Consider the following 54,684-nt stretch of genomic DNA (forward strand, 5'->3'; position numbering starts at 1 on the left):
GCAAAAGCACCAACTGGGAGTCTTATATATGATCATAGCGGGGAGAATAGAAAGGAGTCGGCTCCAGACTGTGTGACCCCCAGAATCTGCCCCTGAGACCCACGAGATTAAAGCAAAAATCCTGAGAGTCCGGGGCTAACCCTGGGAGTTTCCAGGTAAGGATATGGGGTAAACCTACTAACCTTGTGCTAAAGATATCAGGGTGAAATCTATTAAACATTGAACGTCCACCCAGCTGGGCTGGTAAATCACATTAGATAATATTGAATTCTATCCCACTTATTGATGAGGATGAGGAGCACAAAAGCTGCTACTACCGCTGCTAATATGGCTCCGCCGATGCCCCTTTAGGGTGGTCCTGCCCAGCGTAATGGGACAGGCTTACTTTTGGGTCTTTTTATTGACCTCTTAAAAACATCTCACAAAAAAAATAAATTAGATGTGACATTATTATTTATATAGCGCCATCATATTCCACAGCGCTGTACAATGGGATACGCCTGCCGCCCGTCACCCGCCTCCAGGAGAGCATGAAAAAGGCGTCAATCTTTCTCGTGTGACTTCCGGAGTGCAACACAGCAGAGAACAGGTTAAAGAAGCGCCAACCTCACGTATCATTTAACCCATTAAAAAGCGAAAACCTCTTTCCGTGAGGCACATATCTGCTCCAGGACAAATTGTTTTATGAACACATGGAAAGGCAGTGGGGGCTTCTGTTTTGGATTGGGGTATTTAGGCAAATACTGTATCCACCCCTGCCGGCTGCCTGCCGACTCCAATTCCCATCACTCTTTACGGAATCTATAGCCATGATCTATACGGAGGCCAGTCCAGTTCTGCTAAGGGGGGTTATTAAAATCCGTCCTGCACGCAATGTATTTTTAAAGCGACTTAAGGTCATCGCGCCGTTAAGTCAACATGAACGGAGAGCATGTTAACCTCACCCGATGGCTCTTTGAACCCGAGTGTGAATGATATCCTCTCCAGCGTGATATGTACGGTAGTGAGGTCACGTATAGATCCTTCGGTTAATAATTAATCATATAACCCTGGTTCACCAGACACATGGATGCAAATAATACAGCTCACTTCCACATACCATGTTACGCAGGTAACCTCATATATCACCTGCAGGCAGACCGGAAGCCTCAACTTGTAACAGCTGGAACATATATATATAAATATTTATATATATATATATTTATACCGGTATATATATAGAGGGCTGCCCTTTAATAGCCCATCACAAAGATCATAGTCACATAGTATCACAATGGCCGCAGCCAAATACTTCTAATAAAGGTTCTCGTGGATACTACGACTCATCGGGAAGTAAAGATATCCTCAGTGAAATCACCTGTTTTCAAGCAGGGATTTCCGCAGTAAGAAAAGGACCAATTAGGATGCTCAGATATCATGAAGGAATAGGAAGGAGGCTCCAGACTGTGTGACCCTGAAAACCTGCCCATTCCCCCCGAGATTGGGGTAAAAAGTGTAAAAATGTGCCCATTGCTGAACACTCTTTATTTATGTTAGTTATATATCGTGATGCAGTCTTATGTATATCAGCATGTAAATTTAGTCTTTTTTTTTGCACCCCCCCCAATTAAGCGCAATCCTCAGTGAGGTCAGCAAAGTGACATCACAGTTAACAGGCAGATATCATAGTGTATGACTGAATAACACCCTGCACCGTGTATGTACCATATATCCCAGAATGCATCACACCGCAGGTATCTCACTCTCATTTACATACAAAGTGCACTCATTTACATACGTGTACAATATGCGTTATATTCACACAAGGCACACATATCGCGGTGTAATTATTTGATAGTTGACTTTGGTATATTTGGTTAATCCATTATTGGGATTTTTTGTGTATTTTATGAACATTTGCACATTTATTCTGTATTTGCACACAGTCGATGACATATTACATAAATTATGATAAACAAATGGATGTTTATGCCATGCATTCTAATGTCATTTATATACACCGGGTCTATTAAATGAAAATATGTACAATGTAAAGAGAGTGTTATAATATTAAATTAATGTAAATATTGATAAACTATTATATTTGTGAATAATGAGCACGTATGGTATTCACTGTGAATATTGTGACTAGCACAGGTTTAATGACCCTCTTCGGACACCATCCAAGCACCGCCAGAAACTCCTCATAAACATTCACCAGCGCGCTCACTTACACGGAGACACCTTCTGCCAATCATAGGCAACGGGGCGTGCTCGCTGCTGGAGGTTTGGTTGCGTTGACACAGGGGAAAACCCCGCCTGTAGAACGAGGCGTTCTTGACCAATGAGCGCGCAGGGTCTGAGTGGGGTGAGGCTGCGTCACTGGCCAGTGTTCTGGTTACATCATGCAGCGCGGGTGCCCTGCTCAGTCACGTGACGCTCGCGGTCTGATGGGCGGAGCTCATGTCAGTTTCAGACGTGATGCAAAACAACTAAAACTTGTGGGAGTGGCGTGCTGAACATCTTGGTGTCACGTGATACTCCATCCTGTTTCCACATTTAGCCGTCCGTTGGCATGCACTGCGCAGGGCTGTGGTACCCAAGGCGTTAGTGTACCCCACGCACATGCAGCCCTCTGGCACCCAAAGGGTTAACGCTGTGTAGGAGGGTTATTTATAGATTCTGCTACAATGTTTAAAAAAGTGGTGCTATCACCATGGCAACCGATGGAGAATGTTCCTGCTAAGTGGACCGCTCCACTGATCGCTATGGTGATAAAATATTTTTTTTTTCATTTTAATTTGCCCCATTATTCCTTTGTATACGTGATTGTTTAGTTTCCATCTCTATCACCATTATACGCTTTATGTGTCTCCTTCTCCAAAAGATATTGAGGGGGTTAGGTGGGCAGTTACCATGGTAACCAGCTAACTGATTACCCCGATCTCGCTACTTTTAGCCCTTAAGTAATCTTTTTTTTTTTTGTAACAAAGTCGCTGTGCGGTGTTACACAATACATGTTACAGCCGGAAAAATTCCATAAATGACCTTTATGCTATAAAAAAAAGCCAGACAATTTCACCAGCGGCGGGGAAGGGGGGGGGGGGGCGATAAAAATACATTTTCCTGCAAAATAATCCGACATGCTCATTTAAATATGGGGTTTATAACAAATACATTAAAATCCTCTAGATTGTAAGCTCTTGTGCGCGGGACCCTCCTCGCCTGTTGTTTCTGTAAGTCAAATTGTTGTTATGTTATATACTATTTCTTATGTCTTGTTTACTCATTGTACATCGCTACGGAATATGACAGCGCTATATAAAACAATAATAACAGATATACATTAATACATACAGATACAACAGCAGCTGGGATCTTGGCCTGTGAGCTTACAATCTAGCCTCATGGCACTTTCATACAACGTTCCTGGCAATGTGGACTGAGTGGGGCATTTAGAAGAAGAATAATGGGGTTTATTTACCCCGTTTAATTTATAAAGCCGTTTCCTGCTGTTTCTATACACATTATCGGACCCTGCGATACCCTCATACCCAGCAAACATTCTGAGCCCTTAAAAAAGAGGGGCATCAGGGGAGGAGAGAGGGGTATTAGGAGAGGGGCACAGGGTAGGAAAAAGCACGGGAAGGACGAGAAACATCCGGGGAGGATAGAGGGGCATAGGGATTTGGGGGACCGGCCAAACTTGAACAGGGTCATCCGTGAACAAGCATTAGCAGTAAACCCACGCAGCAGAGACCACCCAAAGTAAGGTGACCTAACCTGACCCTAACCTTTTGATTTATATCCCCAAGAGTCTCCATTCACTAAAGGCTGAAAAGCGGCGCCATAAAGCAAACTGCACCATAGAACTTGAGCAGGAGGCGGGACCTAGAAGTCACATGACAGCCCAAGATGGTGATCTACAGGTCAGCAGATGAATTATGCTACAGCAGGGTTCCCAGGGTCAGAAATCCAGAAATAAGTGGAGTCTCCCAGGGGCCACGTTTATGGGCCAGAAATGCCATAATAAATACCATTTTTACACCAAAATGCATCCAATCACCACGTCTGTTACAGAGTTTATTTGACTTATTTATACAGCTTTACTACAGTAGTACAATTCAGCAAAACAAATTGCTTACTAGTATCTAACAGACAAACATATACCAGAGAGGAGCGGGGCGGCAATATTTTGGGCGGATAAATAAAATTCCATAAACTTTCTAAAAAATTGATAATTTTTTTTTTTCCCATGGCTGAATCAGACGGGGGGGGGGGGGTTAACAAATAAATATTCCCAACATTCAGAAACTAGAATTAGTGTTTGCATGTATAAAATATAAAATAATTTAAGATATTAAATATACATAGAACATGTTAGTTGTGGGGCTGTTAGGGGGTTTGTTTTGCACATTCCGACGCATTTTTCCACGGTGGGCGCTACACGTCGCTAATTACGATCTTATTGGACGTCACAAAAAAAATTATGTTTTTTATTTTTTTACATTGTTTTATATATTATGTCCTAAGCGAGCTGCATTGAAACTCATCAGGCTTGTGGTGCTTCCGGTCCGTACGCTAATTAAGTCCCTTAAGGGAGGCCAACTGCTTAGCGTGCCACGGCTATACATATTATTAATTACAATTAATACTAATTAATAATACATTTTAATATCTAGAACATATGAGTGCCGAGGTCAGGTGCTGGCTGGGATATCTTCGAGACAAGGAACAGAGAAATTATGTTATAAAACATTTTTAGAAATATTAAACCAGTAATTAAGTTTTATTGATTATTTTTGCATGGTTTTAGGCAACATGCCCTTCTTGAAGTCTATATTTAGAATATTCCATTATTCCTCTATATGTAATAATTTTTTATTGTACGTGGATAAATATCCAGTTCTATGGTATTAGGATTCTTTATGCAGCAGGGATATATATTTATTAACCACTTCGTAAACTGTTTACTATTTTTAAGATTGGAAATGGAATGCGATTGGGGGAAGCATTTATCCGTTGCACTTGTGCTTCTGAGCACTTCCTGAATCCGTTCTGGGCTGGAAGGAGCTGGTAATCACAAGAGGAAGTTGAAAAGGAAATGGAACCCCATTAATTTGGGGCTAAGGTGCCATTCCGTACTTATATACATATTATATAGATGATTATTAATATTGGGAGGTATTGGTTCAGACGAGCACCTGAGCGGCTCTGACAGCCCATTGGATAATTAATGCATAAAGCGCCTGTATCCCTTAGCAACGTATAGCAGAATTTATTAAACTGATTGACCATAGATGGTTCTGGGAGACTAGGGTTGGATTTGCCAGTCCTATACATATACTGGCCCAAATCTCAAATTAATTACCCGAAAATGACAAAAGTGGCTTTTATGGATATGAAATATCTGTCTATCTCAGGTCAGGCTTATAGCCAACCATAGGCAGAAGCACAGCAAATGTACAGCACTGTGCACCCTGGGGGGGGGGGGGGGGTTTCGGAAACACATCTTTTTAAAATGTATAACTACTGGAACAGCAGCGTAGGGGGGATACAAAGCTGCGGTTTAGTTAGATCTTGGACTTTTTTTTTTGAGCCATACACGGAGACCCCCTTACCTTTATCCTATTATCTTGATCAACGTAATGAAGCTGAGAGGAAACGTAGCTGTGCAAACATCGCTTTCAGGTATACATTACTAATAGATTTCTATATATATAAAAAGGTTCATTGTTTCCCTGGAACATGCGATGGGGATGCAGAGGAATTTACACGGAATGCGGTAGATCGCTCAGTCGTAACAATGCCTTCCAAAGCCTGAAGCCATACCTGGATCGCCATGAGAGGGGGGGCAATATTATTTTTAGAGAGAATTATTCCATTTCAGAAGGCGGCCATCTGTTTACATACTAGACCGGTAGCCGTTATTTACATACAATGTATCACAGACCTCTCTCCCAGGGCAGAGGGGTAAGCGATAGAAGATGCAGAAGATCTAGGTAAGCAAGGCTGTCAATATCTAACGAAATAATTGTCCATGCTCAGTTATGGTGGAAAATATATATTATATACACATATATATATCTATATATATTAAACTCAAAAGGTGGAGGAGAAATTGAAGACATCATATAATAAATCAAACATGATAATATTTATCCACTCTTCTAGCAACCCTAGAATTGGAAGGGGCATCAAGCACAATGATATATATATATATATATATATATATATATATCACACGGAGAGCTGGAAGCTGCGCTCGCTGGCTCGGGGGCAAGCTCCTTCCCGTCAGTAACTATTTCTGTCGGAGCTCTTACTCAGTTTCAGGAAGGCGTTATATGCTCTTTATGGTACTTATTACTCTCTCTGCTGTTGTTAAGTAGTAATAAAAGGAAGCTGATAAGAGGGTATAGCTGCAATACTACAGCCTTACTAAATAGAAGCCACAGATGGTTAATATAAGAAGGTCCATTAAATATTAAAGAGTTCTCCCATCTTAAAGGGGACTCTCACAATGTATTTCTTGTGTTCATAGAGTCAGCAGGTCCCTGAATTGTACGTTTTGTTACTCAAAGCAGAAGAGCAGGAAACCCCCATAAAGTTTTGCAGGGAGTCCCTTCGTCCCCGTTTCCTCGTGTTATTTAGATCCAGCGCTCGCTACAGTTCCGAGTCACTTTTCCAGACTGGCCTTAGGACACTAAGGGCTAGTACTATCCCTGGTTAATGTCAAAGGTGGTAGATAGGTGGAGCAGCCTCCCAGCAGAAGTGGTAGAGGGTAATACAGTGAGGGTATTAAACATGCATGAGATAGGCATACGGCTCCTGAATCTAAGACGAGACCAACGATTGATTAAGGTTTGAGTCTTTACAGCAGGAAAAACAGGCAGATTAGACGGGGGCCGATCTACACGATTACAATGCACGCTGCATCACATGACAATCTGGGCCGCGTTCTGATCCCCAAGAGGCTTCCAGATTGCAAGAACTAGCATTACAATGCAGGTTCCTGGGCAGGCGAGAACTCGCATGGAACATTATTGACCATAATTTATGGCGAGACCCCCCTTATACTGTTCTATTGATTGACAGCCAGACATCCCTAGAGGTTCTGCACCCTTACCATGTATACTTCCTATGAATAGTAATAGAGAGTGATAGGGTATCCCAGGCTTAACTGAATTAGGGGGGACGCGGCTGTTAGCGTAAGGCCTGCTCGCTGCTGTGGGGGCGATGTGATGGGGCCTGTACACGGATGTGCGTAGCGTGATTATTTACAGCGCGAAGAGCGTGTCCTCGGCATGTTCCTGCTTCTTGCGGATGGCAGGGTTTGTCGTCGCCGCGCTGGGCTCCGAGGCGGGGGGAGACGGCAGGTCTGGCATCCTCTCCACAGCTTTGGCACGCTCTTCTAAGAATTTGTCAAATTCTGTACAACGCAGAAGCAACAGTTAAGTATTATATATTACCTGGGATAGTACAAGACCCCCCCCCCATTTGTGCCGCACAGGGGTCTGGCTAATACAGGTTCTTTAACGAGACAGCAAGGATGTACAGAAGCGCAAGACATGAAGATGGGGGTACAGATTGTTTTGTCCCCCCCTGCAAGCGCGCTATGAAGGGGACCACTGAAGTCTTCAATGACAGACAGGGTCAAAAGACCACCGACCCAACCATATTAAATTATAATATATATATATATATATATATATATATACACACACACACACACACACACACACATACCCTGGCTGGTCACGCCTTCATCCAGGTCCTCACCTTTCTGTAAAACAGAGTATTAACATCAACATCCAACATTATCATAACAATGACATCATTCCTGCCCCCCCCCAAATACATGCTGGGAATAGGATGCCGTATCCTATGGAGCCCAAATACATTTAGCTCCGGGCCCCCTGGATCTCTCTGTTGGTGAAAGAGAATCAGCTAGACAAATAATGGCTGAGGATCATGGGAGTTAAACAGTCAGGGAGATGATGTACGCTGCCTAAGCTTTGATGATTACTTGATGTACGTATGCTACAGCGCACTGGTATTGCTGGGAGAACCTTGCCCTAAAATCAGATTGTAAGCTCTTTGGGCCAGTTTTAAACAACCTGAAATTGTCTTTTATGCTCTGGTTGATAAAACCGTCCTAACGGGACACAACGTTACCGAGTATAAAGCGCGTCTCACCAGGTCGGTACCGAGCCATTCCTCTACGTCATCCATATCAGAGGGCTGCGCAACCGGAATCTAAAGAGAGCGGGTAATGTACAGCCCCCCGGAGCAGGGAACGGGGAGGAAAAAAAATAAAATAAACACAAAAGAACGAAAAATAAAGAGGACACGAGAAATAAAAACATGAAAATGTAAAATATATAAAATGACAAAAAAGTTAACGTAAAAAAAACAAAACAACATAATACAAACTCATAATACGGATGATGGGGATTAATCGGTAAGGTGAAGGGGGTGAGGGGTGATGTGCAAGCTACATTAACCCTTTCAGGGCTTTAGGTCCCTTTGCTGTCTTGGTTTATGCTCAGGGGCCCCTACTGGTTCTGAGCGCAGGACAGCGCCGATACTCTCTGGCCCCTGGGGCATCCCAGATTACTGCTCCACGTTCCCTGGAAGAAGTTCTACATGTACCATTAACCCTTTAAATCCCCATACGAACGGCTATAGGGGGGCAAATGTTAAATTAGCGTCAAACATAAACCACAAATTGTTAACTCTTTAGAAAAACGTTAACGGTTAAATTTTAAATCTCCAACTTTATTTAAAAAACGAACACCGGCTTACTCGTTACCCCCCTGGGAAGAGCACATGAATTGTGACATCATTACTTTTGCACGTTGTAAAATTCTGGCGCAAAAAGAAAATATTCTAGCTGATCGGACATTCCACTGGTTGCCACGGTGATTGCAAGGGTTTTTTTTTGGTTTTTTTTATGTATAACCTCCAAAGCATTTACAAGTTTGTTTGGCTTTGGATAACACATATACACTGCGTAAATTGTTGGCGCTATATAAATAAAATATAATAATAATAATAACGTAAATGATCCTGGGAGAAATAACTACTTTGCATACGGGGCTGTGTTCTGATGTCATAAAGCAATAAAAAAAGAGCCGTCGCGTTGTAATCCCTTCCTTTCTCTCGATAAACCTGTTTGGAATTGCATGTGTCTGAGGTCACGCTATTTAGGTGAAAGTGCCCTGCTGCACGTATGTAATGCCTTCCGTGTGCTCTGTACCGCGTGAGCTCACAGCTGGGACTATCTGGTGAACCTTTGACGTGTTCTGGACTTTAGACGGTTAATGCAAAAGTCCCGTCTCCAAGGAATTTGGCCCCCGTAATAATCCCGGTGCGGCTCCTGTGTGACAGCGGCAGGGATTGTAAAGTAACAACCGGAATAAAGCGGGATTTAGGAAAATAAAAGTACAGTAAAGGCTGCAGGAATCCGGACAAAAAGCATTAAAGTTCAACGAGGGTCTAGAATGTCTAAGAATTTACAAATCCATTGGTTCTTAAAGGGGCAGGGAAGACCAGGGGCGTCACTATGGGGGTCCGGTGGGTGCGGACTTCAGCAGGGTGAGATCCATGGGGGGGCTTCTAAGGATTCTGTATGGTCTGGTACAGGAGGGGGTCCATGGATGGGGGGCACCATGGGTGACTGCAACCCCAGAGACACCACTAGGGAAGACCCCCTGTGTATACTAAGTATGCATTCCGGATCAAAACCTGACAATATCCCCCACGCCGCCGGCATGCTAGGCGACCAAAACCAGCGCCAATTTGGGCCTCGCCGACTTGAATTTCTGATTTCCCGGATATTTTGTGTACACTTTTGGTTCGCTAACAGAGCCGTACTGCAGATACCCACCCAATGTAAAATGAACATTTTTGGTCCACATGTGACGTATGAGACGCCTACCCACTATACCCCTAGGACAGGGTAGGTAAGACTCCAGAGAGATTTATTGAAGCCGTGAGTCTATATGATTTGCAGACTCCACCACCGGAAGGATATGCGATACTAAATGCCGTTATTTAAAGGTAACAGATTAAAAAAAATAAAAAATGAATATTAATATTCTTTACTAAAATATCTGTTTCTGCCGGGTTTTGTTAGGAAAGAGAAGGACAGAGGAGGTCTCAGGACAGCAGGATTTTTGCACAGCTGGTCAACCACATGGCGTAAGGAGCGGCTTCCTATATCTCTGTGGCAGACTCCAACTCCCATCATCCTAAACAGCTGGAGAATGGCAGGCCGCCCCTCTGTCATACTGACTGCATGAGCCCCCCCCCCCAGCTGGGCTCTGAGTATATAGTTGAGTTTAACCTAGAAATGGCCCAGGTCTGCTAAAACAGCATAAATACAGAAAAATAATACAAATGGTTAAATATATAATCCTGGAGGCAATAATGGGGAGACGCAGAGAAAGCAGTCTCTGAATTCACATCATGATCTCTGCTTGGTCTAAAGCGCAGCACTGTGGCTATTTAGTGCGGGACCGGACTATTTCCCATATTATAAAATACATTCCGACCCAATAAAAAAAAATAATAATAATGCAGAAATCCGTCTGTCTGGGATACCTGGACGGCCCTTCCGGTCGGTGTTACGTCATGAGTGGGCTTAGGGTCACATTAAGGGAAGGGATCTGTTATATTGGTGAATTGCTCACCATTCCTTGGGTGATAAGCCACGTGTCTATGGGCTCCATGACAGAGTCGCCACCTTTAACTCTCTTCTGGGTAAAAAAACAAACATTTCCAGAAAAAGAAAGAAATTAAAAAGGAAGAAAAGCAATGTCCGGCGAATATCAAACCCAGCGATACCATCTCGGCTGGTTTGTGACCTCCTGGTCCCTGGCACTTTAACACGTTTGGGGTGAATCAATCTGCAGAAACCCATGAAATCCCAGCAATCGAACTTTTTCCCCCCCAGATATTTTACCAAAAGCAGAAGTGCTGAAAGCCAGCAGGACTCCGACACATAACGCTATAATAAAGATTAAAGCGGGTTTCATAGACTACGTGCCGATGCGAGTCTTATCTGCAGACACGGTCCGTGGAGTGCGTGCGTCGATAGAGACACCGACCAAACGTAATCTTAGGTCTGCCCGGTCAGAGGGTCCAATGTACGCAATCCCACACGTGTGCAGTCCGATAACTTTATCTGTTCTAATATATACAGTCATACGAGAACCTGCGCCTGGGAATCACATTCTGTCTTCCCGATAAAGAGGCGGATCAGCCGAGCGGTTGGGGTGGTAAGGCTAGGTTTGGCCAGAATCATGGCGCATGGCAGTCAAGAATGGACTCCTGGCTCTTCAAACCCCCCCCATTTCAAACATTAAATCCACGCTTGACTATAATACTCTTTATATGATTCTTAGAACCGTATTGTAACCATTTATAGACGGAGACATCCGAGGCTGGTACCAAACGTCCTCATCCTCTGCGTCGGCCCCTCGAAGGAAACCGATGCCCCCTTCACTTACCCCTCCTGTGTTTTGTTGCCGGACGTCAAGAGCCGATGCCAGACCTCCGAGAGCCTGCGGGTCCTCGTACTTCACGCTGGAACAGAGCAAAAGGGATCCGTGTGAGCAAACGGGACATCTGAGGTCCATCAATCAGACGCCCCCCCCCCCCCCAAACGCGCTGAAAGAATCGCCCACCGGGGCAGCAATTAGATTTTTGGGTAGTAGAACAGCGGATCCACAAACCAGGCGACGCACAGAAGACAGACCTTGACCCGCTTACTTTTTCCGCTGATCGGCCAGCGTGTTGGTTCTCGTGTGTGCGAACATGTCAAACTCGTCCCGCGGGCCGGCGGGCGGCAGGGTGCCGAGGGCGGAACTGACGCTACTAGAACCCACGTCTGTAACAGAAAAGAACCACTCGGGGTTAACGATGATCATCAGTATGAATTCTCTCTCCAAGTTTAGGTGTCATAAAATAAAAGTTTGCTCTCAGGAAGGCTCATTGGCTAGGGGCATCTACATGGCAGAGGGCTTTATCACAAGGGGGGGGGATTAATGATGTCATTCGATAGGAACTGCATGGATGTCGGGCTTCTCTTCCTGGATCTCGGCTTCCATCGTGCGGAGCTCAAAACCTTGATTAATACACAATTAAAATGACTGCCCTAAAGGGAGCGGTATGCTAAGCGGTGCTATTACACTAGACAACTTAAAGAGCGAAGACACAAAGACGGATAAACTCCAGATAGAGTCTTAATTGTGAAAGTCCAACGCTAGCCGGTATATTTAACAGATAGCCGGTTACCTAGTCCGCCAAGCTGGGAGGATAGGGTAGAAGGAGCCGTGACTCCCACCATGGGGCTAACAACGGCAGGCGATCCGGGTCCAAGGTCTATCAGGTTATCCTCGGTCACCTCGTTCATTACCTAGAACATATCACACACGGGTCAGGGGGGCTGCGATGCACCGAGGGGCATTTTAACATCTGCATTCAAATACCACTGGGATGTTAGACTTTGAGCGGTGGTTGGACTACAACTCCCAGCATGCTCCAGCAGCTCTCGGACTGGCGGAGAGCGGAAGGGCAAAGAGCAGCCTGATGGGTTTTGTTGTCCAATACGGGGGCAGATATTCTGTGGCCAGAAACTTGCGTAATTCACCCAAAACACTATAAATAGCGGTCTGTGTTTACACTAAGAGTGTTAGGAGGGGAAAGGTCCAGTCTGCTCCAGAAACGGTTACTGAATGTACTAAAGTACACAAAAACGACAGATACGGATAGATGACATTAGGACGTGGTTATGAGATAAAGTAACAACCCCGTGCCCAGACGCTTAATGGAACAATCCAGGGGCAGTTTAAAGTGACAGTACATACCCCGTTGGTATTGGGTGCCATGCGCCCGGATCTGTATCTTTCAAACCTGCGAACAGAGAAAGAACGTTAGATGCCGGCAGACGCGAGGGATTCTTCTGCCATCCATCATGGATTCTGCCGCCGTGGAACCTTTCAGGATCTCCTCTCATGATCGCAGGAGGACCATCGTTTGCAATTCTGGTAGAGGTGACAGTACCCAGCCAACATCAAGTCATAGAAACACAGACCCTGCCGGCAGATCGGCCCCATTCGGCCCCCGTCTAGTCCCCTGTTTCTCCCGCTGTAAAGACTCAAACCTTAATCAGTCGTTGGTCTCGTCTTAGATTCAGGAGCCGTATGTCTATCCCATGCATGTTTAATCCCCTCGCTGTATTACCCTCTACCACTTCTGCTGGGAGGCAGTTCCTAACACCCTCACAGTAAAGTCAAGTGTAAAAACACACCAGAGAAAGATTCATTTGGCTCTCAAAGTATCTGCTGCCGTACAATACTTCATAACAAGTAATGGCACAACGCCACTGTCTGCAGCAGGTACCCTCGGTGCACAGCGCCCCCTCCTGGTCTGTTTACGGAAAATACAAGTGATTTCTGGTTATGTTATGGGCACAAACAGTTTAATGGGGGCTACATCGCGACTGCGCAGCTTGGCCCACTTCAGCCACTTTTTTTTTTTTTACCGTGTGCTGCATGTTTTATTTTGTATCATCGCTGCCTCCGCATCTAGCAGAACGCGCGGAACATACATGTTAAAAGCCACGTGCGGCCGTTCTGTATAAGCGATATTCAGCGCTCACCTTTCGTATCGAAGGAAGATGTTGTTTAAATCGTCGTTCACGTGTAGAAGCTCCTCCGTGACCTCCTCGTTTGACACGCGTGCGATGAGCTCCATGATCCTCTGCTGCATCGCCCTGCAGGTTCGGTTTAGGTCCTGAGAAAGAAGCCATGTGAGCTTCAGTGGTAGCCACGGGGGTCCCCTTCCCTCCTATACTTTTTTGGATCTTGTGTGTAACGCCCACCCAAAGGGCTCTGTGAGGCGTCCTCGTTCCCCGGACCCCCCGTACCTGCAGAAGCTCGAGGTCAGACGCGTCCTCTTGTCCCGGAGTCAATTCCGTCAGCATCTCGGACATCACCTTCATGTTGCCGCGCACGACATCGAGCTCGCTGCGGAGGCGGCCAATCTGTAGGGAGGGAGGTTATTATTTAGCGATGGCCAGCTGTCCGCGTGTGTTCCACGATTAGGGTTAGAAGGGCCACGGTTAGTTCTGATGTCTCTGGCTATCCACCCGCTGTACAGTGACTGCTAGCGTAGGAACCTAGCGGCCCATGTGGCCCCCTACCTGCTCGGAGTTGGCAGTAATCGGCCCTCCTACGACGGGCACTGGCCCTGCTGGGGTGCTGTAGGGAGATGGAGTGGAGGACGGAGTGGACACGGAGCTGGAGTTCACCCTCTGCTGGGTCTGAGATGAGTGCATGTTGGTCGCGGGATCCACCTCGGGCACGCTCTGCCAACACAGGATTACGAGAAACGTTACACCGGCATACATTCCCCCCTCCCCCCCAACAAGATGATGCCATAAGGGCATTTATAATCAGAAGCGGGGGCAGGGACTGCTGACCCACCATATCTGCCACGCGAGTCTCCTAATAACCATATAAAGCTCTCTGGCACGCACGGGGTTAGTTACGCCATGTCGGCTTGGACGAGGCTTTCTTCAGCCGACATCAATAATTAATTTAGAGGCTGAAAGCCGATCCCCTACCCTTCCCCCGTTACGGAGTAAGATGCAGAAATCGGGGAGCCCCTAATAACACAAATACCCCCCCATGAGGGGTCGGAAGAGTTCGCAGTCTGGTTGCTCTGCTGGAGCGCAGGGATACCGTCTCCTCTTATACCCGTCCACGGGGGTCTCTCTCCCAAACGCAGAGAGGGAGGGTAATCGAGGCTGCGGTGAATGTGCCGGCGGCTGCCGATCTTACCCTCTGTGGGGTGTGTATGGGCGACAGGGCATCCAGATCTGCCATAGGAAACTCAGTCCCTTTCCTCTTCAGCTCCTCGTAAATATGCACCACGCCGGTGAGGTCGGGGCTGCTCCGAAACGCGTCGGCCCAGGCCTGCGGGAGAGAGAGAGACCCCGCGGCACGTTAACCGAAACGCCGTAAAGATCTAACCTTAAACTCCAGATAACGAGCAATAGGCACCCCAATGCTCTATTTTGGGGTGCCTATTGCTCTATTTTCACCCCAATGTCTTTGTCTGTATTAAGAACGGAGCTGCCAGAAGACGGGTTACAGAGTCTACAACTCTCATCATCCTCTAATTGGGAAGTGCTTCAAAACATCTCAGCAGACGGGTTATACGCTGTAACCTATACGCTGGTGAACATAAGTCCTAGCATCCTCAGCCGGCCTGAGGAAGTTTAATGAACACTGGGTATAGAAACGGAACTCTACAGGGTTCAAGGGCAGCTGGGATGGTGGAACATCTGGGTTTATCTGAACTGGGTTTACTGGGGAGTTGCTACAGAAAACAGTTAGTATAAACCAGTACTCCAAAAGGCTTTGGTATCGGCACTGTCCCCTGGCAGCAGAGGGGTTAAAGCCACAGTATGGAATCACCCACCTGGATCAGCGCCAGCACTTTGTCCTGTACGATGGTCGGGGGGTTGTTTTTGGGGGAAATGATCTTGACCAGAACCCCGTCGATGAAGTCCCGGTGAGTCACCAGAACGTGGAAGCGATGGCCGCAGTTTTTCACGCAAGTCTCCAAAACCTGCGATAAAGGAGAGAAGTTTAGCGGAACGCGGAATATTCACAGAGACAGAAATACCCCGAGCACTGTATACAGTAATATAACCCCCAGCGCTGTATACAGTAATATAACCCCCAGCGCTGTATACAGTAATATAACCCCCCAGCACTGTATACAGTAATATAACCCCGAGCACTGTATACAGTAATATAACCCCCAGCGCTGTATACAGTAATATAACCCCCAGCGCTGTATACAGTAATATAACCCCGAGCACTGTATACAGTAATATAACCCCCAGCGCTGTATACAGTAATATAACCCCGAGCACTGTATACAGTAATATAACCCCGAGCACTGTATACAGTAATATAACCCCCAGCGCTGTATACAGTAATATAACCCCCAGCGCTGTATACAGTAATATAACCCCGAGCACTGTATACAGTAATATAACCCCCAGCGCTGTATACAGTAATATAACCCCCAGCGCTGTATACAGTAATATAACCCCCCAGCCTGCATACGGTAATATAACCCCCAGCGCTGTATACAGTAATAACCCCCAGCGCTGTATACAGTAATAACCCCCAGCGCTGTATACAGTAATATAACCCCGAGCACTGTATACAGTAATATAACCCCCAGCGCTGTATACAGTAATATAACCCCGAGCACTGTATACAGTAATATAACCCCGAGCACTGTATACAGTAATATAACCCCCAGCGCTGTATACGGTAATATAACCCCCAGCGCTGTATACAGTAATATAACCCCGAGCACTGTATACAGTAATATAACCCCCAGCGCTGTATACAGTAATATAACCCCCAGCACTGTATACAGTAATATAACCCCCAGCGCTGTATACAGTAATATAACCCCCAGCGCTGTATACAGTAATATAACCCCGAGCACTGTATACAGTAATATAACCCCCAGCGCTGTATACAGTAATATAACCCCGAGCACTGTATACAGTAATATAACCCCCAGCACTGTATACAGTACTATAACCCCCCAGCGCTGTATACAGTAATATAACCCCCCAGCGCTGTATACAGTAATAACCCCCAGCGCTGTATACAGTAATATAACCCCCAGCGCTGTATACAGTAATATAACCCCCAGCACTGTATACAGTAATATAACCCCCAGCGCTGTATACAGTAATATAACCCCGAGCGCTGTATACAGTAATATAACCCTGAGCACTGTATACAGTAATATAACCCCGTTCACTGTATACAGTAATATAACCCCCCCAGCGCTGTATACAGTAATATAACCCCCAGCGCTGTATACAGTAATAACCCCCAGCGCTGTATACAGTAATAACCCCCAGCGCTGTATACAGTAATAACCCCCCCAGCGCTGTATACAGTAATAATAACCCCCAGCGCTGTATACAGTAATATAACCCCCCAGCGCTGTATACAGTAATATAACCCCCAGCGCTGTATACAGTAATATAACCCCCAGCGCTGTATACAGTAATATACCCCCCAGCGCTGTATACAGTAATATAACCCCCAGCGCTGTATACAGTAATATACCCCCCAGCGCTATATACAGTAATATAACCCCCAGCGCTGTATACAGTAATATAACCCCCAGCGCTGTATACAGTAATATAACCCCCAGCGCTGTATACAGTAATATAACCCCCAGCGCTGTATACAGTAATATAACCCCGTTCACTGTATACAGTAATATAACCCCCCCAGCGCTGTATACAGTAATATAACCCCCAGCGCTGTATACAGTAATATAACCCCCAGCGCTGTATACAGTAATATAACCCCCAGCGCTGTATACAGTAATATAACCCCCAGCGCTGTATACAGTAATATAACCCCCAGCGCTGTATACAGTAATAACCCCCAGCGCTGTATACAATAATATAACCCCGAGCACTGTATACAGTAATATAACCCCCAGCGCTGTATACAGTAATATAACCCCCAGCGCTGTATACAGTAATATAACCCCCCAGCCTGCATACGGTAATATAACCCCCAGCGCTGTATACAGTAATAACCCCCAGCGCTGTATACAGTAATATAACCCCGAGCACTGTATACAGTAATATAACCCCCAGCGCTGTATACAGTAATATAACCCCGAGCACTGTATACAGTAATATAACCCCGAGCACTGTATACAGTAATATAACCCCCAGCGCTGTATACGGTAATATAACCCCCAGCGCTGTATACAGTAATATAACCCCGAGCACTGTATACAGTAATATAACCCCCAGCGCTGTATACAGTAATATAACCCCCAGCACTGTATACAGTAATATAACCCCCAGCGCTGTATACAGTAATATAACCCCCAGCGCTGTATACAGTAATATAACCCCGAGCACTGTATACAGTAATATAACCCCCAGCGCTGTATACAGTAATATAACCCCGAGCACTGTATACAGTAATATAACCCCCAGCACTGTATACAGTACTATAACCCCCCAGCGCTGTATACAGTAATATAACCCCCCAGCGCTGTATACAGTAATAACCCCCAGCGCTGTATACAGTAATATAACCCCCAGCGCTGTATACAGTAATATAACCCCCAGCACTGTATACAGTAATATAACCCCCAGCGCTGTATACAGTAATATAACCCCGAGCGCTGTATACAGTAATATAACCCTGAGCACTGTATACAGTAATATAACCCCGTTCACTGTATACAGTAATATAACCCCCCCAGCGCTGTATACAGTAATATAACCCCCAGCGCTGTATACAGTAATAACCCCCAGCGCTGTATACAGTAATAACCCCCAGCGCTGTATACAGTAATAACCCCCCCAGCGCTGTATACAGTAATAATAACCCCCAGCGCTGTATACAGTAATATAACCCCCCAGCGCTGTATACAGTAATATAACCCCCAGCGCTGTATACAGTAATATAACCCCCAGCGCTGTATACAGTAATATACCCCCCAGCGCTGTATACAGTAATATAACCCCCAGCGCTGTATACAGTAATATACCCCCCAGCGCTATATACAGTAATATAACCCCCAGCGCTGTATACAGTAATATAACCCCCAGCGCTGTATACAGTAATATAACCCCCAGCACTGTATACAGTAATATAACCCCCAGCGCTGTATACAGTAATATAACCCCCAGCGCTGTATACAGTAATATAACCCCCAGCGCTGTATACAGTAATATAACCCCCAGCGCTGTATACAGTAATATAACCCCCAGCGCTGTATACAGTAATAACCCCCAGCGCTGTATACAATAATATAACCCCGAGCACTGTATACAGTAATATAACCCCCAGCGCTGTATACAGTAATATAACCCCCAGCGCTGTATACAGTAATATAACCCCCCAGCCTGCATACGGTAATATAACCCCCAGCGCTGTATACAGTAATAACCCCCAGCGCTGTATACAGTAATATAACCCCGAGCACTGTATACAGTAATATAACCCCCAGCGCTGTATACAGTAATATAACCCCGAGCACTGTATACAGTAATATAACCCCGAGCACTGTATACAGTAATATAACCCCCAGCGCTGTATACGGTAATATAACCCCCAGCGCTGTATACAGTAATATAACCCCGAGCACTGTATACAGTAATATAACCCCCAGCGCTGTATACAGTAATATAACCCCCAGCACTGTATACAGTAATATAACCCCCAGCGCTGTATACAGTAATATAACCCCCAGCGCTGTATACAGTAATATAACCCCGAGCACTGTATACAGTAATATAACCCCCAGCGCTGTATACAGTAATATAACCCCGAGCACTGTATACAGTAATATAACCCCCAGCACTGTATACAGTACTATAACCCCCCAGCGCTGTATACAGTAATATAACCCCCCAGCGCTGTATACAGTAATAACCCCCAGCGCTGTATACAGTAATATAACCCCCAGCGCTGTATACAGTAATATAACCCCCAGCACTGTATACAGTAATATAACCCCCAGCGCTGTATACAGTAATATAACCCCGAGCGCTGTATACAGTAATATAACCCTGAGCACTGTATACAGTAATATAACCCCGTTCACTGTATACAGTAATATAACCCCCCCAGCGCTGTATACAGTAATATAACCCCCAGCGCTGTATACAGTAATAACCCCCAGCGCTGTATACAGTAATAACCCCCAGCGCTGTATACAGTAATAACCCCCCCAGCGCTGTATACAGTAATAATAACCCCCAGCGCTGTATACAGTAATATAACCCCCCAGCGCTGTATACAGTAATATAACCCCCAGCGCTGTATACAGTAATATAACCCCCAGCGCTGTATACAGTAATATACCCCCCAGCGCTGTATACAGTAATATAACCCCCAGCGCTGTATACAGTAATATACCCCCCAGCGCTATATACAGTAATATAACCCCCAGCGCTGTATACAGTAATATAACCCCCAGCGCTGTATACAGTAATATAACCCCCAGCACTGTATACAGTAATATAACCCCCAGCGCTGTATACAGTAATATAACCCCCAGCGCTGTATACAGTAATATAACCCCCAGCGCTGTATACAGTAATATAACCCCGTTCACTGTATACAGTAATATAACCCCCCCAGCGCTGTATACAGTAATATAACCCCCAGCGCTGTATACAGTAATATAACCCCCAGCGCTGTATACAGTAATATAACCCCCAGCGCTGTATACAGTAATATAACCCCCAGCGCTGTATACAGTAATATAACCCCCAGCGCTGTATACAGTAATATAACCCCCAGAGCTGTATACAGTAATATAATCCCCCAGAGCTGTATACAGTAATATAACCCCCAGCACTGTATACAGTAATATAACCCCCAGCGCTGTATACAGTAATATAACCCCCAGCGCTGTATACAGTAATATAACCCCCAGCGCTGTATACAGTAATATAACCCCCAGCGCTGTATACAGTAATATAACCCCCAGAGCTGTATACAGTAATATAATCCCCCAGAGCTGTATACAGTAATATAATCCCCCAGAGCTGTATACAGTAATATAACCCCCCAGCACTGTATACAGTAATGTTGGTCGGCATTGAAAAAACTTGGCTTTATCTCTCTTTTTTTGCTCCAATCTGCAGATCTGGAGCCGCCGTCGCTGTCAGTCGTGTGATATTTTGGGTGAGTTTCCCGGCTCAAACACCACACTGAGCTGATGCTTTATGGCGATGCTAATGAAGTCCGTTCCTCCATAGACTTTCATTAGCCAGAGTGTCTGACTGGGTGATTAAGACTGAGCCATTCTATTGTTCCCCACAGGCAGTATGATAAGGAGTCGCGGTGTTTAGTAGATCGGGGATCAGATAACAGAGCGAGAATCATACAAACGGCTGATATGCAGCTGCCTGAAAACTTTATATTATGGGGTAAAAACTGCAAACTGGGGTAAAACAGAGCGATATATTTCTGAAAATGTATTTTTAATCTGAGGAGTGAATCGGTGTGAAGAACGTCCCCGGGAATGTAATATCACACAACAGATTAATAGATGGACCTGAAACTCACGGTCAGCGCGAGCATCACCTCCCTGTAATTCCTGTTCCCGTTTAACCTCTTCTTCAAGGCTCGGATGGCGTCTTTTGGGCTAAAAGAAAGAAAAATAATCAGAGGTTTTTTATTAATTCAAACAAACAAAAAAAACCACCAAGTAGCTGCTCGCTGAAGATGATTTTCATCTAACGATAATATTTTCACGACTTAATGGTCTGAGGGGTCTCAGTATAAAGAGGAATAATTGCCCCATAAAACAAACGAGCCCCTCCCGCCTTTTGAAATGTTTGGAACACGTTACAGCCCTCGGATTATTGCGGGCGAGAGACCATCTGCCGTAATTCCATTGGTTGCAGTTTCCTGATCGCGCCCCGATGTGTAGGTGGGGGATCTCCCGTATATTAGGAGCGGCGGGCAGGACTCGCAGGGAGTGCGCATCACCCACCCTTCCTCCGTCTCGTTAATAATGTCACAGATCTCCATGTTCAGGGTCCAGTCCTCGCTCTGCAGGGAGCCGTCTGTGGCCTTTTCTGAAAAAAGATGGAGTTTCATTAAAACGATTTACAGCAGAGGGTCGGCAAAAAGGTTACTATGGATACGATGAGGATTTTGTTAATAAATGTTTTGCAAATATCGGTGTGTGAGTGTATGTACGGACATATGTGTGTATATATTTATATATATATATATATATATGGGTGTGTGTGTATATGTGTGGGTGTGTGTGTGTATATATATATATATATAGGTGGGTGTGTGTTTATATCTGTGGGTGTGTGTGTATATATTTATATATATATATGGGTGTGTGTGTATATGTGTGGGTGTATAAATGTTGGGGTGTTATATATATATATATATAGGGGGGGTATCTATCGAGGCTGCTGTACGGACACAGGATCCTTCTCACGGAAAAATTAACTCTTCATGAATTTAATATAACTATTAAACTATATTTTGTTGCGGTTCTGGATTCCTGGAGGCGCTCGTATAGCCTGCGCCGGACCGGCAGAGAATGGGTTAATATCCCGCGCACACCGGTCTCGGCGCCCTAATCCCGTTACCGATAATCAGATTCTCTGAACGTCACATAATCCGCAGGATCCCATAACACATCCGCGTCCGTTACGCATCCCGTAGAACCCCAAACCACTTCCCCTGGGGGGCAAAATCCCCCCAAAACCCCACATTCTACTTTACAGTCCCCCCCCACCGGTTATTAGTTACCCCGCCTCTGATCTGCTTTCTACTGAGGTCATTTTCATAGCAAATTCCATCTTTTCACTGGAAGCTGAATTTTCACCATTATTTATTATTTTTTTTCAGATAAAAAATTAGTTTTCAGAAATATTCTGCTGTTTTTCTTTTTTTTACCCCAGTTGTAGTTTTTGCCCCCATAATATAAATGTTTTCAGGCAGCTGCATATCAGCCGTTTGTATGATTCTCGCTCTGTTATCTGATCCCCGATCTACTAAACCCCCCGACTCCTTATCATACTGCCTGTGGGGAACAATCGAATGGCTCAGTCTTAATCACCCAGCTGGACTCTCTGACTAATAAAAGTCTATGGAGGGACGGACTTCATTAGCATTGCCATAAAGCATTAAAACGAGAGAAGAATATGCAATTCACAAAGCCGGACAAAAGCGAGTCTCAGCGGTCTCTTTCTCAGGTGACATCTCTGCCTGCTCCTGACGCTCTGTGTTTCAGGGTGTTTCTGCGTTGCTTGCGCAATCGCCCGGAGGCTTTGATTCAGGTAATTACTGCTGTTTTCATGCAGACGACACACCCGGTAAGCACTGGTTCCGAATCCCAGCGGAATATTCTTTATACAAATAAAATCTCATCATTTAATGAAAAAATCCAATATTCAAGATAAAGGTAACCGTTCCCCGGGGCGCCTGGGGGGTCACTTGTAATGAGGGTCCAACCCCGGGGGGCTTCTCCTGCAGGGGGCATCTAAAAGAAAGAGCTGACACTGAAATCAATGGGAGTGCTCTCCGCGCATGTGCACGGTGGTCTTCTACGGTGCTCCCTGATGTGTTTTGCGGGTGGGCCAAAGGCGAATGCATGGGGACCACCCCCATTGCATTAGTAAGGGGGCATCACTAAATTTAAAGGGGCTTCTCAGGTTTTATTAAAGGGGGCATGGTGGCTGCAGGGTCCTTTTAATGGGGGGCATAATATCTAATCAGGGGAATTCCTTGAAGAATGGGGGGGATAACGGCCATAAAAGTAAAAACCCACCGCACTAAAGGTTAAAAGGTTACATTTTAACCCTTAGTGCGGCGGGTGTTCATTAAGTTTCACTATATATTCTGTTAGTATGACCCAACTCAGCCCCCGAGCTGCCCCTGACGAGAATGGTGGGATCCTGAGGGCCCGGCACGTAAGCTTACAATCTAAAATGTTTAACCCGCAGATTAGTGAAAACACCCACATTTTACTAAGATGTTATCCCCCCGGATCGCCAGCCAGGTGAAGGGGTAACTTCCCGCTGCAGTTCTTTAACTGCCCCGCCACTAGGGAGTGCAACTGGGTACCACCGGTGGCCACAAACCCCGTACCCAGCACAGGTGAAATCGGAGCTCATGCCGGCCTTTGGATTTGTTTGGGCTGCAGAACACGGCAAGCGGGATCATAAAAAATTCAGCATTTCCTGCGGACCGAGCGACTTACTGTTTCCGCCTCATCAGTTCCAAAGATGGAAACGAACGCCGTGATCCGCCGCCCAGGGTAGGGGCTTTAAACGTATCCGCGGAGGACGCGGGCAAGAGACCGGGGCCGGACAGACGGAATGTCCATAAATATGCAGAAGACTGACCGGTGCGGCACAAAGGGGTCGGGTCACATAAGGTGGTCGTCACGGGCACCAGATACAGGGGATCGATCAGCTGACGCTAGGCATTGGTCAGAGGTGACAGGAGTGATGGGGTAACAAAGGGCCGTATAGGTAATTACCCCGACATACACCTTAACGGACTTACATGCGCCAACGGCAGCCGGGAGAATAAACAGAAGAGGGGACGGTGCAGATGATATAAAATAAAGGCGGGGTGTTATATGCAATACAGAGTCGGGGGCACAGTCAGGGCACACAGTATGACAGGGGGTAGGTAGGTGCGTGCCGGAGCTGACCGGGCGCAGCAGGTACTGGAGCTGACCGGGGGCAGCAGGTACCGGAGCTGGCAGGTAAGTACACAGTGGCAGGGATACAGATAAAATGAGGGAGCACATGATGACGTAAATCGGGCGAGACATATAGGTGGGCACTGGGTGACAGGTAGGTGACAGGGCGCACAGAGACACATCAGGGACACAAAGGAATAAAAATGACGTCACGGTCACCCAGATGACGCGAGGCAGGGAAGGGGCAGGGGACTTACCGATGCACTGCCCCACCGGGGTGCTGTACGGGTTCCCCAGCAGAAACTCCATCTTGATGACAACAAACAACCGGCCTCTGCAATCCCTGACACAGAGCAGGGCACTGGACGACTGGGCTAAATCCCCCTCCGATTGGCCAACTTCCCCGTCTGTCAAGGACTAAACCCTGCTGTCTAGCCTATCTGACAGGAAGAGCGCTCCGATTGGATAGCCAGTGTGTCGGTCACTGCACTGTCATTGTGCTCCTGTCATTGGAAGGAGGTAAACATTACGCACCACGTATGCCAATCACAAGAGCTCTGTTAGCCGCTTCTACGCAAGCGCATCCTCAGAAGCCCCGCCCACTGATGGCAAAACACTTACCCACAGCGATTGGCGTGTTAGAGTTTGACTAGAGAAACTTTATGCGTCATTCACAATTCAATATGAACAGGAACGCCAGTGGCCAGTAAAAATCACATGACAAGTTGCTATTAGCAACCACTTGATGCTTTGTCTGCGAGCGGAAGTACAGGTAACATGTTATCACAAATTAGGGAATTATTGGTCATCTGGGTTAGAAAACTACAAACAATTGGATTTGTCAGCACAGGTTGGCAGATTTCTGTCTCTGGTATTATGGAAGATGTTCAGGAACAACATGGAGGCTGCTGGGTTCTAATTAAATTTAACTGCAATTACTGAAAAAAAATTAATAACTTTATTGCGGTTCATTCAGTTGGGTTCACACAAAAAAAGTAGAAATAAAAAGAATTTTAAAATAACTTTTACATTATCCACTAATTTTGTTCTGTAGAATGTGCATCTTTGTTAATTGTAATTAGTGCTGTGCGTTCCAATTAGTGCTGATTAGAATGCAAACCTTCGTTTACTGTGATTGGTCTCTGTTTAGGTGACTACAGACAATGAGCGGCTTGTACGATACGATCGAACCCAACGTGATCGACAATGACATGCTCAAAAATGCCGTGGAGGAACAAGGTCCAAAAGACGAAGCTGGACGTATCGCCAAGATGGAAGGCATTGACTTTAAGGATGTCACCAGCTTGCACCTCGATTTTAAAAGTAAGATTTTTTCCTCCAGGGTTTCCATGGTGACTGCGCCACATTGGGAACTCTGTACCAATGCCCCATGGCTTTGTAACCTATATACAGAAATAGCGAGAGAGAGGTTTGGGTCAATGCTTCGGATTTATTGACCAGGCAGGGTCCTAGTCAATCGCCCAATCGGGGTGAAACAATCAACGGGACCGTTCCTCTGGTTGCTGATTGGGCCGCTCATTTATTACGAATGCGTTTTGTGTTGTAGATATCCTGAAGATCGATAACCTTTGGCACTTTGAAAAGCTAACAAAACTTCAGTTGGACAACAACATCATCGAGAAGATAGAGGGACTGGACACCTTGGGGAACTTAGTCTGGCTTGGTGAGACCTCAGTCACTAAAGAGCAGACTAGCAGCATGCTGTGACAGTTGGTGTTGCTTCCTCTGACAGTTGGCTCCCTCAGGTTTTGTTATGTTCCGTCAAAGCTTGGAACATCCATTCTAGCTACCAAAGTTAGACAAATGTTGGTTGTGCTGACCCCAGCAGTTTCTCCGGAGCTGACGGAGGCCACGATCTGCCAATCCTCATTTCGTTACCTACCCGCCACCTCTAGGTTTTACTAAAAGACCCCTAAATGAAACTATTAATTTCTTTGTGTTTTTTGTTTTATTTGCAGATTTATCGTTTAACAATATAGAGGTGATCAGCGGACTGAACGCTCTGACCAAGCTGGAGGATCTGAGCTTGTACAATAACAGGATATCCGTCGTTGAAAACATGGACAGCCTGAGGAACTTGCAGGTCCTTTCTCTGGGCAACAACAACCTGACGTCCCTGGAAAATGTAAGGAAAATATCTCTTCATCTCTCAGAGGTCCCCGTGCAGCTTCTGCATCCATCAGAGAGATACAATGCATATAAAAAAATGTAATTTCTGTATGAATAAAAACCGCTAGTTGTTAACCATAAATTAGCCTTTTAAACTTAAACTTGGATCAGTGAACACAACGTGCCATTGGAGCACAGGAGTGATGGGAGTGATAAAGGGCCATTGGAACCCAGGAGTGATGGGAGTGATAAAGGGCCATTGGCACACAGGAGTGATGGGAGTGATAAAGGGCCATTGGAACACAGGAGTGATGGGAGTGATAAAGGGCCTCTGTACGCCTATGAAGAGATTCCATAAAAAAGCAGCCGTTTCCAGCTACACTAGTTGTTTACCACATTAACCCCGTCTGCGCTGGATTTCTGAGCCATTTCATGTTATTTTAATGGACAAAATGTGCTTTTCTTTCAAGAACAAGTGACCCCAAACTTTTGAATGGTATTGTATGTCCCCCATATACGACCTAATTATTGGACCCAAATGCATACTGTAGTTCATTTCTAACTTCAACCTAGTTTAACGCGCAGCAATGGAGTTAAAGGGACAGAAATGTCTTGCAAGGAGGTTTAGGGATTAACCTTTTGGTTTTTTTTCCAGCTCATCTGCCTGCGAAAGTTCAAGAAACTACGGTCTTTAAATCTCTCTGGAAACCCTTTTTGTGAAGAAGAACATTACAAAATATACATTGCTGCCCACCTCCCAGAGCTGGCGTATCTGGACTTCAGACTGATCGCAGACAACATTGTAAATATGCCCCTGACCCGGGGTGGGGCAAATTAAAGCTGTCTGTGAATCGGCCCGTTTCTCCTGCTGTAAAGACTTAAACCTAAATCAGTCGTTGGTCTCGTCTTAGATTCAGGAGCCGTATGTCTATGCCATGCATGTTTAATACCCTCACTGTATTACCCTCTACCACTTCTGCTGGGAGGCTGTTCCACTTATCTACCACCACCTTAAGACAATATATGTTACCCACCATAGTGAATAAAGTTGGCAATCTCATTACTTTTTCTATCTTGTATCCTAGAGAGACGTTGCCAGCTTGAAGTACCAATATTCCATCGAGGAGCTGAACCAAAACGAGGCCCTGGAACGGCGCAAGCAGGAGACGGAGGAACAGAGGCAAAGAGAGCTCGATTCACACAAGGTAAGTGGAGAAGTCTGAAGATTACTTGTACCACATCTCAACTGTGTCAGGGCTGCCTATATATAATTATTCCATAGGGACTGTACCCAAGTTTAATGTATAATCAGCCAGTTACATAAACTGTATGTATCCATAGTGGACTTTAGATTCTCTCCATCCCTGGGGCAGGCACCAAAGTGTATCCCATAGCCTACCTTACTTTCATGCTCCTATTGGAGGCAGGTAGGTGTCTCCGTATACAGACACATAAGTCACATGCAGCAAACACGTTATAACACGTTAAGAGTTCTCACTCTTTTATCTGTGCCCCAATCTACTAGACAAACACCCCAACTCCTTATCATATTGCCTGCGGGAAATAATGGAATGGCTCAGTTTTGATCACCCAGTCGGACTCTCTGACTTCATTAGCATTGCCATAAAGCATCAGCTCAGTGTGGTGTCTGAGCTGGGAAAGTCACCCAAAATATCACATGACTGACGGCAACGGCGGCTCCAGATAAAGGGGTTTAATGGGTCAAACATTACTGTATACAGAGCTGGGGGGTTATATTACTGTATACAGCGCTGGGGGGGTTTATTACTGTATACAGCGCTGGGGGGTTATATTACTGTATACAGCGCTGGGGGGTTATATTACTGTATACAGCGCTGGGGGGGTTTATTACTGTATACAGCGCTGGGGTTATATTACTGTATACAGCGCTGGGGGTTATATTACTGTATACAGAGCTGGGGGTTATATTACTGTATACAGCGCTGGGGGTTATATTACTGTATACAGCGCTGGGGGTTATATTACTGTATACAGCGCTGGGGGGTTATATTACTGTATACAGCGCTAGGGGTTATATTACTGTATACAGCGCTGGGGGTTATATTACTGTATACAGCGCTGGGGGTTATATTACTGTATACAGCGCTGGGGGTTATATTACTGTATACAGCGCTGGGGGTTATATTACTGTATACAGCGCTGGGGGTTATATTACTGTATACAGCGCTGGGGGGGTTTATTACTGTATACACCGCTGGGGGGGTTATATTACTGTATACACCGCTGGGGGGGTTTATTACTGTATACAGCGCTGGGGGGTTATATTACTGTATACAGCGCTGGGGGGGTTTATTACTGTATACAGCGCTGGGGTTTTTGCGTTTTTATAAGCTTTATTCATTTTATTTCCAAGGCTGCGTTTGTGGAATATCTGAACGGTCCGTTCCTTTTTCACAGCATGTATGCGGAGGACGCGGATGGCACCAAATTATCGAGCCTACCTGCGGTCGCTGAATTAATGGATGAATATCCTTCGCTGTTCATAGTCCATTTCTTTTTTCTAAATGTATTTTTGAGGAATTTGTTTTTTATTAATTAATTACATAAATCGTATATTTTTATATAGACAATAACTGAAATGCTATCTGCGGCACCTCATTAACCTCCTTAACCCTTTTCTCACGTACCGGAGTAAATGCGTCGCCGTTTGCCAGAGTATATTTGAATTTGGCCTGAAACATCATGAGAAGCGAGAGGCGGAAATTACAATTTTTAACGAATGTCTGCAAGAGGCGGTCGCCGAAAACCAAGCAGCAGGAGCTCAGAAGATCCAGGAGTTTACGGAGAACAATGCTGAGGTGCGGCAACAGGAACGTCCGACGGGTTCTAATCCGCCGGTCAACGTGGTAACCAAATTCTGGCACAAGCCACAAATTTCGAAGATTTGGTTATTTTAAAATGACTATAAAGCATAAATTATAAGAGATTTTATACTAAGGTGTAACTTACAGCCGTTCCGTATGGTGCTGGCCGTCATTGTTGCCTACATAGGGGTAGATTGGTCCAGAAGCAGTTGCCCCCTGGGCAGCACTAAAACTTTTAAAAAAGAGATGGTCCGGCCCACTCACCAAAGCGGAAACGTGGTGGGGTCACAAGGCCGCCGCGGTGAAAGCGCATCTGCTCACACACGCTGACCGGGAAGGGACAGAGCGAGAGGGCGAGGGAGCGAGAGAAAGGGTAAGGGAGTGAGGGAGAGAAGAGTAAACTAAACTGTAAACATGTATGTTACAGTGAATGTGTTAGCATGAGTGTGTGTTAGTGTACGTATGTTTGTAGCATGTGTATGTGTGTGAGTCTGAGAGTGTGTAACATGTGTGCCAGTGTGTATGTTACAAAGGGAGGGGAGCAGCAAGAAGCTGATGGGGACGCTTGGCCAAAAGGTGCCAGCCCTCCCTGTGTCTACAGGAGAACTTTGGTAGTGACAGAAAACTACAGCGACCAGTCTCACCCCCACCGTATGATGGAACGGCTGCATCTTGCCCCCAGAATCTTTTATTTTTCATACTTTTTATGGCACTGCTGTCTGCTTTTGCAGCTTCTCAACGAGTTGACCCAAATCGCAGACCAACAGAAAGTCGATGAGAAGACTTTCCAATTCAACCAAGACATCGGCCGGCTGATGGACGCCTTGCTGACCCTGGAGCTACAACTAGTGGACCAGCTAGAAGTAAGATCCGATCGTGTACCCCTTTTAATCACGGCACGGATGGCTCGGTCCCATTAACGAAAACTCTCCTCTTCACGCAGGAAATTATTAAGGAGTACGAGAGGAACGTAGCCGAATTGGCCTCGTCGTTCCTGGAGACCGTACAGGGCTTATATCCTTTTTTTTTTTTTACGTATACGTACACTTGCATTATGTCTCCCCCTCTATGCCTCACATGTTACCTTAACACCGCTTTACGATGTCTCAAATCCGAGACCTGGAGAATCACCATCACGAGAGGCTCACGGAGCTGTGCATCAACATGTTGGAGAGGGTAATGAAAGGAGAGATGGACGAAGACATGTCCGATGACGTTCGCACGGTAACTCGCTGCCCCATTTACCTCCGTTGTTGTATTCCACCTTTAAATTCGGTATCGATATTAACCTATATTTACTTTCTTGGCAGCTCTTCGTTGATAAAGACACAATTATCAACGCGGTGAGCGCCTCCCACGATAGCCACCTGCTGAAGATTGATAACCGGGAGGATGAACTCGTTACCAAAATCAACAGTTGGTCAAGCAGCATAATCAAAAAGGTAAGAAGCCAGGGTCATGCTGCCCTGGGGACATTATTTAAACACGATCAATAATGTATTTACTCATACAATGCAATACCGACAAATTTATAAAAAAACAAACAAAAAAAAAAACACAATTCTGGTGGAAACTTCTAAAAATCGCCCGACACCTTGTTAGTTTCCATGGCTATTGCCCCACATTCTGAACATTGCCCCAAAGGTCTGTTTAGATAAAGGGGTGAATACTTATTAAAAGAATAAGGAATTACAAGATGAGGAATCAGTAAATGTCAGACCAGTCCTAACTCCAGATAGGTGGTAGATCAGTGGATCAGCCACCCAACAGAAATGGTAGCACTTAATACAGCGAGGGGTTTTAAACATGCATCAGATCGGCATACGGCTCCTGAATTGAGACCAACGACTGATTAAGGTTTGAGTATTTATGGCAGACTAGATGGGCGGAATGGGTCTGATTTGCTGGCACATTCTGTTTCTATGTTGACTCCTCCACGGTCTCGTTCACACAGGTACACGCGGACGAACTGCACAGGAATCGGCAACGAGTCACAGAAATTAACAAGTACGTCGACCATCTAAGGGACGAACTGGATAATCTAGAGCTGCATGATCCGATGTGACTGCCGGCTCCGCCATCCCTTACTCCCTCGGCCCTGGCAGCGGCTTCTTCCTGACGCAAATGGAGGTTTCAGACCGGGCTAAACATACCGTAGACTCGATGCCTTCTTACTTTCTTTGTCTGTCCTAATATGACAGTTAAAAAACATTCACCAAATTACTGTTAAGCTTGTACATAAAGTAAGTAATGAAATGTTAAGTTTCTCAACAGGTTTTTTTTTTACTACTTTGTCCATTACTTCAAATCTAAGACCCCAATGCCTTTGATCCCTCTATCAAAAGACTGAAGAGTAACACTTATGATGAACGTAAACATATAGGTTCACCAGTTTGTGTAAACATAAATCCACCTCGTATGCTAGAGGTCATCCCTACAACCCGAGGGCCACCCCTGAAGTGCTCCTGAAATGATCACTGATTTCGACTATGGCCTATGGGAAAGGTAGTACTAGTCGCGCAAGCTTAAGGACAGTAACAAGGATATTGATCAATAAGAGACTTTCGTGTTATCAACTTTTAATTCCGTCAAGTCGCTCAGTGAATGGAAGCCGGATCAGAGAAGATCTGTGGACAGTTTGTTTCAGTGCGACTAACTCCTAACTTCTGGTATCGATGAGGAGGTTTACTGTTATCCAGATAGACTTCATCGCTTGCCACAGTCCAGACGTGGGGGGAACCTGCGTCCCTGCTGAGTTTCCGTCAAAGAGACGTTAGTCTTGAAGAAGCTTGTGTTTTATAGTTGAGCGTTCAGAGCACAGGTGAACAAAGAGGGTGCCAGCAGCCGTACGGGCTTGTAACTCCTGCAGATCATACTCGTGCGCCCATTCAACGTTCCCCCAGTGCTGGATCTAAATGGAACCATAAACAATACAGAAAGTTTATTTAGACAAGATTTACCTGGCACTCAAACAGCTGGATTCCTGTTAGTTACCCCTGTCTTAGTGGGGCAAAAGGCTACAAATGTAGTAAATGTAACATGGATGGGGTATACGCACATGAACGTTGAGTTAGGGAGACAATGTTAATACACATGTTTACCTGGAACTCTTCTTCCAATCGTGACAGAAGAACAGCTTTCTCTACTGATAAGGATCGGTCGACCAGCCCCATGGCAAGAATCAGTGATTTCAGTTGTGAAATAATGAACTCAATGCCTGTTAAGGAAAGGAAGAGGAAGGAATATACAAAATCATACAATCTCTTTAGTTATAAAAGTGCAAGCAATTCCCCTCTAGAGCAAAGTCCCAACCAGCAAGCAGTATACCCTACAGTCCTACGCAATGGCAGGATGATCTTTAAACATTGATTGATTGTAGATGATGCCAGACAACAGTAGAATCCTACCGAGTAACATCCAGCTGTTGTAGGATGCCAGGTGACGGCTGAACACTTCTTTGGTCTCGTTTGGGATGTTTGGGCCCATGATGCTGGTGGAGGAGCCAATAACTACATTGTATCTGCAAAAAAATAGGTGTTTAGGAATGTTTAAAGGAGATAGCCATATGATTTTTAATGGAATCTCTTCATAGGCATACAGAGGCCCTTTATCACTCCAATCACTCCTGTGTTCCAATGGCCCCTTATCACTCCCATCACTCCTGTGTTCCAATGGCCCCTTATCACTCCCATCACTCCTGTGTTCCAATGGCCCCTTATCACTCCCATCACTCCTGTGTTCCAATGGCCCTTTATCACTCCCATCACTCCTGTGTTCCAATGGCCCCTTATCACTCCCATCACTCCTGTGTTCCAATGGCCCCTTATCACTCCCATCACTCCTGGGTTCCAATGGCCCCTTATCACTCCCATCACTCCTGTGTTCCAATGGCCCTTTATCACTCCCATCACTCCTGTGTTCCAATGGCCCCTTATCACTCCCATCACTCCTGTGTTCCAATGGCCCCTTATCACTCCCATCACTCCTGGGTTCCAATGGCCCCTTATCACTCCCATCACTCCTGGGTTCCAATTGCCCTTTATCACTCCCATCACTCCTGTGTTCCAAAAGCACGTTGTGTTCGATGACCCAAGTTTAAGTTTAAAAGGCTAATTGATGATTAGAAACACTATTGCGATTATGTTACAGCCAGAAACTTCCTTGTTTTCCATGAAAACAGTTGAGTGACCTCAAACGTTTAAAAGCTGGCCTTTATTTTTGCCAAAACACTAGATACAGTTGGCTTCCCGAAGTTCAGCGCAGGCGCCAATTGATCTTAAATTCTCAGAGAAACTAGCAAATATCAAGTATATTTCACCTCTTTTCTGCCCATTCTATTACGGGATCCCACTCGCTTTTCTGGAGCTCCACAAGACGAGGTGGCTCTTCTACTCTATAACTGGAAATTAAAGGGACAGGTTGGCATGGTTTCCAGCAGGCAAAGAAAAACATGGTGTACGCTTGTATGATATAATAAAGTAACGGAATTGAAAGTATTTTAAAGTAATAGTTTTTAACACGATTCACTAACCCATAAACACAATTACATGTGATCAAGTAGAACAGACAAGCTGCACTCTTTGGGTATCAAATAATAGGGACTAAGTCTGAAACCAAGACCCTTTAAAAACACAACACTAAACACTATAAGATAGCGGAAAGCTTGTTCCTTACCAGATTGTGTCTGTTTCCAGGAATTTAAGTGCAGCCCTAATAAGATGGTCCTTATTTCTCAGTGTTGGGTTATCCAGAGCTGTATTACACAGTGTTGTCTGTAACAAAAAAAAACACACAGCCTACCGTTCACTAGGGGTATACGGGGTATAAGAAAGCTGCAGGTTGATGGGGGGGTCTCCTTACCAAATGCATGGTGTACAATTTAATGGTGTCGCGCTGACAGTCCCATTCCGTAGCGACAGCAAGAGCCAATGCCTCAGTCGGGACGGAGAATAACTTTCCCTGGGGTGTCTTCAGTTTCCTGCGGTCCAAGTTAATTTCAAACCCGGCTACATGGTTGATACGAAATGTGAATAACCACAGGAACGATACCAGTTATTTAATAAACATTAATAGCAATAAACACACACAATGCATTCCGGTGGGAATATTCTCTCATAGCTCATTCTGTTAGATGAAAACAGAAGAGTATTTTTTGGCTTTGTTGATGCTAACCAATCACCTAAGTGGTAGTTAATTGGTTGGTACATCATATTATAGCACCCACAGATACTGTTGCACTGTTACAATAGGAGAGTTAATAACATTTTTAAAAATATGAAATTGCCAATATACAAAAGTAACAGTATCCTGATCCCACTATAGACCAGTAATGGCTTTCAAAACCATTACTCAATCATGCTCTGGTGCTGGACATACACATTTTAGGCTTCGAAACTTACATTCTCCTTGAGATATGCTGACATTTTGATAGAACTTCTTTCTTTCTGCAAAATAATAATTAAAGTTTACATAAGCCAGATTGCTTCAGCAGTAATGTGATTAGTAGAATTTGTTGCTGAATTATGATGTCATTAGCGATGCACTGTGACCCCCGTGTTGTTAAAATATGGCCAAGCATATTTTTGTTGAGTACTTGGGGTATTTATCAATATGTGAACAGCGAAGCCCCAACATCAACGAACCTGATGGAGATGCATAGAAGCGCTGCTGTGTCTTGGGGGTATTTAGACCACAAAGGGCAGAACACAGACCACCCCTGGCAAGCATAAAGTGCCTGGCGGAGGCCGAGCGAAGACTCTGCAGCATCGTCTCTGAACGTCACAAATCACCTGGGACCTGTAAGGGCGACAAAAATGTGAAATATTCAGTAATTAGTATCCATCACCATATTCAGTACCCAATGACTCCCCAGCTTTCCCTGGCACGATATGAAGAAAGCATTAAAAAGCTGACGAATAGGAATAGAGAACAAAATAATTACAATTATAAATTAGTATTTACATGAAAGCAGCAACTCACAATCCCAATAACTGGTTCTCCTTGCTGTGGATCAATGTGTGCGATGCTTGGAGGTGATTGGTTATTGATTAACGATTACTGGATATCAGGGATCTATTGCCCAGCCTTTCCATTCAGGCAGTAAATATAAAAGACTTCATAAAAAAATAAATATACATTATTTTCGTTCCTAAGTTCCACCTTTTTCTAACCCCAGGTACAGAGAAGTCAGCGCTTCGTGGTCAGGGCGCAGCCATCTTGGTGACCCTGGTTTGACCTGTTGCGTAACATCCAGGGCGCAGCCAATAAGCGTCCAGCCTGGGCTCATTCTTCTGGACTACAACTCCCGGCATCCCGAGAACTTGCTCCATCCAACTAGGAGCTGCTGAGTCGGATGGGAGGGCTTTCTCTAAGCCAATCGCAGCACGCGGTGCTGGAAAGGCCCGGACGCTTGGGCAGGGAGCGGAGAAGTGCCCGGTGTGTGCGGGTCTTGTGGAGCCGCTGCCCAGCGGGGGCCTGGGCCCTGGATATGCCGGTTCGCACTGAGGCCAGCAGCACGGCCTCCGGCTCTTCGTCCCTTATCCCGCCGCCCCCTATCAACACCCAGCAGCCCGGGGTGGCCACCACCCTACTATACAGCGGCTCCAAGTTCCGGGGGCATCAGAAGAGCAAGGGCAACTCTTACGATGTGGAGGTGGTGCTGCAAGTGAGCGTGGGGCACGGGCGACTGGGCAGGGGTGGTAGTGGGGGCCTGGTAGGCAATGGGTTAATTGGGCTGCCCCTCCTTTGGGGTTATATAGGCGACTTGGCCTCCCCCTCCCTTGGGGCAACTATAGCAACAAATACAATATATCTGTACAGGTGGGGGGTAGATAATGGGGCCTACCGGAAATCCACCGACCTGAGCCTGCTTGGTATTTGGAATATAATATATATATATATATATATATATATATACATACATACAGGGCAGGGGTAAGTGTGTAATTATTAGTTGGGGGGCCTGCAGTGGTCTTATTTGTAACAAGGAGGGCTCTTTGGGTCCCCGGTGAAAACTGCCTAGAACCTGCCGGCAGATCAGCCCCCGTCTAGTCGCCCGTTTCTCCTGCTGTAAAGACTGAAACCATTCGTTGGTCTCGTCTTAGATTCAGGGGCCGTATGTCTATCCCATGCATGTTTAATCCCCTCACTGTATTACCCTCTACCACTTCTGCTGGGAGGCTGTTCCCCATATCTGCCACGCTAAGAAAAGCATAGGCTTATGAGAGCGGATAAACGAGATGACTGTGACCGCCCGGCAGTTCATTGAGACGTTACAATGTGTCGTAAGGGACTGTTTGTCGAAGCCCATAAAGCCCGACGACGGCAGAGACCTCCATGGATACGCTTTGTTTAAAGCAGGATCTGGACGAGTGACTGGGAGTCTGCTTCGGTTGTCTTTTGTTCGCTGACCTGACGTGAACCCTGAGATATAATACCCCGATCGACCTCCGGTCTCCTCCGATGATCGGAGGCGCAAAGCCTTTGAGCGTCAGGGCATCGAGCAAGACATTACTAGTCGATAAAGTTCTCAGCCTCGGGGGGATCCAAGGGTTAAGTCTCTCGGTTTTGATTTCCAGCTCCTTTAATGGAGTCTCCAGTAGGAACGGGTTAAAAGAAGAGCGGTTTATGATGTCCCTTTTTATATGTAAATTTCTAACATTTGACCTTTTCTTTATTAGTGTTAATTACCCCCCCCCCCCCCCGTATTGAATAGCATTGCATTTACAAAAAATAAACGGCGGCGATGGAAACGTTTAAATACATAAAGGGGTTTAACGACGTACAGGACGGAGGAGAAAAGTTACAAGAAGAGACCGGAATCTAACACTAGAGGGTCAGAGACTGAGATGGAATGGAAGGAAGTTTTACTTTACTGAGAGGGGGTAGATAAGTGGAACAGCCTCCCAGCAGAAGTGGTAGAGGGTAATACGGTGAGGGTATTAAACACGCATGGGATAGACATACGGCTCCTGAATCTAAGACGAGACCAACGACTGATTAAGGTTTGAGTCTTTACAGCAGGAGAAACGGGCGACTAGACGGGGGCCGGGTTTCTGCGAGTCGGTGACCCCGCTGCCTGGACCAAGCCGAGTGATCTTACTTTGTGTGAGGAGCGGCTCATTCTTCTTTCTCCTCTCACTTAACTTTTTACTGGCCGAGCCTTTCCATCACTGCGCCTACATTTATGTAGAATAAGCTTTGGGGCGTTCTGGGGGCGCACGCAGTTTTAACCCTTTGGTGCCGGAGGGTGCAGTTTATCCTGATGTGTCCTTATAACAGCTCTGATACCGGCGGTGTGTCTGCGCGGCCCCGTTACAGGTTCCTGTAATCACCCCGACGCTGCTGTAACCTCGTTTAACCCCTTGTCGTTTGTTCCGCAGCACGTGGACATGGAGAACGCCTATCTATGTGGATATCTGAAGATAAAAGGCCTTACAGAAGTGAGTGTCCGTCTCCAGGAGATACGCGATGCACGGCTTGTATGGCGCCAGCAGATACCATAGCGCTGTTACAATATCAGACAATTTAAAAATGACATTAATTTAAGACATTTTGGGCAGATCTGGGAATTTTCTAAGTGAGCCGACTCTGGGAATATTAACCCTTTAATAGCCCATGGTGAAGATTTTATGGAGTGAGTCGCTAAATGTGTTACCTTAATGGCTCTAATACCGGTCGTCATGGAAACCTTTATTTAAAGATTATTTAAAGATACTCTTAATTAAGTCACCTGCATTCAAGCAGGGATATCAACCATAACCTACTGGGATTAAAAGCACCAACTGGGGGTCTTATATATGATCACAGCGGGAAGAATAGGAAGGAGTCGGCTCCAGACTGTGTGACCCCCAGAATCTGCCCCGGAGACCCTGAATTTGGGGCAAAAACCCTGAGACTCCGGGCAAACCGTGACTTTCCCGGTATGCATATTGGTGCAGAAGGTGAAGAGGAGGGTATATCCGTTGCCAATAGTTACCCCAGTTACTTGTATTAAATTTAGATGGCATGAAGACGTTTAGGCCAACAAAAAACAGCTTTGTTTTTAAAGCGCTAAAAATCAACAAACTTCGGCTTCTCAGATTTTCCTTCATTTATTTTTTTCAGGTGCATAAATAGAACTAAATTAGACATATTTAAAAAAAAAAAATAATTGTTCTTTCCCCCCCCCCCAGGAATACCCGACCCTCACCACCTTCTTCGAAGGAGAAATAATTAGCAAGAAGCACCCGTTTCTCACGAGGAAGTGGGACGCAGATGAAGACGTCGACCGCAAACACTGGGTAAGCATATATTTGTTGTTTCCCTGTTATAAAAGGTGGAAACGTCTCCCAAAAATATAGCGCCCCCCGCATCAGCACCCCTTCATAAAGCCTTAAAGGTGCAGTTTAACCCTTTGCTGGGTCGGAAACATCATCCCAAGTGCCGTTGTTAAGACTGACGTAGCCGTAAATTCTCAAATCGGTTCTTTACGTCTCTGATTTAGTTTCCGGAGCAGCGAGGCGGGACGAGCTTTGTTGGCTTCTTGCTATTCATGTTCGTTCTTTTTTTTACCGCAGGGGAAGTTTCAGGCTTTCTATCAGTACGCAAAAACCTTCAACTCGGACGACTTTGGTTTCGATGAGCTGAAGGTCGGCGACTACGTCTTCATGAGGTGGAAGGTAATGTCGCCGTTCCTTTTATCTCTGGTGTTACGTTAGCCGCGTGGAGCGACGGGCCGGCCGAGAACATTCTCCTACCCGTGGAGTTTTCCTATGCCTATTCAAAGGGTTAAATGATGGTGATAAGACAAAGGAAGTCCGGGGGTGGGGGATTAAGGCTGTGGTCGTGCTTTCCTTCTGATCAGGGTGATTAGGAAGAGGTTGTGGTCCTGTGTGTGTCGCGGGTGGTTATCTGGTTGTGCTGCTTTATAACGTTGTGTCCCATTTCTCGTGGACAGGAGCAGTTCTTGGTCCCGGATCACACAATCAAAGACATCAGCGGGGCTTCCTTCGCAGGCTTCTACTACATCTGCTTCCAGAAATCGGCAGCCTCCATAGAAGGATATTACTACCACAGAAGCTCAGAATGGTGAGTCTGCCAGACAGATCCCAATAAATGGTTCTCCCTGCGGGGGGCGCTGTAGTGATCACCTGCAACAAAGTATCAGAGCTATCGTTGTCCGATATTTATTAAAATGGTTTTATGGAGACATTAAGTGTTGTTTAATTATTTTTTAGGTATCAGTCTTTAAATCTGACGCACGTCCCGGAGCACAGCGCCCCCATCTATGAATTCCGGTGACAGGAGATCAGAGCGAATCCCAGGGTGACGGAACGGGGCTGTCCGCGGAGGGACATGCTGCTTCCCCTACTGTCCACGGACTCTGAGAAGAATGTAAAGCGCCGCGGTCGGGCGGCCGCCCTCTCCTACCAGCGGCCGTTTTATTTTAATCATTTTTATTTTTTGGACATTTTTTGGGGTTGTTTTAAAGCTACTTGCTCTGGATGGAATTGTTTTTGGGTTTTTTTCTCTTTACTCCCTTTTTTGTTTTTCTTTTTTAACTTTCTTCTCTTGCTTGACTTTTTTTAATGTGCCATCGTCTTTTTGTGATCACAATGTTCTCGCCGAGACGGGACTATGTGTTTTCCTGGAGAAGACTTTTTTTTTTTTTTTTAAGGACCACCCCCCCGGCTGCCTGCGGCTAACCTCGAGTTTCCAGCGTGCAACTTTTTTTCCTCACCGAAACACCAGAACCACCCCCTAAGTGGGGTAACATGGTGTCCGGCGACCTATCCCTCGGCGGCCGAGGCTGGCTTTGTCTACCTTTTTGCGTACAGAAGACATGTTACAGCGACAGCACGTTATACACTCCATTAAAAAAAGTGGAAGACTACGTTTTTATTTTTATTCCCCCCCCCCCTCGCACTCCCTGCTAGTGAAATTCTCACCATCTTTCCAAAAAAATAGTGAAATATTTTTAGGGCCCTCTTCCTACGGACATCATCGCGGAAGGAACCGTTCCACCGGACTGCAATACGTTTAGCTGTTTTCACATTGAAAATGGCAAATGTCAGATTTTTTTTTTTTTTAAACAAAAAAAACAAAACAAAAATTATATCTATATATTATAAATGCACATATATTTAATCAGATTATTGGTCTATGAAAGCCGTTTGGGCGGAGATGAAACGTATCTTGGGAGCCGGGTTTTTTAAGCGATCGTGCGTTAAAGCTTCAGTACCACTGGACCACCACGTTAATATGGGACCGCCACGTACGTGTCTGACGCCGAAAGCGAAGGGCGAGGAAGGGCGGCGATTTGCTTTGCGAGAACGCTTGTGTTGTTTTGTTTTTTCCTTGGGAGGAGCTTGATGGACATCTTAAGTGCTTCGTGACGTTTAAAACGCCTCCGTTATCCACGGAAAGTGACTTATTGCAAGATGCGGGTTTTTGTGGAGTTTCATGGAAATACAGGGTGGGGGACGGCTTCAGATCTGTTTAATGCGGATTTACGCTTGCTGCTTACTTAGGACTTGAGGTGAGATCGGCACCCACAGGTCTGATCTTCCTGGGTTTTGGGTTTTGTTTTTTTAATAATATATACATTTTTTTTTTCTGCCCAAGCCAAAACACTGCGCGGCAATTAGCGTCGCACAAACCCCCCTTTTAACCGTTGTGCTGGTTATTGTGTAAGATGGGGCTGGCGCACTGGCAGGGGAGAGGTTAAAGGGTCCTCGTCGTGTGACGCAAGGTCACGCTTCAGTGCATCGCTCGCAGGGCACCATCGTGCTGCAGCCGTTTAGTTGTACCGGACTTTATCAATGTGGGGTAAAACAAAAAAAAGCCCCCCCCCCACAAGCACTTTTAAGGTGTCGTAAGACGCACAATGGAAAACTGCAGATTTGTTATAAAAAAAAATCTTTTTAAAGAGATAGTGTTCCTTTTTTTTCTACTCCCAGTGTCAGGACAGGCAGTCCCCCGGCGCAGGGTCAGAACCCGGGTATTTACACAAAACCTTAACCTTTTGGTCTAGCGATGCAGATCCTTAAAGGAATAAAAGCCTCTGGATCTGTTATTTATCTGCTAGGGCAGAGAGAAGCTGATTGGATAATGCTGGCTCTGCCACAGGCTGCCACCCATCTCAGCTTCTATGAAGTGAACTTTTAAATAGTATCCAAAACAGTTTGGCGATAAAGCACAAGGTGGGGTCGTTTTGGGTAAATAAATTTACCGTTTGATGAACGGCAAAGGCTGTAGATTTGGATCACAAATTATATTTTTTAATTCTCTCGCCCAAGATCAGTGCTTTTGGTTGTTAGCAGGAGGAACGCAGATCCTAAAGGCGTTACAGAGCTGGTTGTTTTAACCCTTTGCGTGGCCCCATACCTGATTTCAAGTCTTTGTATTCCCAACAGGCTGCACCTGTGTTCAAGTAAAACACTTAGCCCCCCCCCCCAACATTTTGAGTACGGTATAAAGCATGACTCTTACATTAACGATCCCATCTCTGTGTTGCGTTGCTCTTTGTCACGGGTGACGCGATGCGTGTGCGTGCGATTGCACTAATTCACTAATCCGTAGGGGGAAAGCTTTTTGTGGAGCGCTTCTCAGGTGACCCCGGCACTCTTAAAGGAACAGCCATGTCTTTTCTTTTTAAATATTTATTTTCCTGAAATCAAACAAAAATAACGTTAAAATGGCTCTTTAAGGGTAAAAAAGAAAAGAGCCCTCCCTAAAAGCACTCGGTACACGGCGGGAGGCACAGACGTAGAGGTTGTATGTGATGGTGGCGATGCCATGGTGGGTGCTTGTAGGTGAGGCTGGTCATGTGCAGCTTCTTGGTGAACAGGCTCATCATTAGCTAAGTTTGGGACACGCGTGTTAAATGATACATAACCATGTTGCGGCGTCTGTACGACGGCACTTAACCCCGCACGTTCCAACGAGAGGCACAACGCATTGTAATACTCTCCTGCTTTATAAGCGACGTACCCCAGGTCAGGGGTAGAGAGAGCGCGCGGGTTGTGTGATGCTGTCTGTGGGGCCGGGTGCTTTAATCTTTAGCGTTATTGGAGGGCGTTGTTTAATCTAAAGATCCGTAACTACTGTCTAGGACGGCGGCACGATACGGCCGAACACCCTAATAATCAGTATTGCTTAACTGCAGAGAACGAGGTTTTTTTTTTGTACGGTGAAACCCAAAACGAACTCCGCGCTCAGTGTTTGAACTTTTACCAAGCGGGGTTTTTACTGTCGCTGCTGCCGTAGCACACGACTCGGTTTAATTGCCCCCCCCGAGCTGCCGTTTGGGCCGCCACCGGCTACAGGATGTGTAAAAGGGTGCCCGTTAAAAGCTCGCCGTGCAGGGTTTGGCACACAGTCCTAAAAATAAAAATCTTTGAAAACGTTATTATTGTCTTTGGTTCTTATTACGGGGGATAAAACACGTAAACGCTAGAATTAAAACATCAACAAGGAAGCCTTTCAAACAAGTTCATCCGCTGACCTGAATTTTGCTGAATTTCTCCATATATAACAATTATCTTCTATGCAAAATAGCTGATAAATGGAGACGCTGTTCGGCTTCCGCTGGGGTGTTCATGAAATATATGATGTATGTCTTTCTTTAGTTAGTCCTCCCCGTACTGGGGGGTAATATTTGTCACGTGTTGAATACTGTGCAAATAATGATTAGACATTTCAAAACTTGAGTGGCTGAAATGGCCCAAGACTAAGGTAAACCTATCCATATCTACATACAGTATGAGACGCTAACCAGTGATTAATATATAAGCAATCTGTCATATAATTCTATTTAATCATCGTGGATCTAGAGGTAAAGAATTATCTACCCCCCAAACCACCCCCAATAACTGCCCCTCCGATGTTAAGCTGCTGCAGGGAGTGTGTGTTGGCAGACAGACTCAGCGGCGCGCGTATTATACGTCACAGCGGCTGGCAGAGCCCTGAGCAAAGATGGCTGCCGCTGCGCAGTGCGTGCTGTCGTGGCCCCGCCCCCTCTCTTCGGCCGGTGTGTCATCCTGGGCCTCTCGTGTTCTCTCTCACCGGAGCCCGTAGGCCGCAGACATGGGGATCCTGGAGAAGATCTCGGAGATCGAGAAGGAGATCGCCAGAACCCAGAAAAACAAGGGTGAGTGCGGGGGGCTAATGGAGATAGAGGAGGGGGACATCGTGTATGGATAGGGGTAGCACTGTGGGGTAACTATGGAGCAAGGGGGCTGTAAATAGAGTGAGGGGTAACTGGAGTGGGGGGCTGTAAATAGAGTGAGGGCTAACTATGGAGTAGGGGGGCTGTAAATAGAGTGAGGGGTAACTGGAGTGGGGGCTGTAAATAGAGTGAGGGGTAACTGGAGTGGGGGGCTGTAAATACAGTGGGGGGCTGTAAATACAGTGAGGGGTGATTGGAGTGGGGGGGCTGTATATAGAGTGAGGGGTGACTATGGAGTATGGGGGCTGTAAATAGAGTGAGGGGTAGATAGCGTGTAGAGTGTACGTGACTCTGTATTAGGGGTCCCCCCAGTATAGAGGGGGTTCACAGCAGGTTGCTGCGTGGTGGGAATGTGCCCTGCGCTGGGTAAATACGCCATTACATTTAACCCATTTTACCCTCTTGCAGCCACTGAGTACCATCTGGGGCTTCTGAAGGCGAAGCTCGCCAAGTATCGCGCTCAGCTCCTCGAGCCGTCCAAATCCTCGGCCGGTAAAGGCGAGGGCTTCGATGTTATGAAATCTGGAGATGCCCGGGTGGCGCTGATCGGGTTCCCCTCCGTGGGTAAGGTCAGTACCCCCTACCTGTTACTCGCGTCTATGGGGGGGATCCCGGGGGTGACACACTTTCCTGATCCCTGGGTTTGTCACATGCTTACCAAGAGGGTGTAATAAATGTACATAAGTGCAACAGCCACCCAGCAGAGGTGGTAGAGGCTAATGCAGTATTTAAGCACGCATGGGATCGGCATTACATTTATTTATAAAGCGCCGGCCGATTCTGCGGCCTTATATACAGCTGATCAGCGAACACAACATGCCGTTGGAACACAGGAGTGATGGGAGTGATAAAGGGCCGTTGGAACACAGGAGTGATGGGAGTGATAAAGGGCCATTGGGACCCAGGAGTGATGGGAGTGATAAAGGGCCATTGGGACCCAGGAGTGATGGGAGTGATAAAGGGCCATTGGGACCCAGGAGTGATGGGAGTGATAAAGGGCCATTGGGACCCAGGAGTGATGGGAGTGATAAAGGGCCATTGGAACACAGGAGTGATGGGAGTGATAAAGGGCCATTGGAACACAGGAGTGATGGGAGTGATAAAGGGCCGTTGGAACACAGGAGTGATGGGAGTGATAAAGGGCCATTGGGACCCAGGAGTGATGGGAGTGATAAAGGGCCATTGGGACCCAGGAGTGATGGGAGTGATAAAGGGCCATTGGGACCCAGGAGTGATGGGAGTGATAAAGGGCCATTGGAACACAGGAGTGATGGGAGTGATAAAGGGCCATTGGAACACAGGAGTGATGGGAGTGATAAAGGGCCATTGGAACACAGGAGTGATGGGAGTGATAAAGGGCATTTGGAACACAGGAGTGATGGGAGTGATAAAGGGCATTTGGAACACAGGAGTGATGGGAGTGATAAAGGGCCATTGGAACACAGGAGTGATGGGAGTGATAAAGGGCCATTGGAACACAGGAGTGATGGGATTATAAAGGGCCATTGGAACTCAGGAGTGATGGGAGTGATAAAGGGCCATTGGAACCCAGGAGTGATGGGAGTGATAAAGGGCCATTGGAACCCAGGAGTGATGGGAGTGATAAAGGGCCTCTGTGCGCCTATGAAGAGATTCCATTAAAAAACAGCCCTTTTCAGCTATGATAGTCATTTACAACATTAACTCCGTCTGTGCTGAATTTCTGATCCACTTCATGTTATTTTAAGAAAATGGAGAAAATTTAGCTTTTCCACACTGTTGAAAGGAATTGTATATAATCTCTATCTTTATATTTTTTTTTAAATTATTTTTAGTCCACGTTCTTGAGTTTGATGACCTCCACAGCCAGCGAAGCGGCTTCGTATGAGTTCACCACTTTAACGTGTATCCCCGGAGTGATCGAGGTGAGGAGTCGTCTCGCCAAAGCCCGATATTTTTGTGAAAGTCGGGTACTTTGCTTCCCCCCCCCCCTTTTTTCTTTTGCTTGTTGAATTTTTCAGGATTTCTCTCTTTCAGTACAAAGGGGCAAATATCCAGCTGCTGGATCTGCCGGGAATCATTGAAGGCGCCTCTCAGGGTAAGTGGTCTCTGGAGGGATGATGCTGATTATGGACCTTTCTTCGGCTTTTGTTCTGTATCTCCGACCATCTCTGGCTGAGGATTATTGTTAACCCTTTAAGTGCTAGCATTCTGCAGCACTGTCAATTTAACAGGAACATTAAAAAAAAACAAACAACATTCTGGTACAACACGTCTTTATGACACTCTGGTGAAGGGTGGTCTTATAAGCAGACCCCCCCGCCCCCCCGCTGACCATTTCTCCTCCGATACAGGAAAGGGCAGAGGTCGTCAGGTGATTGCCGTGGCCCGAACCTCTGATGTGGTCATAATGATGTTGGACGCCACCAAGGGAGATGTCCAGAGGTTAGTGAGCCCCCAGACGGTAGACGCCAGGAGCGGACCTGGGAACTTTCAGGGTCTACCCCGGAGTCCGATCTCAGGATGACGGGGGGCAAATTCTCTTTAAATAATAAGTCAAGATTTAAAACTTGGGCCGGAGCTGGAGCCCTTTGGGGTAACGCATTTGGTGATTCGCTGCATACAATCTTCATGACGGGCTGTGAAAGGGTTAATATTTAGATCAGGTTAATTAGAAAGTTCCCAGGTATGGTCTTGTGATCTTTTTTTTTTTTTTTTTGTCTTTTGAAATTAACCCCTTAAGGCATATATTCACACATACTGTGTGTTTCTATACCTTTAATCTTTTCCTGCCGCTTTGATTCTGTATTAAACGCGTGAGTTTGAGGCTTTTTCTGGATTTGTTATAAAATGTCGTCCTGATGACGCGTTACAGACGCGGAAAGTAACATTTAATGTCTTTTTTTTTTTTGTTCCTCGGCACAAAGGGCCCTGCTGGAGAAGGAGCTGGAGTCCGTCGGCATCCGTCTGAACCAAATTAAACCCAACATCTACTTCAAGGTAAAGGCCGCTGCTTGAGCATCGGAGTCGTATCTGTTGCCGGGTGTTGGGTCATGTGACCTGTAACGATGTCCTGAACCCGTTTCCTTTCTTTTTTTTCTTTTTTTTTTTAGCCCAAAAAGGGAGGTGGAATCTCTTTTAACTCCACGGTGCCGCTGACCCAGTGCTCGGAGAAGCTGGTGCAGCTCATCTTGCACGAATACAGTATCCTAAACCTCTGGACAGGAGGGGGCGCCAAGTGGTAGAGCCACATCTCCCCTAATCTGCTCTGAATAGGAACACCATTCAGTGTGCAGGCATTGTGGGAATTGTAGTCCCTGAGTGGCCAGAGGGGTTAGTTTGGTTGGACCCCCTCGTGCTAGACAATATAGGGTTAAATATTAGGGTCCTAGGGTTCTAATCTTCAAAGCAGAGCACCCATTTTCGAGTTCATCCTTAACCCTATCCTCTCCCAGAAATCTTCAACGCAGAAGTGCTCTTTCGAGAAGATTGCTCCCCGGACGATTTCATTGATGTTATCGTCGGAAACAGAGTTTACATGAACTGCCTTTATGTGAGTTCCAAAATCATTCATCGCATGAAATGCAATTTTATTAAATTGGAGGTTTAGTTCTTCCCAGGGTATCCTTTTGAAAAATATATACTTTTGTATATCCTGGCAGAGTATTGGCGTTAACGGGTGGGGGCTACAGGTATTTTTTGGCACCCCTAAAAAAGTGATATTACATGCGCGTGATCTGCTGGTGAGCTGCCGTCCCGCTTTGTTTTACCTTTAATAACGGAAGGCCGTGAATCCTGCAGCCGCTCCGATATCTAGTCTGTAGAGTCCTGTATTTGAACCCCCGCCGGTCCCCGAGACTCGGTCGGCTGATACGGAACTTTTTGGTGGCTTCACTCTATAATATTTCCCTGCAGGTATACAACAAAATCGATCAGATCTCCATGGAGGAAGTTGACCGGCTCGCCCGACAGCCTCACAGCGTGGTGATCAGGTGAGAATCCATACTGGATATTATTATTTATTATTATTATTATTATTATTATAATAATAATATCACAAATAATAACTCCCAGTGGTGCTCGCATGTGAGCAAACAAATTGTGCTCAATGAGTTAAATTGATGACATCAAAATTATATATATGTGTGTGTGTGTGTGTGTAATTATATATATTTCTTGTGGATAGGCAGCTGGTTCTTTAACGCTCTTCACTGTCTCTTTAACGACAGGATATTAATAATGTCCGATTTTTATTTATTTATTTATTTTTTTTCCCCTTTCTTTTAGCTGCGGAATGAAGCTAAACTTGGACTTCTTGCTGGAGAGGTTATGGGAGTATCTGGCCCTCACCTGTATCTTCACCAAAAAGAGAGGCGGTAAGACCCCCCCCAGACCCTGGCACCGGCTGATTATTATTAGAACCTTTTTTGATTAATTTTTTTAATTCTGTGCCTGTTGTGGTGTTCGAGCCCTCGGTGAGTTACTTGCCTCTGGCACAGTTGTTTTTTTTTTTTGTCTGACGATGATATATTGTTATATTTTTTGTTTCCGGCAGAGAGACCTGATTTCGGAGATGCGATTATCCTGCGCAAAGGGGCATCGGTGGAACACGTGGTAAGTAAATGAATTCAGGGCAAAGGTCAAGGAAGGGGTTCTGGTGGGATACATGCAATTCCCCAGAATACAGGAATTTTAAACTGTTTTATTTTAAACTAAATGTAATTTATTTTTTAAATAGTGTCACCGGATTCACAGGACGCTGGCCAGCCAATTTAAATACGCCCTGGTTTGGGTAAGTAACCATCTTTTGGATGCAGCCCAGAGCAGTGATCACACAACCTGTCCCAAGGCGTCATATTCACTAAGTTGTCGGGCTGTTGGCTAAAGTGGGAAGGGTCCATAGTCTCTTGGGAGCTTCATTATAAGATACCCCAAGGGGGGGGGGCAATTAGGGTGGATTGTTCTGGTGGTCTTGGATTTACCTGCGAAAAAGACGTCCAGCCCATTATCCTACGAGCGGTTGGGTAAATACTGAAAAAGTCATAACCAAGTTACCGTGATCTGGGGTTTATCTGCTGAAGGTAGTCGTTGGTAGTGAAACGCTAGCAGCTAGACCCCGTGTTGTGTTTTTACCCTCCTGTCTGTCGTTTAAAGGGCACGAGCACCAAATACAGCCCCCAGCGAGTGGGTCTGAGCCACAACATGGAGCACGAAGACGTCATTCAGATCGTGAAAAAGTAAAGCGTTCGGACCCCGTGTCCCGCTGCCTTACGCCCGAGGATTCGGCCATGTGGGGGTTAACCCTTTCCGTTTCGGGAGGGCTTAGCGATCTTTCTGGAACCGAAGCTTCCACTCCGTAGAAATGGCATCATTCACAGCTATGCAGAAAGCGAACTCGGACTTGACTTGTTGTCCTGCGCTGGGGAACCAGCATTGGAATGATTTCTCACGTAATAAATGGGAACAACTTGGTTGCACTCGACAGCAAATATGTTATTTTTTATTTTTCATATATCTGATAAATTCACCGGCATTCGACTCGCACAGAAATCTACCCCTCGTCTCCTCGCGTCAGGAGCCGTTCTGAATACAAGAAAACTCGGGTTTTATTTGCATGTTTTTGGGGTGTTTTTTTATTGGCTGTTTCATTACTTACATAGCGCCAGCAGACTCCGTAGCGCTATTACCATAGGAGAGAGTAAAAAATTAAACCGTTACGATTGGCCGGTACAGGAGATCCCGCTCGCTACGTATTAAGTTTCCTATCTCGGGCCCGGTGTATGCCGAGAGCTCTGCGAGCGCCAAAGCAGGGGGCGACTAAATGGTAACCCACCCAGGATTAGCAAAATGTCCCATTTATTTGTTTTTAATATTATTGTTTTATATAGCGCCATCAAATTTCGTAGCGCTGTACATTTTAAGAACATGCCGGCAGGGACTGGAAAAAAAAAAAAAAAAGGCCTTGCTTTTGGGACCGGAACCTGAATTACGTGGCTCTCGCCATCATCCGGTCGTCGGCCGGTTTTGTGATATTTGACCTAACGTTTGCCCTCTGATTTCACAATATTCGTTTAGATTCACTAATGGCGCATTATTAGCTCACAGGGGGCTGTCTGTTAATAAAGCAAATATTAACAGAGGTCACGGCCAATCAGCTGTTGTATAGCACAATTTTTCTTTAGATTTTATTGATTTGGGTTGGATCTGGTACAGCCAGCCTAGAATCTGCCGGCAGATCGGCCCCCGTCTAGTTGCCCGTTTCTCTCGGTGTAAAGACTCAAACCTTAATCAGTCGATTCAGGAGCCGTATGTCTATCCCGCGCATGTTTAATACCCTCGCTGTATTACCCTCTACCATCTCTGCTGGGAGGCCGTTCCGCTTGTATGGTGTTTCTGGTGATAGTATTTATTCCTGGGATGCAGAAAAGTCCCAGCCTTAAACCAGAAACATGCATGTAATAAAACCTAAATCTCCCACAGGGGTGAGACGCAGGAGATTAGATTTTACACCATTCAAAAATTCCCTGTAAAATATTTTTTTGGCGTCTCCCTTATTTTTACGCCCCTTAATGCTGTTTACGCTCCAAATTATTTTTCCGTCAGCAGGCGTCGGATCTTTCTCTCGCGGCACCCGTGGGGTTAATCAGCTTAGTGACACTCGTTGGGACCGTCTGCTTCCTCTCGCCATCCATGAGTGAGATGAGAATAATACCTTTCATGAAATATGCATTGGGAAGGGATGAGGGGAGCGGGTTCTGCGCTCACGAAGCTCCCGGGGTCTCCTAACGCTCTAGACACCCCAAAGATACCCCGCGGGGGGGACAAGCCTCTCGTCTTCGCAGGTGTGTGGCTCGTGCGGCGGGTGCGCTGGACATGTGAACGTCTGTTAAGGTAAGTGTGCAGCTCGGCGTCACCCGATCCTGTTCTGCGATCCGTCTTTGTTGTCTAAAGAGCTCCGGTCTTGGTTACTGGAAGCTTGTGTTTCTCTGTTAAAGTATTGCCTGCGTATAAACGTCCTCCTTACAGGGCACGGACTGCGCCTCGCTGACCTTAGATTCAGGAGCCGTATGTCTATCCCATGCATGTTTAAATCCCCTCGCTGTATTACCCTCTACCACCTCTGCTGGGAGGCTGTTCCACTTATCTACCACCCTCTCAGTGAAGTAAAACTCCTTTTTAGTTACTTCTCGGGTACGATGAGCATTCAGAGGAAGACCGGTAGCTGCTTCCGTGGTAAATCGTTCTCTCTTTTGGAGATAAATATTTCTCTGTCCACTCATAGAAATGCCAGCAAAATAGAATATATGGTAATTTATATCAAACATAATTACCGTATATCATGTAATAGAATCTGGATTTATAGGAGACAAGACGCCGAGCGTCAGACAGGTGAGAGGAGAAGCAGCTGAACGTCGCTGACCGTGGACGGTGAATCAGGCTCTTTTTGATGTTAATAAGGCAGATGCTCGCCCTTTCTTCTCCGGCCATTGTCTGCGTTATTTACTCGTGTTTATGACGTTGGAGCTGCCATCAGAGGCTCTTTTTTTTTTTTTTTTTTGCTGACAGCCAGACATCGGCACAGGAGCCACAAGCCATGTTGGCTTCGGCTAAAATAGTGTGTCCAGGAGGTGTTTGGGACTCCGTGGGTTAATCTGCGGGCCGCGTACAGTCCGCACACCCCGTGGGAAGGGGTCCCCAGCAGCCGAGAATCAAAGCAACCCTCACATCCAGGTAACGATAATCCGTTTAATTTATAAAGCTGTTTCCTGCTGTTTCTATACGCATTATCGGGGCTTTTAGGGCTGTAGAACCCTGTCTCTTAATCTTCACAGACGTTCCGGAGACTCCTCTTCATTCTCTCGGGGCAGTAAAAGAAGTCGTAGGCCTCACAACCTACGTACAGGATGGGCTCTACTTCCCAGGGTCTCCAGGGCTGCCACCTCCTTTTGCCAAACTCTTCTCTGGAGGCACTTTGAGATGTTAGGCCTAAGCGTGTAGCTAGGTGTCACGGGAGTGATTTTTACCAACAACAGCTATAATGGTGCGTTTTGTAGAGATAAATAAGATAGAGAGGAGAGGCAATAAAGCAAAGAGTGAAAGGAGAAGAGTGAAAGACAGGAGAGGAGAGAGAAGAAACAGTGAGGATATAGAGAGTAGGACGAGAAGGAACATGGGAATAATGCAATGTAGCAAGATACACTTGCATGTTCTGTTCCACCTACACTTTCAGGGGTGAGCCTTGGATTGGTGGCACCTGGGTGCACCCCACTGTAACTAACACACCCGCACATACTAACACGCAAACTCATTCTAACACCTAATCACTCTAACACCATGCAGTAACGCCCATACAATCACATTAACACCTGTACAGTCACTCTAACCTCATACTCTAACATCCATGCATTTACACATAAACACACGCACACTTTCTCCCACTCTTCCTCTCCACCCCTCCACCCCTCGCAGGCGCCAAAAATCCTAGGTTCACTCCTGACACTCTAACACTAAACGCTCACACGCACTCATGCTAACACCATACACTAACATACACGTTCTAACACGATACAGTAACAGGCTAAGACATTAACACCAAACATTCACATACACACATGCTAACACCATACACACACACTATATACTGACACAGACAATCACGCTAACCCCATACAGTAACACTTACAGTAACACCATATGCTTACACACACACATGCTATCATACACTAACACACATGCTAACACCATACACACACACTATATACTGACACAATCACGCTAACCCCATACAGTAACACTTACTCACAGTAACACCATATGCTTACACACACACATGCTATCATACACTAACACACACGCTAACACCATACACTAAAACCTATGCACACACACTCGTTCTAACACTACACACTTGCGCATACTCTCTCTCACTCATCTCCCTCTACTCATCTCCCTCTCTCCCATCTCACACAGTACTTCCTTCCCTCTCTTATTTCCCACAGAGCCCTGTCTTCAGTGCACATTAACCCCGTGTGGAACCTGCCACGCTACTGCCGTGGGGTCACGTAAGGGACGTTACATGACCCCGCTTGGAAGCTCGGTTACCCAGCGCGTCCCTGTACGCTTTTGTAACCAAATGCCACATTAGATTAGCTGCAGTATTTCTCGTGCTGCCGAATGTCCAGATTCTTTCCAGTAATAATTCTTTAATCATGTATTTTTTTTGTGTGACAATCAGGTAGATAGGTTGTTGCCATAGATACTGAGGACTAGAAGGGATCTAGTTTGCTCGCATATCATCTATCAAAAGGAGCTAACAATTATATGGCTGGATGTGCCGCTTAGGAATGACTCGGGGTGTCCTGCTTCACGTCTTTAACAATATATTTTTTCTTTGAGATGAGAAACCGATCTGTTCAAACAAAACAAGTTGGCAAATTTAGAAACATCTCTGCTTAAAATTTCATGAATTCCTAGAGAACTAAATCCATGGCTATCATTAATATTTAACAGGAAGACATAAGGAGTCTGCCCCGTAAAAAACTAAATGTTTTCATCACGCGGAGGAAGGCTAAAATCTGAAATATAGATACATTAAAATACAAAGTATTTAAAAATAATAATAAAAATAAATAAATAAAAAACCTAACTAAATCTAAGGAGATTTTTCTTTCTATATATTCGGTGAGTAGTGAAAGGTCGATTTTTTTTTTTTTTTTCCCTCGGAGATAATCTGTCTCGCATGGATAAGCTGCAAACGAAGAAGTCAATCTCCTTAACGAGGCTCGAAGGGACCACTTAATAGAAAATCCGATCTTTACGCTAATCAAAAACGTTCTGACCCGTTGGATTAGGCGGTATTATTTGTGTCTCTGGCGTGCAAAGGGTTAAAGGCCATTAGATTGATATGAAACACAGAAATGTCATCAACGTACCTATCCGTATCCTACGTTAACGTTTTCTTTTGTTAGAACCTTTATTTCTGCTGCATGGATATAATAGTTGCTAAAGTGTTAATAAATGTATCAAGGTATGGAATTGTCACATGTTAGCTTTGGGAAGAAAAGAAGTTAATTTGGTAAACAATGACTATACCGGCCCTTTAATTAGAGGATCCAATAAAAGTATCATCTTTACCAAATTCATTATTATTATTACTAGTATTTATTACTTTATATAGCGCCATCATATTCTGCAGCGCTGTACAATGAGTAAACAGGTCGCGCATCATATACCAACTTTAACTCCCAGAAACAAAAGGTCAGGAGGGCCCTGTTCAAAGGAGCTTACAATATAGAAATATATTTATTGATAGTCCCCCCCCCCCAAAAAAACCAAAAAAAATGTACAAATTGAAGAAAATTGCATAACTACATTAATTTCGATAAGCATTCACTATTAAGCGGTAATAGTAAGAGGTAAGCATGAAAAACACGGGGGGAAATGTGGATTTCTGGGGTTGTTTCATCAGAAACTGTGTTGGCAGATCAGATTGATTTAGTCTCTCACAGTATAAGCCTCTACTGCTTCTGCTGGGAGGCTGTTCCACGTATCTACCACCCTCTTAGTAAAGTAAAACTTCCTTTCGTTCCATCTCAGTCTCTGATCCTCTAGTGTAAGATTCCGGTCTCTTGTTGTAACTTTTCTCCTCCTTTGGAATAAACTCCCTCCTGTACTTTGTTAAATCCATTTATGTATTTGGAGTTGTGTGGCCCCGAGGACTGGAGTTGTGCATCCCCGACATAGAATGTCGCTCGGAAGTCTTGTTACTTTGTAACGACTCCTTCTCCGATAGGAACCTCCTGCGAAACGTCTGCGTGCAGAACAGGCAGAAAACCCCTAAGAAATTAGAATTTATTACAAATCATCTGTTATCTTTTACCATTTAAACGCAATTTGTGCAGAGCAGAAAGAGCATTGCACCAAAAGACCCTTTTTTATATTTAATGCCTAGCTCGGCTGGAGTTAATAGGTGACGAATGGCTTTTCCCTGCTTCGTTGTTAAGCGCGTCCGCCTTAGTCCTTAAGTCTTTAGAAGAGCCTCGGAGCTGTAAGGTAGGAATGGCCCAGGCTACCTGCATTATTCATATTAAATTGAGCCTAGAAGATACTGTTACAGCAGAGGAGCGGACCCACTATATCTTGGCTTGCCACTTCTTAGAGCCTTGCAGAAGCTACAGTCGGCTGCACGGCTTAAAAGGAGACCGGAATCACCTTCTAGGCTTTTACTTTGAGATGTTGCCTTTTTGGTTTTGAATCCCT

The 54,684-nt window shown here is 45.6% G+C and overlaps 5 protein-coding genes across 14 annotated transcripts; 3 read left to right on the top strand and 2 right to left on the bottom strand.

The window, feature by feature from the left end:
• Window positions 1-7,256: 7,256 nt before the first annotated feature.
• On the bottom strand, window positions 7,257-24,570 carry LOC149285756 (TOM1-like protein 2). 10 transcript variants are annotated; one of them, XM_089494913.1, is made up of 16 exons: window positions 24,519-24,570; window positions 21,577-21,661; window positions 21,147-21,225; window positions 15,472-15,621; window positions 14,829-14,963; window positions 14,189-14,353; window positions 13,913-14,029; window positions 13,646-13,779; window positions 12,852-12,897; window positions 12,280-12,400; window positions 11,755-11,872; window positions 11,493-11,568; window positions 10,674-10,739; window positions 8,176-8,235; window positions 7,726-7,762; window positions 7,257-7,408 (listed from the first exon to the last, which is right to left on the bottom strand). In XM_089494913.1, the coding sequence occupies exons 1-16, from the start codon at window positions 24,568-24,570 to the stop codon at window positions 7,257-7,259; spliced, it is 1,593 nt and encodes a 530-aa protein (XP_089351039.1). The 10 variants fall into 10 exon arrangements, with proteins under 10 accessions (XP_089351039.1, XP_089351037.1, XP_089351041.1 ...); XM_089494911.1 differs by having other exon boundaries at window positions 11,454-11,568; XM_089494915.1 differs by lacking the exon at window positions 14,189-14,353 and having other exon boundaries at window positions 11,454-11,568.
• An 854-nt stretch (window positions 24,571-25,424) lies between these two features.
• LOC149285757 (dynein regulatory complex subunit 3-like) lies at window positions 25,425-31,302 on the top strand. The gene is made up of 12 exons (XM_089495064.1): window positions 25,425-25,584; window positions 25,829-25,945; window positions 26,241-26,407; window positions 27,047-27,193; window positions 27,477-27,596; window positions 28,787-28,899; window positions 29,057-29,231; window positions 29,969-30,100; window positions 30,181-30,251; window positions 30,338-30,461; window positions 30,548-30,679; window positions 31,192-31,302. The coding sequence occupies exons 1-12, from the start codon at window positions 25,425-25,427 to the stop codon at window positions 31,300-31,302; spliced, it is 1,569 nt and encodes a 522-aa protein (XP_089351190.1).
• A 708-nt stretch (window positions 31,303-32,010) lies between these two features.
• Window positions 32,011-34,660, bottom strand: LOC149285758 (ATP synthase mitochondrial F1 complex assembly factor 2-like). Its single transcript, XM_089494838.1, has 6 exons — window positions 34,637-34,660; window positions 33,912-34,009; window positions 33,556-33,636; window positions 32,645-32,757; window positions 32,339-32,454; window positions 32,011-32,148 (listed from the first exon to the last, which is right to left on the bottom strand). Exons 1-6 carry the CDS (start codon window positions 34,658-34,660, stop codon window positions 32,011-32,013), a joined length of 570 nt encoding a protein of 189 aa, XP_089350964.1.
• Window positions 34,661-35,724: 1,064 nt separating this feature from the next.
• On the top strand, window positions 35,725-39,518 carry LOC149285759 (glucose-induced degradation protein 4 homolog). Its single transcript, XM_089495011.1, has 6 exons — window positions 35,725-35,901; window positions 37,619-37,678; window positions 38,411-38,518; window positions 38,795-38,896; window positions 39,175-39,305; window positions 39,455-39,518. Exons 1-6 carry the CDS (start codon window positions 35,725-35,727, stop codon window positions 39,516-39,518), a joined length of 642 nt encoding a protein of 213 aa, XP_089351137.1.
• Window positions 39,519-43,304: 3,786 nt separating this feature from the next.
• On the top strand, window positions 43,305-48,666 carry LOC149285760 (developmentally-regulated GTP-binding protein 2-like). Its single transcript, XM_089494922.1, has 13 exons — window positions 43,305-43,368; window positions 43,855-44,015; window positions 45,261-45,350; window positions 45,463-45,523; window positions 45,780-45,870; window positions 46,353-46,425; window positions 46,539-46,629; window positions 46,881-46,978; window positions 47,341-47,417; window positions 47,713-47,801; window positions 47,981-48,039; window positions 48,164-48,217; window positions 48,580-48,666. The coding sequence occupies exons 1-13, from the start codon at window positions 43,305-43,307 to the stop codon at window positions 48,664-48,666; spliced, it is 1,095 nt and encodes a 364-aa protein (XP_089351048.1).
• The last annotated feature ends 6,018 nt before the right edge of the window (window positions 48,667-54,684 follow it).

Source organism: Sceloporus occidentalis, unplaced genomic scaffold (genome assembly GCF_023333645.1).
Source record: "Sceloporus occidentalis isolate IW3139 unplaced genomic scaffold, rSceOcc1.0.p SCAF_76, whole genome shotgun sequence".
NCBI lineage: Eukaryota > Metazoa > Chordata > Lepidosauria > Squamata > Phrynosomatidae > Sceloporus > Sceloporus occidentalis.

Coding starts and splice junctions, on each gene's coding strand:
- LOC149285757 (XM_089495064.1), top strand. CDS start 25,425: ATGAGCGGCTTGTACGATACGATCGAACCCAACGTGATCGACAATGAC. Junction 27,194..27,476: donor GACTGATCGCAGACAACATT/GTAAATATGCCC, acceptor CTTGTATCCTAG/AGAGACGTTGCCAGCTTGAA. Junction 27,597..28,786: donor GAGAGCTCGATTCACACAAG/GTAAGTGGAGAA, acceptor TTTATTTCCAAG/GCTGCGTTTGTGGAATATCT.
- LOC149285758 (XM_089494838.1), bottom strand. CDS start 34,660: ATGTCAGCATATCTCAAGGAGAAT. Junction 34,010..34,636: donor CAGCATATCTCAAGGAGAAT/GTAAGTTTCGAA, acceptor TTTTTGTTACAG/ACAACACTGTGTAATACAGC. Junction 32,455..32,644: donor CAACAGCTGGATGTTACTCG/GTAGGATTCTAC, acceptor TTTCCTTAACAG/GCATTGAGTTCATTATTTCA.
- LOC149285759 (XM_089495011.1), top strand. CDS start 35,725: ATGCCGGTTCGCACTGAGGCCAGCAGCACGGCCTCCGGCTCTTCGTCC. Junction 35,902..37,618: donor ATGTGGAGGTGGTGCTGCAA/GTGAGCGTGGGG, acceptor TTTGTTCCGCAG/CACGTGGACATGGAGAACGC. Junction 38,519..38,794: donor ACGTCGACCGCAAACACTGG/GTAAGCATATAT, acceptor TTTTTACCGCAG/GGGAAGTTTCAGGCTTTCTA.
- LOC149285760 (XM_089494922.1), top strand. CDS start 43,305: ATGGGGATCCTGGAGAAGATCTCGGAGATCGAGAAGGAGATCGCCAGA. Junction 43,369..43,854: donor CAGAACCCAGAAAAACAAGG/GTGAGTGCGGGG, acceptor ACCCTCTTGCAG/CCACTGAGTACCATCTGGGG. Junction 45,524..45,779: donor CATTGAAGGCGCCTCTCAGG/GTAAGTGGTCTC, acceptor CCTCCGATACAG/GAAAGGGCAGAGGTCGTCAG.
- LOC149285756 (XM_089494911.1), bottom strand. CDS start 24,570: ATGGAGTTTCTGCTGGGGAACCCGTACAGCACCCCGGTGGGGCAGTGC. Junction 21,226..21,576: donor ATTAACGAGACGGAGGAAGG/GTGGGTGATGCG, acceptor TCTTTCTTTTAG/CCCAAAAGACGCCATCCGAG. Junction 14,030..14,188: donor TTACTGCCAACTCCGAGCAG/GTAGGGGGCCAC, acceptor CCCTCCCTACAG/ATTGGCCGCCTCCGCAGCGA.